Source organism: Neodiprion lecontei, chromosome 2 (genome assembly GCF_021901455.1).
Source record: "Neodiprion lecontei isolate iyNeoLeco1 chromosome 2, iyNeoLeco1.1, whole genome shotgun sequence".
In the NCBI taxonomy this organism is placed as follows: Eukaryota; Metazoa; Arthropoda; class Insecta; order Hymenoptera; family Diprionidae; genus Neodiprion; species Neodiprion lecontei.
Window position 1 is genome coordinate 21,170,740 of NC_060261.1, and position 60,948 is coordinate 21,231,687.

The 60,948-nt window shown below is 42.0% G+C and overlaps 7 protein-coding genes across 10 annotated transcripts; 5 read left to right on the top strand and 2 right to left on the bottom strand.

The window, feature by feature from the left end:
- The first annotated feature begins 6,720 nt into the window (after window positions 1–6,720).
- Window positions 6,721–7,803, top strand: LOC124292981. Its single transcript, XM_046731874.1, has 2 exons — window positions 6,721–7,378; window positions 7,433–7,803. The coding sequence occupies exons 1-2, from the start codon at window positions 6,721–6,723 to the stop codon at window positions 7,801–7,803; spliced, it is 1,029 nt and encodes a 342-aa protein (XP_046587830.1).
- A 411-nt stretch (window positions 7,804–8,214) lies between these two features.
- On the top strand, window positions 8,215–9,015 carry LOC124292982. The gene has a single exon (XM_046731875.1). It carries the CDS (start codon window positions 8,215–8,217, stop codon window positions 9,013–9,015), a length of 801 nt encoding a protein of 266 aa, XP_046587831.1.
- A 39,886-nt stretch (window positions 9,016–48,901) lies between these two features.
- Window positions 48,902–50,560, top strand: LOC124292983. Its single transcript, XM_046731876.1, has 3 exons — window positions 48,902–49,099; window positions 50,056–50,292; window positions 50,414–50,560. Exons 2-3 carry the CDS (start codon window positions 50,056–50,058, stop codon window positions 50,558–50,560), a joined length of 384 nt encoding a protein of 127 aa, XP_046587832.1. The 5' UTR covers window positions 48,902–49,099.
- A 6-nt stretch (window positions 50,561–50,566) lies between these two features.
- On the top strand, window positions 50,567–52,179 carry LOC124292984 (putative nuclease HARBI1; the record flags this gene model as incomplete). The annotated part of the gene is made up of 4 exons (XM_046731877.1): window positions 50,567–50,743; window positions 50,963–51,107; window positions 51,199–51,359; window positions 51,443–52,179. Coding segments are annotated over 4 exons (729 nt in total), but the record flags the coding sequence as incomplete, so codon positions are not given.
- Window positions 52,180–55,041: 2,862 nt separating this feature from the next.
- On the top strand, window positions 55,042–57,225 carry LOC124292985. Its single transcript, XM_046731878.1, has 6 exons — window positions 55,042–55,323; window positions 55,606–55,810; window positions 56,041–56,226; window positions 56,520–56,628; window positions 56,714–56,997; window positions 57,088–57,225. The coding sequence occupies exons 1-6, from the start codon at window positions 55,319–55,321 to the stop codon at window positions 57,223–57,225; spliced, it is 927 nt and encodes a 308-aa protein (XP_046587834.1). The 5' UTR covers window positions 55,042–55,318.
- Window positions 57,226–57,369: 144 nt separating this feature from the next.
- On the bottom strand, window positions 57,370–59,088 carry LOC124292862 (putative nuclease HARBI1). The gene is made up of 4 exons (XM_046731217.1): window positions 58,936–59,088; window positions 58,572–58,716; window positions 58,320–58,480; window positions 57,370–58,230 (listed from the first exon to the last, which is right to left on the bottom strand). Exons 1-4 carry the CDS (start codon window positions 58,948–58,950, stop codon window positions 57,985–57,987), a joined length of 567 nt encoding a protein of 188 aa, XP_046587173.1. The 5' UTR covers window positions 58,951–59,088; the 3' UTR covers window positions 57,370–57,984.
- Window positions 59,089–59,099: 11 nt separating this feature from the next.
- LOC124292863 lies at window positions 59,100–60,702 on the bottom strand. Of its 4 annotated transcripts, none has more exons than XM_046731218.1 (3): window positions 60,572–60,702; window positions 59,379–59,615; window positions 59,100–59,257 (listed from the first exon to the last, which is right to left on the bottom strand). In XM_046731218.1, the coding sequence occupies exons 2-3, from the start codon at window positions 59,613–59,615 to the stop codon at window positions 59,111–59,113; spliced, it is 384 nt and encodes a 127-aa protein (XP_046587174.1). In that variant the 5' UTR covers window positions 60,572–60,702; the 3' UTR covers window positions 59,100–59,110. The 4 variants fall into 4 exon arrangements, with proteins under 4 accessions (XP_046587174.1, XP_046587177.1, XP_046587176.1 ...); XM_046731221.1 differs by having other exon boundaries at window positions 60,567–60,702; XM_046731220.1 differs by lacking the exon at window positions 60,572–60,702 and adding an exon at window positions 60,426–60,560.
- Window positions 60,703–60,948: the final 246 nt, after the last annotated feature.

Consider the following 60,948-nt stretch of genomic DNA (forward strand, 5'->3'; position numbering starts at 1 on the left):
GGCTTCCGTCGGCTTGGTAACGTTTTCGATGCGCATTTGTCGTTGTTACAATTTTTATATAATTATTTTTATCCACATCATTTACAATCGATGCATCGGGTGATTTTTTGAACAGTAATTCGAGTTATCCAAGTGTTCTCTGATAACTTTTATCCCCCACATTGACCAGATTATCAGTGAAATTGATCGGTGTATCACCAATCATCTTACCGCTTGTCAACTTTCGAACACCGTATGTAGTATCCAAATCCCTCTTTTTACTTGAGCTGAACATTTTCAAATATTGTGCTGTGGAATCCGTTGTTTTCTTCACCGGTGTACTTGTAGTAGAAATTTCACCAAACTTCAGGGTTTTATCATTTGCATCCATAAAATTCCTTTCATCAATATCCTTATCCTCCTCATCATCATCATCATCATCCCCGGCACTCTCGTCATCTTTTTCTTCTTCTTTTTTCATTGTCACATCCGGTAGTTCCGTTCTAATTTCATGTTTAATATGCTGCTGTCTTGAGGTATCAACCAATTCTTGCAACGGTGTTACTAAAAGCTTGAATACCTGGCCCATAACCTGTTCGGTCGTGTCCTTGTCCAACTTGAGCATCTTATGCTTCCGCCGTATGACATCGAATGGTTTCGATATTTTACTCAATGTATCGCTATGCTCACGAATCTTCGCACTCTCCATGTTGCCGGCTCGATTGTTGCAACGAAACTGTGCAAGTTTATGTTGGTTGATGCTTATAAAGCAGTCAAACCGCTTCCTATATCTCCGCCCATTGATCTCGCTGTCCTTGTCAATTACGGTGAAACTGTAATTGTCATCATTCCGGCATGCCGAGCACAAGTCTTTAAATTGCTGATACGTCATGTCTGTGTTCACATGATCGTTGTAGATATGTTTCAGATTCATATCATCCTGCCGAAATAACACCAATAAATTTGCATTGTCACGCACTAGGTGTTTTGGGATGCGCGCATATGTTTGACTTAGATAAAAGCTATCGATATCGCGATGCCTGCCCATGCTGAAGTATGCTTTGATATCATCTTGCTTTTCACAGGCCAAATCGTCGAAAATCATGACAAAGTTGGGGCGAGCATCTTCCGGTTTTACAACCTCATCGTTCTCGCGAAACGGGAAATAACCCACTCCCTGCACGGGTTCGAGTAACCTTTGCAAAAATTGATACTTTGGCTGGATGAGAGATTTCGAATAGACGTACACATTTTCGTAGCGCAATCCATTGCCGTGGGTGATGAGTGAAAGAAGAGCGTTAGTTTTACCGCAATTGGATGGCCCGCAAAAAATTGCTTTTACGGTATTTGGCAGCAATTTTTCATGTCGTTATCCTATCCTCCTCTCACCACGTCAAACCATTTTATCGAAATTTGCAAAAGGTAGTTTATCGGGCTGATCTTGAAATCTCATGATGCTTCGTTAGCATTACAACGAGAACTGAGATGACGGTATATAAATTCCTCCTTTTATAAAAGTCACGTTAGTTGTTGCCCGACTATGAGGATGTGCACACGAAAGAAACGCGGTGGTGGTTTGTTAAATAGAATGATCAATCATCTCCTAGTTGAATTGCATGTGCCAGGGTATCAGTACTGCGGACCTGGAACGAAATTGGCCAAGAGGTTGGAGCGTGGAGAATTGGGGATCAATCCGCTGGATGCCGCGTGTAAAGACCACGACATTGCATACGCAAAGAATCGCGATATCACAGCAAGAAATCTTGCCGACAAAGCGCTCGCTGAGAAGGCGTGAAATCGCGTCTTGGCCGAGGACGCTAGTTTGGATGAAAAGGCTGTAGCCTGGGGAGTCACCAACACCGTGAAAGCTGAATCTAAACTCGGAACGGGTTTAGCTGCGAAGCAGTCGAAACTTGGAGTGGCTGCGAAGAAGAAATCTAGAACTGGCGCGAAGAGTAAACAGCGGAAGAGAACTGTGAATCTTGAATCCATCATCACAGCAGCAAAGGTCGCCATGCGACCGGGTTATAAAGCTGTCGAATCGGCGTTGGTGGGTGCTCGTGCGGCTGCGCGTGGGACTGGGAAGAATATTCGTATGCCTCGCGTTATACCTGTGCCTGATAAAATTGGCGGCATCCTGCCGTTTCTCATTCCGATTCTGGCCGGTCTGAGCGCTACTGGGGCTCTTGCGGATGGTGCTGCGGGTATAGCTAAAGCTGTCAACGAAGCTAGTGTCAACAAACATCGGTTGAACGAGGCCAAACGGCACAATACAACAATGGAGGCGATTGCTTTGGGCAAGGGATTATGTCTGCGACCCTACCGCAGCAGAACGGGCCTGTACTCACGTCCGGCAAAAAACTAGTAAAGCTACCACACCGAGCTCTCACCAACATTGATTTACGCAACTATGCTAAAAATATGAAAATTTCACATTTTTGTTGTGTTTTCATGCGGAATGATCTGCCGAAATCAGGACCAAAAATGCTGGAATGCGCGATTATTAATCTTGACGATAAAAACGGTTCAGGGACACACTCGGTTGCATACACGAAAAATGGTAACCATGTTGCGTATTTCGATAGTTTTGGTGATTTGAAACTGCCTAAGGAGCTGATGAGGTATCCTGGTGTTGGTAGCGTTGAATACAATCGTAAGAGGTATCAGAAATATGATACTGTAATTTGCGGGCACTTATGCCTCAAATTTTTTAGCAAACAGTTATAAAAAGCCAAGTGCCGCAGGAGCAAGCATCAGTCATGTCGGAATCGTTGACGTTAACACTGTCAGGCACATCCTCCGTGCTGGAGGCTCAATATTTCCCCCCAATCGAGTTATCACTGGAGAAAAACTATGTTCTCGGACTCGTCGAGTTCCTCACATTCAATTTCATACCCAATATTTATGAGACGTGTAATAAATTTTACCTGAAATGGGCGGACAACAGCAGAGAGAGCATTACAATACCCACGGAAAGCTATGAAATTGAGGATATTGAAAACTTTCTGCGTAAGGAGCTACCCTCTGACATCACCCTTAGTCTGAAAGCTGACAACAACGAGCTGAACAGTAAAGTCACGTGCAATCATGGGGTAGACTTTAAGCCCAAAGATTCCATCGGCCGATTATTGGGATTTAAGGCGTTTGAGCTATCACGAAACGTTACTCATCAATCTGAATTACCCGTAGCCATACTGAAGGTCAATACTTTACGCGTTGAGTGTAGCATAACCACAGGGGCGTACATAAACGAGCATCGAGCTCACACGATTCACGAATTTTTCCCAACCATGCCATCGGAATATAAGATTGTCGAAGTGCCTACCAGCGTCATTTACCTGCCAATCGCCGTACAGTCGATACATCATTCACAGCTGAGAATAGTCGATCAAAACGACGAGCTGATCAATTTTCGCGGCGAAACGATTACTGTACGTTTACACGTAAAATCACTCAAATAATGGGAATCGTGTTTGAGACGAGAAATTTGGGCAAAAGTTATAAAAGTCAAACGTCATGGTCAAAAATCATCAGTCGCCTGACACCTCTGACAACGTTTCACACCGCCTACGAAACTGACACCTCTGAACGTTCGGTTTCTCCAAAGCCTGGGTCTTTGATTACGTGGAAATTTTGGAAAATAAGAATCTGTGTTCGCTGCATCCTGTGTGTGTTACCATGAAAGAAATAATAAGAATACAGAAACCTGCGGTATTTGACGAATCGATTGCGCACTCTGAGATTCATGCTCATCAGTCGTTTGCAGCATCCACCTTCCAGAACAACGATGAAATCCATATTGTTGTTCAACATCAAGACTTGTGTCTGCTGCCCAGTGAAAGCTCTCTACACGTTTATGGAAAAATCACAAAGGATGATGGTGTGGCTGCGGTGACGGTTACGAAATTGATCAATATGGCCGTTTGTCATTTGTTTGAGGAAGTTCGCTATGAGTTGAACGGTGTAGAGATTGATCGGAATAAAAATGTTGGCATCACCAGCACTATGAAGGGTTACGTATCCTTGACGCCAGGCCAGCAATATAGTCTGGAGAATATCGGGTGGTTGAGTGGGGATAAGGAACTAACCGATGCCGCTGGAAATTTCGATCTTATTTTACCGTGAAATTATGTGCTAGGCTTCGCCGAAGATTATCTTCGAGACATCGTCAATGCTAAATATGAGTTAATTCTCACACGTTCCAACACTGATTTTAATGCCGTGATTCAGGCCTTGGCGACGGAAAACTTTGAAATCACCGTAAATGAAATCGAGTGGTTGTTGCCCTACATTAAACCGGCAGATAAACCGAAAATCCAGCTACTCAACTACATCGCCAAGGATCCGGCCATATCCATGAGTTTTCGTTCGTGGGTAACGTACGTATATCCGATGCTCCCATCAACAACGCGGCATATATGGTCAGTCAAGACATTGACGCAGCTTGAGAAGCCGAGATATGTCGTCCTAGGATTTCAAACTGCAAGGAGAAACGAGTCGCTGAGGAATGCCAGCGTATTCGATCATTGTCGGATCAGAGATGTCTCATCCTCAACTCACAGTGCTATCCTGACGGATATATGAATCTTGATATATACAGTTGTTTCGGCAAAGTATCGAATGGTTAAATGTGTGTCTCGCGACACTCTAAATCGTCCTCGCACAGGTACGCACACTCGCGTGCAATGTTTACTTGCCGTCTCTGCGTCAAATCTCGTCACTTGCCCATGTCACGACTCAAAACCTATCAGCTGTATCTCATGTATTGTCTACTGTCTCGACATCATGTATGTGTGTAAATCTATGTGTTCTCTCGCTCTGTAAAATCATCACTCTCTGTAACGTTCTCTTGCGATACTGTTTGTATCGCCTCATCGAAACCAATAAAAGTCTCGTTCATCGGTATTCATTATCTCTCTCCATCTCAACATCACTCTCGTTTCGTTCACACTCGTTCTCATCACTAATTCGCGGATCCCACGTCGATGATCCATATCTTTTTGCCTTCTTTCTAAACATTTTTTGGTCCTTCGAGTCGGATCAGTCGCGAATCGAATCGGATCATTCCCAAATCGAGTCAAATCTTTCGAATCGTTGCGACTTACGGGAAAACGAATTAGCTAGTGAGTGAAATGGAACTATCGCGTGCGCATCAAGTTGTGAAAGTTCACGTGATCAAAGTGAACAATCTCGTTATCGGTGCAAACCATCAACAAAAATCGGTCGCGTCTGTTAAATTCAAACGTGCGGTTTCCTCTGTAGTGACCGTGACTAAGATCTGAGCGTCAACAACACCGGTCTCTCAAAGTGTGAATCGCGTCGCGCTACTATCAGTGTGTTTATGTCTCGTTCGTTAAAACTCAGTTCGTCGCGTGAGTTTAAATCCTCTCATATATCAACATGTCGATCGAAGAACATATCGAACGTCAAAACGACCACATTTGGTGCATCTCTCGTGCCGTCGACAACCTGCGCAACCTCGGTGAGGCAAAAATCACTTACGGGCAGATAAAGTCGCGGCTTAATGCTTCAATTTCAAGTTGGAATAAGTTCCAAGATAATCACGAAAAGATCATCGAGATGAAGATCGCAGCAAAAGGTGATCAACTCGACGCGTTCAAAAAGCTTTCGTACTTCACGAAAGATCATTACGGACTGTGTGAATAGCACTTCTTGAGTGGCGAAGGAGCGATGCTTGATCTTCTCGAATCGCTAAAGCCTGCGCCTGCAGCAACCGCGCAAGCCGCTGCAGCTCCTCAAGACGCACCAGCAGGAGGATCATCAAAACGGTTACCGCGTATCGAACTGCCCACTTTCGCGGGCAGCTACTCAGAATGGAAGCCGTTCCACGACCTCTTCTCGTCAATGGTTCGCGAAAATTCGCAACTTTCGGAAGTGGAAAAGCTGCACTACCTCAAAACCAGTGTGACCGATGAACCGTTACAACTCATCAAAAACATCTCTCTCACCGCAGAAAACTTCCCTCAAGCTTGGGAAACCCTCGTCTCACGATACGAAAACAAGCGGCTTCTGACTGATTCTCATCTCGCGACACTTTTTGCGATTCCTTGTGTCACAAAAAAATCATCATCGGAACTAAAGAGCTTGCACAGCAACACTTGCGAAGCTCTTGGTGCGCTCGAACTTCTCGATAGTCCCGAGAAATTAGGGGATCACATCATCGTGCACATGACGATTCGCAAGCTCGACCCAGCATCTCTCGAAGAGTGGGAGAAAAGTGTTAGCGAGAAACTCGAGCCCCCCACGTTTGCGGAGCTCAAGGCGTTTCTCATCGGTCGCATCCACACCCTCGAAGCCGTAGAGCAAGCTCATGCTCATAATCAAATCGCGACGTCGAAACCGCACTCATCAAATCTTTAGACGACAAGGTCACATACAGCGCAATCAAAGGAACAGTCGTGTGCTTGTTGCAAAGGCAACCACTACATCGCGTTCTGTTCGACCTTTCGCGACAAATCTCTGGATCAAAGAAGGGAAGTGGTTTCTGCGAAAAAGCTTTGCTTCAATTGTCTCGATCCACATCAGCAGAAGGATTGTCGATCCAATAAAACGTGTCGCAGTCGACATCATTCCTTGCTGCATCGAAACTCTTCCTCAATCTCGACAGCTGCCAACAGCGGCGCATCTCAAGGACAGGCCGCAGTAGCGCAACCTGCAGTGCAGAACGCACCGATCTCGAACAGCAAGTGTCAGGTGAGCAACCACTCAGCTCAGCCTACCATGATCAAGCGCTCTCCAGTTCTTCTCGCCACAGTGCAATTGATCGCCTCGAATCCGGAGACTGGAGAAAGAATCATCGCTCGCGCTCTACTCGATCAAGGATCCGAAAGTTCATTCGTCACGGAGTCGCTAGCGCAACAATTGCGACTACGTTGGCATCAAGCAACGATACCGATCATTGGCGTCGGAGCTCATCAATCGGCAGTGACTCGCGGCATCGTGAAATTGCAACTCCAATCTCGTGCTCACACCTCGTTCTCGTGTCAGGTGGAGGCACTCGTGCTTCCACGACTCACATCGTATCTACCCTCATTTCGACTTCTCGTCGAAGACTGGCCTCATCTACGAGGACTCAACCTCGCGGATCCAAGCTTTGCACATCCCAGTCAAATCGACGTAATTCTCGGAGCTGACATCTACAGCAACATCATTGGTCAAGGAGTTCGAAGAGGAGCACCAGGAACACCAATCGCGCAAGAAACTCAGTTCGGTTGGGTCATCTCCGGCTGCGTTTCAGCGGAAGCAGCAAGCCCCTCGTATGGCGCAGTCCAAGACTTCCAATGCTCCCTCGATCACGAACTGCTCGATCTCGTGCAGAAGTTTTGGAAGCAGGAAGAAGTGTCGACACCTTTGGGGATAACTTCCGAAGAAGAGCGTTGTGAGCAACACTTTCGCTAAACGGTTTCTCGAACTGCGTCCGGTCGTTATGTAGTTCGGCTGCCGCTCAAGGACAATTCGGTAGAGCTCGGCAACTCGCGGAATCCCGCGCATCAAATGCTCCTTGGTTTGGAGAAACGGTTCGGTAGCGACGCGAAACTCAAGGAGGCTTACTCGAGCTTCCTCTGTGAATATCGTGAACTCGGGCACATGCGTCGCGCTATCAATGCACCTGAAGACAATTCCCGCGTGTTTTATCTTCCCCGTCACGGTGTAGTTCACGACAGCAGTTCGACAGCAAAGTTGCGTGTCGTGTTCAACGGGTCTCAAAGAACCAACCTCGGACTCTCTCTCAATGACAATCTTCTCGTCGGTCCAAAAATGCAAACCGACCTCGCGGACGTTCTCTTACGCTGGCGACAATAGCCAGTCGCGTTCTCATCAGACATCGTCAAGATGTACCGACAAATTTTGGTCCACAATGATGACCAAGATTTTCAGCAAATCCTCTGGAGGGAAGAACCAAAGCTACCGATTGAAGAATATCAACTGACTACGGTAACGTATGGTCTTGCAAGCGCTCCGTATCTCGCGATCCGTGTTCTTCATCAACTCGTTCAGGACGAAGGTAAGCAGTATCCCTTTGCGAGCCACGTCATTCTCGAGAACGCGTACGTCGACGACATCCTCTCAGGAGCAGAGGACGTTGATCAAGGTCGCGAGAAAATCAACGAACTCAATCAATTGCTCAAGGCGGGCGGCTTTGAACTTTAAAAGTGGACTTCAAGCCACCCAGAAACTCTCGTTGACATTTCTCGAAACCATCAAGAGATCGCGATGCATCTAAATCTCGATCAAAGTCCATTCTTTCGGGCTCTCGGTCTTGCGTGGAGACCAGACATCGACGCGTTCGCGTTCTCCCCGCAAATTCATCAAACTCAGGACAATTTCACGAAACGAAAAGTTCTCTCACAAGCCGCGCAGCTCTTTGATCCTCTCGGATGGCTCTCGCCGATCACGATCAGAGCCAAAATCTTTGTGCAGGAATTGTGGGCACTCGGTTTCGACTGGGACGAGCCGCTCTCAGGTTCATTGTCCTCGCGATGGATCGAGTTTCTACAAGATCTTCAAGGCATCTCAGCTATCACCATCCCACGATGGATCGGGTCAAGTTCAGCATCTCTCGGGATAGAGATCCACGGTTTCGCGGATGCCTCTCAAAGTGCATTAGGCGCAGTGATCTACGCGCGAACGTATATCAACACTCACGAAGTGCGCGTTTCGCTAGTGTGCGCGAAAACTAAAGTAGCGCCCCTAAAGAAGGTGACAATTCCTCGTCTCGAACTCTGTGCTGCGAATCTTCTCGTCCGGTTGATGCGTCATATGGAAAAGACTCCTGATTTTGAAAACACCCCGGTTTATCTGTGGACGGATTTCACAGTCGCGCTCGCGTGGATCAAAAGCCACCCATTGCGGTGTAAGGAATTCGTTCGTAATCGCGTAACGGAAATCCAAGAGTTCGCACGCGCTCGTTGGTATCACATTTCGGGTCCTGAAAACCCCGCTGATCTTGCGTCTTGTGGTGCATCTCCGGAGCAACTCCAAAAATCAGAACTTTGGACCTTCGGACCATCCTGACTCTCGAAGCCTTCTGTCAATTGGCCATCCGTATCTCCGCGACCTGAAGAAAACATTCATCTCGAGGAAAGAATAGGGCTGTCGACGCACATCGCAACAGCTAAGCTGCTACAAATCTGGGATCTTGTCGATCGCTACTCAAAACTATCGACTCTTATCAAAGTCACATCATTGTGTAAACGCGCAGCAAATCGGTTCCTGGCAAAGATGACATCGAATCACGTAAACACGTCTATCACTGTCGGACCGATCTCTACTCTCGAATTGAGCGACGCCCAACTGTTTTGGACCAAGGTGACCCAGCAGGCGTACTTCGCAGAAGAAATTCGCCAAATCGAGACAAGCTCAAGGCTCACTCGAAGTCATCCACTATCGCGACTCACGCCGTTCATCGATTCGAACGGATTCCTCAGAGTCGGCGGTCGACTGAATCACTCATTGCTTTCGTATGACGAAAAGCACCCGTTCATCTTGCCTCACGAATCATCGTTCTCCACATTGATCATCGATCATCATCATCGGTTGACGCTCCACGGAGGTCCGCAACTCACTCTCGCCACAATCCGACAGCGGTACTGGATCCTGGGAGGCAGAGTACCGATCCGCATGTTCATACATCGTTGCGTTCCTTGTGCGCGTCATCGCGCCACTCTCAGCAGCCAACAGATGGGCCAACTCCCTCAGTCTCGAGTCACGTAATCAAGGCCGTTTCTTCACTCTGGCGTTGACTATGCTGGTCCATTCTCGATTCGAGCCTCCCGCGGAAGAGGAGCGAAATCATGCAAGGGATATATCGTTATCTTCATCTGCTTCACGACCTCGGCTGTGCATCTCGAGCTAGTTTCGGACTACACGACGGAGGCATTCATCGCGGTGTACAAACGCTTCACATCTCGACGCGGAATTTGTGCCTCGATCGCAAGCGATTGTGGAACGAATCTCGTCGGCGCAAACTCAGAACTTCGCCGTCTTCTCGCTGCATCGTCAAAGGAGTTCTCAGAAATCGAAAACATCCTCGCATCACACGAAACCCAGTGGCGGTTCACTTCTCCCTCCGCGCCTCATTTCGGTGGAAAATGGGAAGCCGGAGTGAAATCGGTCAAATTTCACCTCAAACGAGTCATCGGAGAAGCTACTCAAACGTTCGGGCGATTCGCGACGTTCCTCACGCAAGTAGAAGCCACGCTTAATTCTCGACCTCTTTGCGCTATCTCGGACGATCCACGGGATCCATGTGCCTTGACTCCAGGACACTTTCTCGTCGGATCAGCATTAAACACAATTCCAGAGCCGTCACTCATCGAGGTGCCAGTTCAACGGCTATCGCATTGGCAACACTCGCGTCAAATGTTGGAGCATTTTTGGAAACGGTGGAGTACGGAGTATCTTCAGTCTTTCCAAAATCTCTCGAAATGGCAGACTCATCGCGGAAACATCAAAATCGGATCCATCGTTCACGTAAAAAACGAAAATCTACCTCCATCTGTGTGGCCCCTTGCGAAAGTGATCGAAGTGCATCCGGGAACCGACGGTCTCGTTCGCATTGTGACCGTTAAAACGAAATCCGCTGTGTTAAAACGTCCAATCGTAAAATTGTGTGTGCTTCCAGTGTCCTCTTAAGACAATTATTGACTCTAAGAATGAATAACGCACGGCGGGCGGCATAATCTAATTTCGCGATCGTTACCGATAGCGAAGCGGGCGGTATGTTTCGGCAAAGTATCGAATAGTTAAATGTGTGTCTCGCGACACTCAAAATTGTCCTCGCACAGGTACGCACACTCGCGTGCAATATTTACTTGCCATCTCTGCGTCAAATCTCGCCGCTTGCCCGTGTCGCGACTCAAAACCTATCAGCTGTATCTCATGTATTGTCTACTGTCTCGACATCATGTATGTGTGTAAATCTATGTGTTCTCTCGCTCTGTAAAATCATCACTCTCTGTAACGTTCTCTTGCGATACGGTTTGTATCGCCTCATCGAAACCAATAAAAGTCTCGTTTATCGGTATTTATTATCTCTCTCCATCTCAACATCACTCTCGTTTCATTCACACTCGTTCTCATCACTAATTCGCGGATCCCACGTCGATGATCCATATCTTTTTGCCTTCTCTCTAAACAACAATAATCAATACGCTAATCTCTGTGAAATGTATGTTCGGTTTCAAAAGACCTACTTCAACAAAGAAGCTGAGCCTTTGCTATCGAAGCGTGAATTTATAAACCAAGCTCCCCTTATCGTCATTGATTGCTCCAAGCAGAACGAAACATTGAAAACTGGACCTGTGGACATTTGATTGGAATTTGACTGTAGCATTACGTTCCCACCACGCACTTCTGCCTACTGCATGATCTTGCATGACCGCATTGTTGAATATAATCCGATTAGTGGTACTGTAAAAAAATTGGTATAAGTCAATTTTGGAATGATAATATGTTTAACTATTATGAATATTGTGAATAATATTGTTACAAAGGGTAAAATCACCCGTTTTGCCCGCTTTTCAATGATCTAGTAGTCATCATAGATAAAAGACGTTTATAAACCTCTTATGTCTTTCAAAAGAATAAGGTTGCTGCGTCAAACAACATTATTGTAAAAACAGTCTTGTTTCAGACTTAAAACGAGAAACACGTATCTTGCAATTAAAGCTTTTTCACGACATTTTATTTACGCCTTTGATTTTGGCTTGATAATCAAACTCACGGATCCATATTTATTTCTGTAACGTCTGAGAACGTTACAGTATGTATAATTTTACTAGTTAAAATTCAGAACTAGATAATTCAGAATAGAATAAGAAAACTAAATGTAATTGATGTTAAATAAAACAATTGTTTAAAGCATTCGAAACGCCATTTCGAACCTTCCTTCAGGGTCATCTCCTGGAATTTTTTCAATAGATCTAGCGGGATTTGGGCGGGGGGTCTGGGTGGGGGGGGGGGGGGGGGGGGGGGGGGCTAGGGGGGAGCGCGCCATTGTATGATCCAGAACTCTCATATATACACTACTGAAGAGATTGCTTGACATATCTAGTTCAAGAGGTCACTTGACCCTCGAACATCTGCAACTCTCCCAAGCTCTGAACTTTGATTATCCCCTTCCAACAGATATTCAAATGTATCTTCAAGAAATCGGAGATATCAGAGATGCATCTGGAAGAGAATTTCACCTGCACTTACAAGCCACTTTGACTGACCATAGGGTTAACGGAATGTCCGGAAGTTATGGCATCATTGATGCTAACACTCGTATTTCATATGAGACTATTCCCGCACCAATCATATCCGTACTCAAAATGTAGGCAGATCTAGCTCCTGCTGGCCCTATAGATTGGGACCTACCCGCTGAGGCCGCTCAACTACCCACCGAAAATCTATTAGGATGGCGTGAAACAGAGAGGTTGTCAGAAGATCAGCATACTACCCTTAAGGAGGGCGAGATATAGACGATGTATTTCCAAGAAAAATCGCTAACATACCCATTTTCCAAGATTCAATTAAATCTGTTGCTAATCGCATGGATAATTCTAAATGTAAAGCGATTGCAACATTCCCGACCTCGACAAATGGATCCCTCGCCCAGGTATTCTTTATTTCGCGCTCCCTAGATGACTTGCAACCTGAACCTCTCCGCAATATCGCAGCTAAGCTCAGTAGGACAAACAGCTATACTCAAGCTGTTTCAAGAATTGCATCCTCATCTGCTATCATGTGCTATTGAATACAGCGACGTACGAATCAAGAAATAGATTCTATTTGCTATCGATTTGCAGCACAAGCCATTCCACAATTGTGGTTAGCTAACGCGAATATGATCTTTGACCACGAAATAGGTAACCAATTATGGAACTATCTCCAATTCCGTGTATAAGAGCTCGACGGAAGAGCGAATTATGATTCATTCGCTAATAGAGTTCGAAGGAAGGTGACTCGGGACTGAGTCTCAATTCAAAGATCAATCCCCAAGATGTAAGTCGTATCACTATTTGAACCGCAATCTTATTATATTACACATGTTATATAGTTTCGTTACTAACATTTTATTCACTACATATTTATATAGTTCTGACGAGAGTGGACACTTGTGACAAGAGTGACGGGAGAGTGACGCTTCCATGGGGTTACGAGCCTGCACCTTAGCTTTGTAATTACCGTATCGTAATCTATGTAGGACTTAATTTATAACTGTACCATGATGTATAGAATATTATTATGTAGGATGGTGAATAAGAACGCTCCAAAATGTGAAAAATTGTACAACAATGCATGTGTCTGTCGATTGTCTAAAAAATGAAGACGCATACTTGTTATGTGTCGGGTATAAGATGAAGAGAGAAATACGTTTTTTACGAAAAAATTCATTTATTCAAATGTTATATGTCTGATTCGTTTATCCAACTGTCGTGTGTATTGTCAAAACCTAACTATTTAACATATATTCTTCTTCCACGTTTCTTGAGCACGTCCTCTACCAGATAGATATCCAGATGTTTAACCTTGAGGAGCTCTTGTTCATAGAAACTACCAGCGATGGGTTGATCTCGGTAGTCTTTGAGCTTGTACGTCACAGGATGAGTATTTTCCACTCGGCTTATCGTGAATATTTTAGTCGTCCAATTGGGAGTGTAACCTTTCTCGAAAACATTTTTGAATTTGCTGACATCTGACGGTCTCATTCTTATGGTTCGGTGTTTGGCGTTGTTGTAAGCCGAAACCAAATCAGATAAGATGTCGAGCCACTTGTAGCTTCCTTCTATGCCGAACCGTGTCCACATTTTACATTTCAGCGTCCGATTGAAACTTTCACAGATCGAAGCCTTTGAATTACTGTACGTGGAGTAAGGTTCGATTCCGTAGCGTGTCATAAGCGATTCAAATTTCGAGTTGTAAAATTCCGTTCCTCTGTCGACGTGTAAATTTTTCAGTACCCGTCCTTGCACAAGCACAGATTCCATTGCCTTCGTAACATCATCTCCAGACTTGCTCTTCATCGGTATAGCCTGCGCATACTTTGGAAAGATATCAATGATTGTGAGCTTGTACTTGAAGCCTTTGTTTTGTCCAGCGTACGACGTCATGGTAACAAGATTCACCTGCCAGGTCTCGTCGATGCCGCGCACGTCTACACGTCGACGCGGGTAATTCCGGCGTGCAGGCTTATGCAGTTCCGTCAGTAGTGCTTGCTTTTTCTTGTTCATATTCCAACGCTCTTAGTCTGGTGTCCAATTTGGAAATGATTTCTGCGTTTTGAATCGACAAGTCTCTGCCTGTTTCAAAGTCTGTGTAGAAGGTATCCAAGGCTTTCTCCGGAGTGATCTCCAAAGCTTTGATCATTCGATCAAGGTTGTCGATTTGTTCTTGCAGCACGTTGAATTTTCGTCTTAAGGTTTTTAAAGTTACAGCATTGTTCAGCTGTGCGGGATCTGCGATATTGCACAGTCTCTTGTTCCGTATATCGTCATGCCCATCCGCTGTTATTTCAAACCCGACACCCGAAGGACCTCGAGTGCTCGCAGCTGTGTTTTTATCCAGCTGACGTCCAAACACGTCGACGCTCATCTCGTAAATGATTGCAGAGTCGACGAGAATTGGCTAATAAATGATTCCGGCTTCCCGTAATTCTTCCAGAATCGACATAATTTCATTGTTGTGACTTGTATTCCCAGCCGCTTGGAATACCATAAGCAAACAAAGACGTTCCATCAGCTCGTTAGCGTCGTCCCAGAAAATATAATCTGTTCTAACACCTTGTCGAGTAACCCAAGCCTGAGGTAGCAGAACACCTTTGCCCGTACGCTTCGACATCTGTGACGATGGTGATACGCCTTTGCCTGACGTAGAAATATTAAGCAGCTCAGCAATTAAATGCTTGAATTTGGCGCTCTGAGCGTTTCGGATAGGCTCGGTGGCGCTATAGTACTGTCTGTGAGCATTTGTTGCCAGAAGGATATTTCTGTAATTCTCCTTGTCGTTGCAGATAACGTGAGCGCTGTTGGGCATCTTTTTGAACAGCAGCTCCAGCAGTCCCTGAGTTTTCGGATAGAGCGTACCGCCTACGCGATCGGAATCGAGCTCGAAGCTTATCGGTGAGTCACAAACCATCAGCCCGGCATGGCAGTAGAATGTCTCCGTGACCCGTACACGGTATCCAACTCTTGCTGTCTTTGTTTATCGTTGAGCATGTCAAGATATTCATTTTCTGATCTCACCGACGATTCCGTGACTGTTTGATCCTCTTTCTCTGCGATTGCAAAAGAATCTTCTGCTTATTCCATTTTGTTCTTCGGCTCATCCTTCGTTTCAGTTTTGAGTTCTTCCTTCACATCTTCCTTGACAAGTTTCATGCCTCGCGAAACATGGACTGATTCCTGCAGCGGGGTTACCACAGGTTTGAACACATCCTTCATCGTTTCCTGCAGCGAGTCTTTTCCCGTCTTGAGTATTCTGTGCTTACGACGAATCGCATTACTCGCTTGTTTCGTGGGGCGCGTCCTCTTTGATAAAAACGAGGCCGTGTATTTTTTAATTTGGTCATGACTTCTAACTCTAGAAAACAAGGATCTAGGGGATAGGAATTAATGAAATAAACACACATTTTGAGCCATCAGTTCTATGTTTTATTATGGCTCAGAGAGGAAAATCCTTAAGGTATGAACCTCAGAGAAGAAATCCCCCGCAAATGTTGAATTTACAATGTATATAGGATATTTATCATATCAATTATATTTCGCACGATGAATTATTTCGGCGGTGAAATCTAAGATTACAAGACATTTTATGTATGTGGTTGTATTGATTGTTGGTTTCGTTTGAAACATCCGAATTGAATCTATATTTATATAGTTGCGCTGGGCGTCTTGACTGTTTCGTGCAGTGTAATCGTGGTAAATAGAGTCGCTGGCGACTTCGTATAAGCATTGCGCTTGTGGTCAGGTATCACCGCTTGATTCGGTGTACCTGAAGGATTACCTAGTGTGAATCCAAGTATATACAAGCAATCGGTACATTACTTGCATCAAGCATTGCGCTTGCTCATTGGTACAACCGGGCTGCGCCGGTGTGCTTGGCAAAACGTACCACGCTTGTGTTAGTGTACTTACGAAGTTATTCCGGCTCCCCTGCATGCAACAATCAGGAAGGATTTGAAGATACAAGACACCATGAAATCCAAGTCTCAATCGAATTGCAGCCAAACCCTTTAGATTTATCCATCTCTCCGGAAACGCACACAGAACAGAAAGGGGCAAAAGGAATGAACGACTAACCCCGAGTCGCTCGAGTACTTGACTGACGCGGCCCTGGCCCGCGCCATCTCCTCCACCTTCATGCTCGTCTAAATAAAACACATGCAAAGACAAAACAGAGAGAGTCGGCCGCGTGACGCATGTGTTCGTATACACGCGAGAGCGACCGTTCGTGCCTGGACACTTCTGACTATTTGTTCGACCGAACATCGCTTGAGCGATACGATGCAAGACTTCTTTTTCCTTACGAATTTCCTGCATGTTGACACAACTAGTTCTGGAAAGCTACTGTTTCATCGCCTTCGAAGATCGTGTATGTTATTCTTTTGTCATGTTTATAAAATTGTTAAATCCTCTTCTATACCGACCATTACCGAGCTCTATATCCTTGTCGATCACCACGAACCCAAATTTGTCACCGTTCCAGCATGCTGCACACAAGTCTTTGAACTCTATGGCTCAGATTTATCTCGTCTTGTATAAATAAGACCAGCAAGTTAGTGTTGTCGCGCACAAGATGCTTAGGGATTCGAGCGTACGTCTGACAAAGATAGGAAGAGTCTACATCGTGATGTCTACCCATACAAAAGTACGCGCGTATGTATCCTGCTTCTCGCACGCTGCGTCATCGAATATCATAATCAAGTTAGGTTGCGTCTCGTTCGACGCAATGACGTGCTTATGCTCTTTAAAGGGGTAATACTAAACACCGTCGACATTTTCGAGCACTTGACTCAGAAACTTGTGTTTCGGTTGATTGAGAGATTTTGAGTAAACGTACAGGTTTTCAAACCTCAAACCGTTCGGATGCGTTATAAGCGCAAATAATGCGTTGGTTTTGCCACAGTTAGATGGTCCGCAGAATACCGCACGTACACTACTCGGCAACAATTCGCCACGACGTTCTTTCCGTTTTGTACTCTGCCGCGTGAATTTGTCACAATTCATCACGGGTAGCTCTGTGGATTGTGTCTCGAACCTCATCTCGAACGTAATTGGCTCGATCTTCTATAAATGCATCGTTTATAACAACTTCCTCTCAGTCACAGAGCGGACATGATTGTGCACACACGTGACAGTAAGCGATCCTCAAAAAAGCGATCAAGTGGGAAAGGTTTGGTGAATAGCATCATCAACAAACTTCCGATCGAGTTGCATGTTCCCGGTTACCAGTACTACGGTTCTGGTACGAAGTTGGCGAAAAGATTCGCGAGAGGCGATTCCGGTATCAATCCTCTCGATGCAGCGTGTAAGGAACACGATATAGCGTATTCGAAAAATCGTGAGACCTTGAAGCTAGAAGCGTTGCGGATGAAATATTAGTCGAAAAAACCTGGAAACGGGTTCTCGCGAAGGACGCAAATTGCGGCTAGAAGGCAGCCGCTTGGGCTGTAGCTAACACGATGAAGGTGAAAACAAAGTTAGGCATGGGTTGTCGAAAACCAAAGAACGTCTCCTTGAACAAAATCATACGAGCGGCAAAACAGTCTATGATTCGGAGCTACGATACGAAAACGAGCATCAAGTCTGCACTCAAAGGTGCTCGAGAAGCTGTGCAAAGAAGATGGTAAACATAATGTGCGATCACCGAGCATTCTACCGGGACCCTCAAAGGTTGGCGGATTTCTATCATTTCTCATACCTATTTTTGCCGGTCAGCGCTACAAGTGCGTTAGCGGGAGGTGCTGCGGGTGAAGCAAAGGCTGTGAACGATGCGAGTGCGGCTAAACAAGAATTGGAGGAAAGCAAACGGCATAACAAAACGTTGGAAGCGATCGCCTCAGGTAAAGGTCTCCATCTCAAACCTTATAAAAAGGGTTTCGGTCTTCATCTTTCAAAAAACTAAATGTGAAGCTACCACGCCGAGCGTTGACCAACTAGAATTTGCTGAAGTATGCAAAAATCATGAAAATTCCATACTTCCGAGGTGTCTTCATGCGTAACGAAATGCCCAAAACCGGACCGCGTAATATATAATAATAAGAACGAGACAGCTGTAGTCAATCTCGACGATAAAGATAGCCCTGGGACACACTGGGTTGCACATAAGAAACGCGGCAGCGATGTAGTTTACTTCGACAGTTTCGGTCATCTTCAACCTCCGTTAGACCTCGTGAAATATCTCGGTGTTGGTAGCGTTGAGTACAACGACGAAAGGTATCAGGATAACGGTACATTCCATTGCGGGCACTTGTGTCTGAAATTTCTAAGCGATAAGCTATGTAAACATGACACGTCATTTAATAACGTCAGTCGAGCACTTGCAGTCATGGATGATTCGTTTACATGAACGATATCGGGAACGTCTTCGATTCTCAAAGCGCAATATATTCCTCCGATCGAACTTGCTCTGAACAAAAATTATGTTCTCGGTCTCGTTGAACTGTTAACCTTCAATTCCATTTCCAACGTTGATGTCGGCCACAATAAAATATACGTAGCCCATAAGGTGGTCACTATATCCAATGGCAGCTACGAAATTGAGGATATTGAAAAGTATGTTCAAGACGCGTTAAGAAAATACCAACATTGAAATCAGCATAAAGCCTCACAATAATACGTTATGCAGCGGCATCAAATGTAACCATATCGTAAAGTTAGAACCTGACGATTCTATTGGTCAGCTTCTCGGATTTACACCGCGCGTATTGGCAGCTAACCAAACTCAGCATTCGGATATGCCTGTAACTATTCTCAAGGTCAACGCGTTGCGAGTCGAATGCAAATTACAACGGGTGCCTACGTCAATGGACATAAAGTGCATACTATTCACGAATTTTTCCCTATTGTTTCACCGGGATATAAGATTGTGGAAGTGCCGTCGCATGTCATTTACCTTCCGATCACCGTCAAGACCATAAATCACGTACAGCTTTGGTTAGTCGATCAAGATGGAGATGTGGTTAATTTTCGTGGAGAAGTTATAACTGTGAGACCGCACATCAAATCGCAATAAAAGATGGGTATTGTATATAACAGATTGTCCAAAAAGAGTTATATTAGTCAGTCAGCATGTCCCGATCAAGTCAGTCATCGATCGATTCGCGAACCGCTAACACGTCGAAACGTGGAGTTCCTGATAGCCTTGGGTCTAAAGCTGACACCTTTTGGAAAAGGAATTTCCGACGAATAAAACTGCGATTCTGCCGTTTCGTTGTATGCTACGTGTCATGTGGAAGGAAATCTCGAGCATTCAAACACCTGTCGTCTTTGACGAATCAATGGCCCACCAAGAAATACACGCACACAAACCGTACGCATCGTCAACTTTCAACAACAGCGATGAGATTCGAATCACCGTTCAGCATCAGGATTTATGCATATTACCGAGCAAGAGTTCACTGCAAATCTCTCGAAAATTGCTGAAATCGGACGGCACTGTAGCAGCGATCACAACTTTGGTCAATAACGCCATCTCTCATTTGTTCGCAGATGTACGGTACGAACTAAACGCTGTAGAGATTGATAAACGTAAAAACGTTGGTCTGACCAGGCTGCTGGAAGGTTTCGCTTCGCTCAACCCTGGTCAAAGTTGGCTAATGTGAAATGCTGGATGGCTCAATGTTCAGGAAACGAAAAAATTAACTGATGCCGATGGCAACTTTGACGTAGTTATTCCCCTGAGCATGATATTGGGCTTCGCTGAAGACTATCGCAAGATCATCGTTAACGCGAAACACGAGCTGATACTTACAAGATCAAAAAGTGATCCAAATGCCATTGTTCAAAATCAAGACGAAGACTTTAGAATCGTGATCGATCAGGTGAAATGGTTAGTACCCTATGCGAAGCTCTCGGATCAACGAAAAATTGCACTGTTGAATTTCATTGAAAAAGATACACCAGTCTCCGAGAGCTTCCGCAGTTGGGAGTTGTACGAATATCCTTCGCTACCGGCAACCACGAAACACGTTTGGACTGTGAAAACGTCCACCCATTCGGAAAAACCGCGATTTGTCATCCTCGGTTTTCATACGAATCAAAAAACAAAGCCGGCAACAATGCCAGTCATCTTGATCACTGTAACATTACTGACGTCAAGCTCTTCTTGAATTCCGAGTATCATCCGTACGGTAACCTGAACTTGGACATGAGTCACAATCGCTTTGCATTACTGTACGAGATGTACGCAAACTTTCAAGTCACCTATTACGGCAAAGAACCTGAGCCTCTGTTGACGAAGAGCGAATTTCTATAGTACGAACCTGTAGGGCTTGACGCCCTACCAGCCTTGCAGGCTCACATTGACGCCAATACCGCCCGCATCCAAGAACTCGAGCCCCAAAATCGCACGCTGCAAGAGGCAGTTGAGGACTCGCGTAAGCAGCGCGATACTGATTGCACTGAGCGCCTTCGTGCTTCGGCTCGTCTGTGCGAAGAGGAGGTCATAATTTCTGGCCTTCCCTGTTCCTCAGTTGATCGCATTCGTCCTGCCGTCACCTTACTGGCTGCCGCGCTCGACGTCACCATTGCCAGAGCGGACATCTTGGCCTGTCGCTTTCTGATCCCTCCTCCAAAGGCTCGGAAGGACACTCCGTTGCCACTCCTTGTGAGGCTATCGTCAAGAGATCTGACCCTTCGCTCATTGGCCGCCAAGAAGAACAAAAGGATTATACGAACAACGGACCTACCCGTGGTTGAGCCGGGACGAGTTTTCTGTGTGAATGTTAATCAAGCTCTTTCCTCCGAAGTTCGTAAATGACTTCTCTTTATCGAAGCCATTGCGAAGTCTCGTGGCTTCAAGTATGTTTGGCACCGTGAGGGCTTCATTCTCCTCCGAAAATCTGACGGTTCTCTTATTCACCGCATTTCATCGGCTGCCGCTCTGGCTGCTTTTGGGGCTCGCTTCCCCGTAGCTTTCTCCACTGCCTCTCTCGCCTTTCCGGCCGCTGCTAGCTGCTAGCTGTGACTGAAACCTGGCTCCATTCATAGATCTCGGACTCCGTTGTCTTGCTACCAGGCTACCTTACCAACCGAACTCTGTCTTCAACGTGCACTCTATCAGAATCTTTGCCGGACAGAAGAGACTCACTCTGGATAGTGATTCTTCATCGAGATTTCTCTACTTCCTGCTTCTCATGTTTCTATGCTTCAACCTTATTCTATTTTTTATTTTTTTTTTTTTCTAACATTGTCTTTGCCGTCTTTCACTCTTCCAATTTTTGTATCCTTCTATCTCTATATTTCTACTCCTGTCTATGTCGTAGTTCTCTGTCTTTATTCTGTGCTTCTCTTTACACTAGATATCAAACTAGGCTAAGTTTATGGATTTGAGACTCTGAATATAGCTGAACTTTGTATACTTTTCTTGTTATTTCCCAACATGGCTATGGAAAAGATCTCAATAAAAACCATCAAACCATCAAACCTTTGATTTTCATCGTCTGTTCAAAACAAAACGAGGCTCTGAAATCAGGACCGGTCGATATTCGTATCGCATTTCAGGCTAAAAATAACTTTCCTACTGGTACATCTGCCTACTGCTTGATTTTACATGATCGTATAATTGAATATAACCCGCTGAGTGGTCGGGTGAGGAAATTTGTATAAAAACCTAGAATGTTGTGACAATCGATTTAGAATTTTTCACAATGGAGTTCATAGTCGACGTACAAGGATTCAGAAGACCGGGTCGCGGTTTTACACCAAAAGAGTTGGCAGTTGTGTCACTCGACGAAGATATAAACCCGTCAATTTTTCTCTTTGAACCTCCGTACGATTGGAATTATTCACTCGCTCCATTCAAAAGCGAAAATTTGTGGCTGTCACGGAATTATCATGGACGATCCTGGAAAGGTGATGATTTACCTTTCGAGAAGCTCGACTTCACCATCGAATGTATGTCGCTGCGTAATGCTTCAACAGTTTACGTGAAAGGTTTGGAGAAGAAAAGTTGGCTGCAGAAAATTCTGGGTGAAAAAGTTGAAGTCGTGGATTTGATGGATTTGGGTTGTCCGCCGTTGCAAAAATTGAATAAAATGTCAGACACGAATTCGAACTGTACGCATCATGCTATATTGCGTCCAAACTGTGCAGCTCAAAACGTATTGTTACTACGAAATTTTTCACTCAAACACAAAAGACAATCGGTATCTACTCGAACAGTGATTCATTCTCATTACGTGAAGCATGGGTACGATACCGTTGAGTAAGAACGCTCATATATCAGCATTATGAATTTCATGTGAAACTGTAATCTTGAGTAGTTTTTTTCAATAAAATATTTTGCATCGTCAATATCAACCGTTAATTCAGAAACTCTGTCCTGCTTGTTGGGAGTTTACTTCAGAACCTTCCGGAATTCAACGTCGCACCGCAATCCGTTGTCCGCAGGCCGCTCACCGTCAAGTCAAAACTCGTTGGACGATTCCGAGTATTGTTTTCGTCGGACGATTCTGAGAATTGTTTGTCTCAAATTCGTTCGAAGCCAGAGCGGGTCTTTCAGAATTCAACGAAGTACCGAAATCCTTTGACCGCATGCCGCTCACGGTCGAGTCGAAACAAGTCAGACGAATTGTTTGTCAGTCTAGATTTGTTCAAGGCCGTGATAATCTTCTCGAACCTTCTGGAAGCTCTCAAAACCTGACACATGCCAGGATTCTCGGTCGAACGTTCGAGGATCCACGGGGTCCGCTCCAACGTCTGAGGATTCACGGAGTGCGCTCGGTAATGCAGTTATCGATCCCGCTCGATGAGCATGATTTTCTTTACCGACAAAGAGCACAATTTATCCCACAAGGGGTAACATTGCGGCAATTTCAGGCATTTTTCCTGACGATCATGGTCATTTGGAGGATTTTTTACCGACAATCTTGGTCATTTGGAGGATTTTTCACCGACGATCATGGTCATTTGGGAGACTTTCTTACCGACGAGCGGTCGGCAGAGCACATTTCATCTTACGAGAGTGGGGGTTACCCTCAAGGGCTGGCGTCTGGGATGCACGTATAGACGAATTGGTCGGCTTGGTCGGTGAAGAAGGTATTCCTACGCAGAACCGGCCTTGTTATACTCGTTAAGCACTTTTTGTAAATCGTCCAACGTTTCCGTTTCTTCAACGTCCACGTTTTACTGGTCTTTTAGTTTTTGGATCACTTGAACTTAATTTAACTTGTAGATCCACGATACTTTCTTATTTTCACTATGTGCGTCATTTTCCGCCATTCGGTCCTTTTTTTTTGTTTCACTTTTATCCTCGTCGCCACTGTAAGGTTTAGGAAGTGAGAAATCACAAGACCAGGTATCGAGTATAACGGTGTTTATTATTACGTCTCGATATGGTAACTGGCTCGCTCTCAAAGCTAATGCCACGCTCTCTCCATGTCTCCCACTCCTGGAGATCACATACAAATATTACAGTTTCTTTCCGACTCTTGTACATAATCTCTGTGACGGCGGCCATTTGCACATTGTCAAACCACACGTCGTACCCTATGCTTAACCGTACTCGATGACAATTTAAAAATGATAATTACCTCATCAAAATTAGTGACAATTTAGTGTGAAAGTATTACTAACAGATCGTTTTCCGCTACTCAGTGCTGTTACTTTCAGAACAATTTGAAAAGTGTTGCATGAACTCGTTTCATTAACGGATTTATTCGTTTCTTTGTTTTAATTGCGACTGTAGTCGCAGTTTCATAATGTAGCTACACAAAATTTTGTTGAAGACTTTGAATTGATGCATTATTTACTGAAAATTCAATGCATTATAAAACGGACGCAGCATTATTGTGATTGGTGTATTTTTTCAGAGATCACGAGTGCACCAACTCGACATACAAGTTTGAATTTCTGAATCGACGTAATCTGAGATACTGTATTCGTGCGTGTATACATAATTATTTTTAATTATCCAATTTACTCATTTATTCATTTATTCATTCATTGATTCATTCATTGATTCATTCATTTATTTCCTAATTTATTTATTCATTTGTTTATTTATTTATTTATCTATTTATTTTTTTTGCGTATAGCCAAATCGGTGGGGAAATCCTTTATGGACCATCCTGGGTAGGGTACCGTTACTCCCAGAAGTGTGAGACTCACCTTACGGAATACCCACTAAAACCACCTCCAAAAACCGTTCCTTGCTGTCGTCCACACCCGGAACGGAACTGTCGTCGTACCTGTTTTTGAGAGTTAAGTATCACGATTAGAACAATACGAGGCACATATTTTGATAAAATTAAATCTAACAAACGGATGTGAACCAGACTTTTCACCATTTTTGTGACATCATTCTCGCATTACAGAAACGCTGAAACTCAGGATTATTTGCAATAAGATTCATTAGAGTTTAGTAGTATTCGATACGAGCCTTTAGTAAAAAGAAACTGATCTTGCGTTTCATTTCTGGTCTCGTTCTGTGTTATCGTCCGCGAAAAGCCATTCCTTGCTGTCGTCCACACCATACGGAACTGTTGTCGTATCTGTTTTTGAGAATCAAATATGAGGATTAGAAAAATACGAGGCACATGTTTTAATAAAATTAGATTGAACATTTTTGAAACTACAGATGCAGTTTGACGTGCATTAAATCAAACGAATGTGCACTCGACTTTTCACGATTTTCGTGACACCATTCTCGCATTACAGAAACGCTGAAGCTCAAATTTATTCGCAATAAGAATCAATCGTTAGAGTTTTGTAGTGTTTAATATGAGAGTTTAATAAAACGAAACTTATCTTGCCTTTCACGTCTGATTTTGCCAGCTCTTCGTATCCGCCGATAGCCATACCTTGCTTATCCTCGAGACCCCACGGGACTATCGTCTTACCTATTTTCAACATTAAACAGCACAATAAGAAAAATACGAGGTGCCTTTTTGATGATAACGATTCCTATGTTATTCAAACATCAGATACAATTTTGTGTGCGGTAGCAAACAAAAAGAGTTTTGACGTCCCACCACTTCTGTTATATTATTTTCACGCATCTAAGGCTTTTTTTTTAACCCTCTGAATAACAATAATAATAATTCATGACAGTTTCGCCTTGTCAATCATTGAAGATTTGTAAAAAGAATCATATCTCACATTTCATTCCTGGTTCCGTTGCCTGAGGAGATGCTCGATGTGCCCTCCGTTCTGCTGAACAGTGAGTGCGAGCCGTTTCCGGATCGACCCTCGCACCCGTTGCATCTCCCTAACAGGATTAGCGGCACACGCTTCGGCGATGCGGTGGCGCATGTCGTGTTTCGTAGACGATTTCCTTGATTCTGCTCCAGAACCAGAAATCACACACGGTAAGATGTGGTGAGCGCGCTGGCCACCTAACCGCATCTCTCGTACCGATCCATCGCTCCGGGAACATGGTGTCTAGGATTGCCTTGTTCGCGTTACTGTTGTGGGCAGGGGCCCCGTTCTGCTGCCACCTAATCTGGTCCATACGGATGAGTTTTCCGTCCATCAGGCGGGTTAGTTCCTCGGTGAGTACGGCCCTGTACTTGGCAGACGTCAGATTTCCGTCGAGGAAAATGCGCCCGAGGATCCTGTCCTGTAGTACTCCAACCCAGACGTGGAGCTTCCAACAGTGCTGGTTGTCCTGTTCGACGATCCAGTGTGGGTTTTCCGGAGCCCACCAACGACAGTTCTGCTTGTTGACGAGCTCGAGGTTCGTGAACAGCGCTTCGTCCGTGAAGCACACGTTCCTGAAGAAATCGGGATCCTCCTGCAGACGCTCCAGTCCCCAGCGAGAGTACGTCAGTCTTCGTTCGGCATCACCTGTGCACAGCTTTTGCACCGGCTGGTACTTGAACGGACGGTTCAGCTCATATGCGATTTTTCTCACAGATTCTCGTGGAACCTCTGTAAGGAATTAATTACTTCTTTTAGAAGGTACGAAGAGACAATTATCGCATTAACCCCTAAATATAAGTTGAATTTGTGTCCAGAAGTCTCGTGTAATTGTCTCATCTCTAATAAATCTCACCCAATAGAACGAGGTATGACTTGGTAATAAAATTTCGCATCAAACCGACGGGGAAATATCTCGCTGAACTGACGAGTCAATGGATTTTCGGCTTAATTACAATTCACCTGAATCAATGTAAAATAACTTAATTAATGAGAATTAACTGAATTATTAAATTTAACTGAAATATTGAGAATTAACTGAGACACAACTGGATTATGGAAAATCAATCAAGTATATTCGAATTACTTTGGGTTCATGCCAGAATTATGTGTTAACAGAGAGTAAAAATTAAATAAAAATGTGAAATAAAGTAGAATTAAGAAAAATAATTTGAATTAATTGGAAATACGAAAGAATGATTTCAAAACTTTCCAACCTCACTTGAATTAGCGTGAATTATCAAGAATTGAAATTTATGAATTGAAACGAATCAAGTTGAATTAAATGAATCTACCTCACTCAAGAGAATTGATTTCAAATAAGAAAATTGAGTTAACTGCATTAATTTATTCAGATTAATTCAACTCAAACGATTACCGTGTCACTCAAATCTCGAATTATTTCCCCATCGCATGAAACGAACAGTTCAGGTTGCCCGCGCACCATTTATTTTAATGTGAATAACTAAAATACGGTTCATTCTGGTCAGTTGGAAATTTCTGGAGACGCCGGAAGCAATATTTAAAAAATCATCTAATCACGGGCTCAGTCCGAAATTGATGAAAACACGAAATTGAATTTTTTAGTGTTCTCACAGATCCTTGAAAAGGTTTGGATATTCTTCACCCCGAAGCGGATACACGGAAAAATGTTGCACAGCAATTGGTAATTTTATAGATACTATCGTGTTAACAAAATTCATGAAAACTAATAATAGAGAGTGTTGAAATTAGCGAATTTGGCACGGAATTCCCCATACGTACATCTCAGAATAAATCAAATTGAGAAAAAATATAGCAAAGAAAGAAGAAACATACGCAGTGTCCTCGTGAGGCATCTGAGACTCTGTCTTCCGTTTTCCTGGACGGCGTGTTCCACCGTTGCTCGAACAGGGCCATCCCGCACCGGCTTGATGCGCTGCTCTCGTCCCCGCTTCTGTACGCGATGCTCCTGCTCCGTTGCCGCCAGCCTAGAGATGAAGTTTCGCATACGCGAATCATACATTGTTTCTCATTTTCATAAGCATCGGTTTCTTACAGGAAAAAAATTGACGTAGCTGACAGTTATGTCGCATGAATGTTTAAAATATATTATTCAGGGCAATGCGCGCAAGCTGCATAGAGTTCTAATGCAAATTAAAACGATTATGCAATTCTGAAAATTATTTCATTGCGAACATCGTAGCTTCGAAAGGACTGCCTCGACGGTGGCTGCCCGTCCTCCGGGAATCGCTCTCGGTACATCCTCGCCGATCCTGTAAAGTTGTTCCCGGTCTCCGCTAGTATCCGTTGCATCCTGGTCGTCCGCACGTCCCTGTCCATCTTAATCTCTAATTTTCTAGCAACAGCTATTCTAACAATACAGCTACAGTAACTCAACGTTGGTAAAATTACTGGTAAAATAAAAATATTCTTCAACAGCTAACAACGCTACAGTTGAACGTGTAAAATTAACAACTCTCACAACACTTCACGGTAACTTAACGATCATAAACGTAATGCGAATATTTGAATGATTGGTTATTTCACAAACTGTCGGACAGCAGCGTGTAATAACAAATGAATACATTCGGGATCGTACGATATCCTAATAGTTCTAACCAACGGACGCAGCTCGGCGCGTCAGGCGTATTAAACAACAATCGAAGGTCTAGCATTGTATCGCGCTAATCTCAGCAAAGAGACGCTAAGATTCGCTCGAAGCATCACCAACCAAAATCAGAGTTTCAACCAAAACTTCGCCAAAATCCATGTTATTGCCACGTTTATTCGTAGCATTACCCGTATTTTTAATCATTCAAATATTCGCATTACGTTTATGATCGTTAAGTTACCGTGAAGTGTTGTGAGAGTTGTTAATTTTACACGTTCAACTGTAGCGTTGTTAGCTGTTGAAGAATATTTTTATTTTACCAGTAATTTTACCAACGTTGAGTTACTGTAGCTGTATTGTTAGAATAGCTGTTGCTAGAAAATTAGAGATTAAGATGGACAGGGACGTGCGGACGACCAGGATGCAACGGATACTAGCGGAGACCGGGAACAACTTTACAGGATCGGCGAGGATGTACCGAGAGCGATTCCCGGAGGACGGGCAGCCACCGTCGAGGCAGTCCTTTCGAAGCTACGATGTTCGCAATGAAATAATTTTCAGAATTGCATAATCGTTTTAATTTGCATTAGAACTCTATGCAGCTTGCGCGCATTGCCCTGAATAATATATTTTAAACATTCATGCGACATAACTGTCAGCTACGTCAATTTTTTTCCTGTAAGAAACCGATGCTTATGAAAATGAGAAACAATGTATGATTCGCGTATGCGAAACTTCATCTCTAGGCTGGCGGCAACGGAGCAGGAGCATCGCGTACAGAAGCGGGGACGAGAGCAGCGCATCAAGCCGGTGCGGGATGGCCCTGTTCGAGCAACGGTGGAACACGCCGTCCAGGAAAACGGAAGACAGAGTCTCAGATGCCTCACGAGGACACTGCGTATGTTTCTTCTTTCTTTGCTATATTTTTTCTCAATTTGATTTATTCTGAGATGTACGTATGGGGAATTCCGTGCCAAATTCGCTAATTTCAACACTCTCTATTATTAGTTTTCATGAATTTTGTTAACACGATAGTATCTATAAAATTACCAATTGCTGTGCAACATTTTTCCGTGTATCCGCTTCGGGGTGAAGAATATCCAAACCTTTTCAAGGATCTGTGAGAACACTAAAAAATTCAATTTCGTGTTTTCATCAATTTCGGACTGAGCCCGTGATTAGATGATTTTTTAAATATTGCTTCCGGCGTCTCCAGAAATTTCCAACTGACCAGAATGAACCGTATTTTAGTTATTCACATTAAAATAAATGGTGCGCGGGCAACCTGAACTGTTCGTTTCATGCGATGGGGAAATAATTCGAGATTTGAGTGACACGGTAATCGTTTGAGTTGAATTAATCTGAATAAATTAATGCAGTTAACTCAATTTTCTTATTTGAAATCAATTCTCTTGAGTGAGGTAGATTCATTTAATTCAACTTGATTCGTTTCAATTCATAAATTTCAATTCTTGATAATTCACGCTAATTCAAGTGAGGTTGGAAAGTTTTGAAATCATTCTTTCGTATTTCCAATTAATTCAAATTATTTTTCTTAATTCTACTTTATTTCACATTTTTATTTAATTTTTACTCTCTGTTAACACATAATTCTGGCATGAACCCAAAGTAATTCGAATATACTTGATTGATTTTCCATAATCCAGTTGTGTCTCAGTTAATTCTCAATATTTCAGTTAAATTTAATAATTCAGTTAATTCTCATTAATTAAGTTATTTTACATTGATTCAGGTGAATTGTAATTAAGCCGAAAATCCATTGACTCGTCAGTTCAGCGAGATATTTCCCCGTCGGTTTGATGCGAAATTTTATTACCAAGTCATACCTCGTTCTATTGGGTGAGATTTATTAGAGATGAGACAATTACACGAGACTTCTGGACACAAATTCAACTTATATTTAGGGGTTAATGCGATAATTGTCTCTTCGTACCTTCTAAAAGAAGTAATTAATTCCTTACAGAGGTTCCACGAGAATCTGTGAGAAAAATCGCATATGAGCTGAACCGTCCGTTCAAGTACCAGCCGGTGCAAAAGCTGTGCACAGGTGATGCCGAACGAAGACTGACGTACTCTCGCTGGGGACTGGAGCGTCTGCAGGAGGATCCCGATTTCTTCAGGAACGTGTGCTTCACGGACGAAGCGCTGTTCACGAACCTCGAGCTCGTCAACAAGCAGAACTGTCGTTGGTGGGCTCCGGAAAACCCACACTGGATCGTCGAACAGGACAACCAGCACTGTTGGAAGCTCCACGTCTGGGTTGGAGTACTACAGGACAGGATCCTCGGGCGCATTTTCCTCGACGGAAATCTGACGTCTGCCAAGTACAGGGCCGTACTCACCGAGGAACTAACCCGCCTGATGGACGGAAAACTCATCCGTATGGACCAGATTAGGTGGCAGCAGAACGGGGCCCCTGCCCACAACAGTAACGCGAACAAGGCAATCCTAGACACCATGTTCCCGGAGCGATGGATCGGTACGAGAGATGCGGTTAGGTGGCCAGCGCGCTCACCACATCTTACCGTGTGTGATTTCTGGTTCTGGAGCAGAATCAAGGAAATCGTCTACGAAACACGACATGCGCCACCGCATCGCCGAAGCGTGTGCCGCTAATCCTGTTAGGGAGATGCAACGGGTGCGAGGGTCGATCCGGAAACGGCTCGCACTCACTGTTCAGCAGAACGGAGGGCACATCGAGCATCTCCTCAGGCAACGGAACCAGGAATGAAATGTGAGATATGATTCTTTTTACAAATCTTCAATGATTGACAAGGCGAAACTGTCATGAATTATTATTATTGTTATTCAGAGGGTTAAAAAAAAAGCCTTAGATGCGTGAAAATAATATAACAGAAGTGGTGGGACGTCAAAACTCTTTTTGTTTGCTACCGCACACAAAATTGTATCTGATGTTTGAATAACATAGGAATCGTTATCATCAAAAAGGCACCTCGTATTTTTCTTATTGTGCTGTTTAATGTTGAAAATAGGTAAGACGATAGTCCCGTGGGGTCTCGAGGATAAGCAAGGTATGGCTATCGGCGGATACGAAGAGCTGGCAAAATCAGACGTGAAAGGCAAGATAAGTTTCGTTTTATTAAACTCTCATATTAAACACTACAAAACTCTAACGATTGATTCTTATTGCGAATAAATTTGAGCTTCAGCGTTTCTGTAATGCGAGAATGGTGTCACGAAAATCGTGAAAAGTCGAGTGCACATTCGTTTGATTTAATGCACGTCAAACTGCATCTGTAGTTTCAAAAATGTTCAATCTAATTTTATTAAAACATGTGCCTCGTATTTTTCTAATCCTCATATTTGATTCTCAAAAACAGATACGACAACAGTTCCGTATGGTGTGGACGACAGCAAGGAATGGCTTTTCGCGGACGATAACACAGAACGAGACCAGAAATGAAACGCAAGATCAGTTTCTTTTTACTAAAGGCTCGTATCGAATACTACTAAACTCTAATGAATCTTATTGCAAATAATCCTGAGTTTCAGCGTTTCTGTAATGCGAGAATGATGTCACAAAAATGGTGAAAAGTCTGGTTCACATCCGTTTGTTAGATTTAATTTTATCAAAATATGTGCCTCGTATTGTTCTAATCGTGATACTTAACTCTCAAAAACAGGTACGACGACAGTTCCGTTCCGGGTGTGGACGACAGCAAGGAACGGTTTTTGGAGGTGGTTTTAGTGGGTATTCCGTAAGGTGAGTCTCACACTTCTGGGAGTAACGGTACCCTACCCAGGATGGTCCATAAAGGATTTCCCCACCGATTTGGCCATACGCAAAAAAAATAAATAGATAAATAAATAAATAAACAAATGAATAAATAAATTAGGAAATAAATGAATGAATCAATGAATGAATCAATGAATGAATAAATGAATAAATGAGTAAATTGGATAATTAAAAATAATTATGTATACACGCACGAATACAGTATCTCAGATTACGTCGATTCAGAAATTCAAACTTGTATGTCGAGTTGGTGCACTCGTGATCTCTGAAAAAATACACCAATCACAATAATGCTGCGTCCGTTTTATAATGCATTGAATTTACATTGAGTAATGCGTAATTACTTTTTACTACGTAACAAATATTCTCCGGCATTGCTTCGTGTTTGCATTTCCCGGTTGGACTCATCTCTGTCAAACTATCGTTGTCTTAGATAATTTTGTAGAGTGCTCGGCTCGTTTCTGTATGGTTTGGGAGGTGAGAAATCACAAGACCAGGTATCGAGTATAACGGTGTTTATTATTACGTCTCGATATGGTAACTGGCTCGCTCTCAAAGCTGATGCCACGCTCTCTCCATGTCTCCCACTCCTGGAGATCACATACAAATATTACAGTAGTGGTATAGCTATGAGAGTTCTGAGTACAAACACCTTCTTTACCGACCGAGCCGCTCCGCGCAGCCCACCGAGGCGCTCCGCGCAGCCCAGACTCAAACCCTTTTCCGCTCCGCGTAGCCCAGACTCAAAGCCATTTTCGCGATGACGTCACAGTCTGGCGTACCGGCTTGAGGTCAAAACCGTGCAACCTTACCGACAGTTGTATCGGTCGAAGGTCAAAATCCCGCGATGACGTCACAGTCTGCCGTATCGGAGGTCTGTAGTGCTCGCCTGCCAACGGTAGAGGTCGCAGCGGGGGGCGAGAACTTTTTTACCGTCCCGCATTCTTTTCCCACGATATGACTGCTGATGTGTAACATTAACCACTCCGAATTCCTTTCCCAATATCACTGATGTGTAACATCAACCACCCCCACATTCCTTTCCCTCCTTATCAACCACGTGACGTTCCAAGATTAATAGTTCGAAGAATTGTTTTTTATTCACTCGGATGTCGGTTTGATATTCAAGGTCGACCGATAGCCGCAGTACATTCAAAGCCATGGATCTGCGGTGTTGTGTTACCATCGCTGTTGGAATGCTAAAAGGTGCGCGCGCATACACAAACATACGTATTTGATATCAGCCACGTGACATTCCTTACCCTCCACCAAATTTCAAATTATGTGGTGGGGGAATGTTATATAAGGGAAAAGTGAAAACTTCATCGCCAGTGTGAAGCTGTTCTTCTTGCAAATGAGAAGTGCTCTGGAACAACAACGTGAATTGAAGAAACGACTAGAACTGCTCCTCAAGAATATTGGAGAAGTAAAACATCTGCTGAAAATCAGATCTGACCTCAATCAACTCACAGGAGATTTCGAGCACATACAACTCGACCGTAACGATCACGGACTTTTCAAAATTGAACGAAGTCGCTCGCCTGGAGACATTTCTGCCCTTGAAAAAGCTTTCGGACCTCGAAGTATACTTCGAATACCGGGTCAGTGGCGTTCGTCGGGTTAAAACGAAATTTGGTGACAAAATCGTTCTGGACTTGGATGAATCTTTCACGATTTTTCTGCCCAACCGACTGACCAAGGCCCTCCAAAAAAATGAAGATTTGTCCCAGAAGGTGACGACAGCCAGTAAGGAGATACGGTTGCATCTACGCTATCTTGGCGGACCGTACGGTCAACTTGAATTCGTATACGTATAATCCGAGTATCGCATTCGAATATCCAATGTTCTGTGTAAGTCTTACGTTCAATAAACAAAAAAAAGATTGAAATTATGAATATTTTTTCATTTATCCATCTTGTATACCTTTAATCCTACGTACGTTTTGTACCTTGTAATTGTATCTCGAATTAAGTCTCAAAATCTAAGAAAATGCTACTCCGAACACCACTAAGCAATGATGGAGGGTTTCGAGCTGCGTCATGTAATGTGAACTCTGCGATGAGTATTTGGACGGGTTCAGACAAGACCAGAGTGCAAGGTCGGCCGATAGCTGCGGTACATTCAGAGCCAAGGATCTGCGGTGTTGGGTTACTATCGCTCTAGGAATGCAGAACATAACTCGGTTTGAGTACAGCTCGGTCAAGGATGGAGAGCAAGGTCGAATCTTACATAAGCTTCGTATTGAAAAAAATTCTCCCTTAAGAGCTAAGGTGAAGGTGTAAAATTATTTCATGAACATTCTTTAAAAAACAGTTTTATTGAGTACAATTTTTAGAGTACGGTTGACAATTACTTCACAAAAATAGTACAATAATTCTATTTAACAGCATTATAACCAGGGTGATATATTCGCCAGGAATGCGGGACCGTTCTTGTAGACACTTCTGCGCAGTAACACAAATCGTACACCCTCGCCATCCGAACAGTACGATGATTTTGTAGCCAATTTTGAAGTATGCAAACCTTTTGTGCTGCACAGATTGCGTTGGGTATTGTATGAACGTCGCATCTTAGAGACGCACCTGAAGTTTTTTGCAAGGTTTGAAGCGACGGGCAGTCAAAGTCCAGCATATCGATGATTTGAACTTTCGGAACGATTTTGAGCAACCAATCTCGTTTTTCTTCTCCTTTTACGTACACGGTTTCAGCTTTGCACAGCCTGTCTTCAATGGTCCACTCAACTTCCTCAAAAGGTATGGTTCCACAGCTCCAAGGTAAGCCGTGAAAATCGCGTTCTAACCAAGAATTTTGGCTTTTGTATTTGACGTCCAGTAAATTCCATTTGTAAGGTGGCTTGAAGGAAAACACTGATGGAGATGCTTCCGAGTAGATTGAAATTATAGCCAATTCTTTTAATGTGAAGGTATTGTTGAAAGGTCTACGAAAGCCTTGTATGTCAACGATAAGCTCCATCTTTGAACTGTGCGAGATGGTGGGAACGGGTCAGCTTTTATACCAACTTTTTCACCCCACCACTGAGCGGGTTGTATTCGACAATACGATCGTGAACGATCAAGCAGTACGCCGATGTTTCAGCGGGAAAGTTGGCTTTAGCTTCAAATTCAAGACGGATGTCGACAGGTCCGTACTTCAAAGATTCGTTTTGTTTTGAACAGTCGATAACGAATAAGGGGACGTCTCGAAGGAATTCACTCTTTGTCAGCAACGGCTCGGGGTTCTTGTCGTAGTAGAGAGCTTGGAAGTTTGCGTACATCTCGTACAGGAGCGCGTACAGATTACGACTCATGTTGAGGTTCAGGTTACCGTACGGATAAGATTGAGAGTTTAAAAATAGCTTGACGTCCGTGATATTGCAATGATCGAAATGACTTGCGTTCTTGCCGGTCTCGTTCTTTCTACTTGTTTGGAAACTCAAAATGACGTATCGAGGTTTTTCAAGCTGAGTGGAGGTTTTCACAGTCCGAACGTGTTTCGATGTTGTGGGAAGTAAGGGATATTCGTACAATTCCCAACTGCGGAAGCTCATCAAAATAGGCGGATCTCTCTGAATGAAATTTAGTAGGTCAACTTTTTTCTGATCCGCGAGTTTCAAATACGGTATTAGCCATTCCACTGCATTGATCGTGATTTTGAATTCCTCCTCTTGAGTCTGCATGATTGCGTTGACGTCAGTTTTTGATCTCGTCAAAATTAACTTATGTTTAGCGTTGACAACGATCTTGCGGTAGTCTTCAGCGAAACCCAATATCATGCTGAGCGGTAACAGTAGGTCAAAGTTATCATCGGCATCGGTTAATTTTTTCTTCTCTTCCACATCGAGCCATCCAGCGTTCTCCATCAGCCAAGTCTGACCAGGGTGCAGGGAAGCGTAACCCTTCATGAGACTTATCAAGCCAACGTTCTTGCTTCTATCAATCTCAACTGCGTTAATTTCGTAACGAATTTCTTCAAACAGATGACAGATCGCGTTGTTCACGAGCTGTGTTCACAGTAGCTGTACCATCAGGTTTTAGGAGTCGTCCGTGGATATGTACCGAACTTTTACTGGGTAATATGCATAAATCCTGATGCTGAACGGTGATTCGAATTTCATCGCTGTTGTTGAAAGTTGACGAGGCGTAAGGTTTGTGAGCGTGAATCTCGTAATGCGTAACGGATTCGTCAAAGACGACTGGTGTTTGAATGCTCAAGATTTCCTCCTCCATGGTACGTAGCAGATGATAAAAAAGCAAAATCGGATTTTTATTTGTCGGAAATTCCTCTTCCAAAAGGTGTCAGTTTCAGACCCAGAGCTATCAGGAACTCCACGTTTCGAGGTGTTAGCGGTTCGGGAATCGATCGACGACTGACTTGATCGGGGCATGTCGACTTACTGATATACCTACTCTTTGACAGTCTGTTATATACAATTCCCATCGTTTATTGCGATTTGATGTGTAGTCTCACAGTAATAACTTCTCCACGAGAATTGACCAGGTCTCCGTCTTGATCCACTAACCGGAGCTGAACGTGATCTATGGTCTTGACGGTGATCGGAAGGTAAATGACGTGCGAAGGTACTTCCACGATCTTATATCCTGGTGGGACGGTCGGGAAAAACTCGTGAATAGTGTGTACTTTGTGTCCATTGACGTAGGCGACCGTTGTAATGCTACACTCGACTCGCAACGCGTTGACCTTGAGTATAGTTACAGGCACGTCTGATTCGTGAGTTTTATCAACCTCCAATACACGTGGTGTGAATCCCAAAAGTTGAGCAATGGAATCATTCGGCTCAAAGTTAATCGTGTGGTTGCATGTGATTTCGCTGCGTAATGTATTATGGTTGGGTTTGATGGCGAGCCTGATATCAGTATTTCTTAGCACGTTTTGAAGATACTTTTCTATGTCCTCGATCTCGTAGCTGCCGGTAGGTATGGTGATCACTTTGTCATCTACGTGAATTTTATTGTGACCGATATCAACGTTGGGAATCAAATTAAAGGTTAACAATTCTACCAAGCCAAGAGCATAACTTTTATCACGAGCAAGTTCGATCAGTGGGAAATATTGTGCCTCGAGTATCGAAGAGGTTCCCGAAATCGTTAACGTTAACGAATCATCCATGACTGCCAGTGGTAGACTGACTTTGACGAATCACGCACCATGTTTATACAGCTCACCACTTAGAAATTTCAGACACAAGTGTCCGCATTCAAATGTATCATAATCCTGGTACCTTTCATGATTGTATTTGACGCTACCAACGCCGAGGTATTTTATGAGGTCTGAGGGTGGTTGAAGGTTGCCGAAACTGTCAAAGTAATCGATATTATTGTCGCGTTTCTTGTATGCAACCCAGTGTGTTCCCGGACCGTCTTTGTCGTCTAGGTTGATTATAGCTGACTCGTCTTTTCGTGGGCCGTTTCCGGGCATTTCCTTTCGCATGAAAACACCGCGGAAATGCGGAACCTTAAAGATTTTTGCACATTTCAACAAGTCCCAATCAGTCAACGCTCGACGTGGTAGCATCGCATCTAGTTTTATGAAAGATGGAGACCAAGACCTGTTTTGTACGGTTTCATATGAAGCCCTTTGCCCAACGCGATAGCTTCCATAGTTTTGTTGTGTCGTTTGCTTTCCTCCAATTCTCGTTTAGCCGCGCTCACATCGTTCACAGCTTTTGCTGTACCTGCCGCACCACCGGCTAACGCACCCGTAGCGCTGAGACCGCCAAAAATAGGAATCAGAAACGGTAGAAAACCACCGACTTTTGAAGGTACCGGTAAGACGCGAGGTGTTTGCACTTTACATTTACCACCCGCTTTTTTAACGGCGTTCTCAGCTCCCTTCAGCGCAGATTCGATAGCTACTTTTGCATCGTTGCTTGGAACCATAGAACGTTTTTCAGCATTTACAATTTTTCCCAAGGTCACATTTTTTTACTCTCGAATTCCCATTCCGAGTTTTGATTTTACTTTCATTGTATTAGCTATTGCCCAAGCGGCTGCCTTCTCACCCAAATTTGCGTCCTTTGCGAGAACCCGTTTCCAAGCTTTCTCAGCCTACACCCTATCAGCCCCGTTTCTAACCTCAAGGTTCTCACGATTTTTCGAATACGCTATATCGTATTCCTTACACGCTGCATCGAGAGGATTGATACCGGAATCGCCTCTCGCGAGTCTTTTCGTCAACTTCGTACTAGGACCGCAGTACTGGTAACCGGGAACATGCAACTTGATCGGAAGATTGTTGATGATTTTATTCACAAGACCCTTGCCACGATGTTGCCGCCTGCTGCTGCTTGTTTTACCTCTGTACGCGATTATGTTCGTGCGTTGACTGAAGAAAAGTGCTTCAAAACGGGGTATTTACAGCAAATCCGATCAGTCATGTCCGAGATGCGGTTCGAGAAACAACCTACCAAGTTTCCCGTGATGAATTTTGACAAACTTTCGGAGCAAAATGTCAAAAGGCACAAACGGCACGGTGAATTACTCCCGAATAGTGTACGTGCAATATTCTGTGGACCGTCGAATTGTGGTAAAACTAATGCGTTGCTCACACTTATAACCCATCCCGACGGACTCAGATTTGAAAATATCTACATCTACTCGAAATCTCTCAACCAACCTAAATACCAATTGTTGAAGCAATTGCTGGACCATGTTGAGAATACGGAGTATTTTGCGTTTACCGAGCGTGAGCAAGTGATTCCACCGGAAGAAGCACGGCCCAACTCAATAATCATATTTGACGATGTAGCGTGCGAGAAGCAGGACAATATTAGAGCCTACTTTTGCATGGGTAGACATCACGACGTTGACTGTTTCTATCTCTGTCAGACGTACGCGCGTATTCCCAAACATCTCGTGCGCGACAACATAAACTTACTCGTGTTATTCAAACAAGACGATATGAACCTGAGACACGTATACAACGAACATGTAAACACCGATATGTCTTACACAGAGTTTAAAGACTTGTGTGCGGCATGCTGGAACAGTGACAAATATGGGTTTCTGGTGATCGACAGAGACAGTGAGCTCAACGAAGGACGATACAGGAGGAGATTCGATTCTTTTGTTAGCCTGGAAAAGGAATAAAATCTAGCGTTTTCGAGCGAGAGACGCAGTAGCGTTGCAGACTCAGTTGCGTCAACATGCGGAGCTCTGAAATTTCCAAGCAAAAAGATGTCCTACATCAGATCGCTCAAGCAAGTGCTGCGATCCGTCGAAAACACAGATTGCTCAAGTCGGGCAGGGAATCTACGACTCAGAAATTGAGTGACGTTTTCAAACCAGTAGTGAGTCCGTCGCAAGAACTGGTAAATGTTACAAAAGATACCAAACCTGTCAAACAAGAGGTGGAAGAAATTAAAGAAGAAATAAAGCAGATGAAAAATGAAACGAAAAATGAAACTGTCTCGGAAATGGACGATTCCTTTGCTTCGGCGGGGGATGAAACAATCATAGAAACACCGGTCGAGAAAGACGAGGACGAGTATTTTGCACTGATGAGAGATGCGAAGACAAAAGGCGAATTGGCCAACGTGTACGGTGTACGCAACCTCTCAAACGGACTAATGATTGGTGATTCGTTGATATCTTTTGAGAGTGACCACGTTCGTATAGGCGACACGCGTTACCCGAAATCGAAGGGTTTGCTGGAACTTTTGTTCAAAAAAAAGCCTGACGGTTCTTCTGTGAGCGCCGGAGATCGGGAAAATTTTAAAAACATAATCCTCGCAACGAACGCGCATAAGAAGTATTACTCATCCGATGGGGCTGTTCGGAACGATAACGGTTACAAATTTGAAAATGTCATTGCCGAATTATTGGATTATTCCCCATCACCTCGCCGAAAGGGTAAAGGTCTACTTCCGCAAGCTATGATCACTTGACAAGGTGTTGAAGCGGAATACGTCTTCTGGGATGATCCAAACGAGTTAGTGGAGCGTCTTCGTTCACTCCTGGCATCTCAGGCAGCGGGAAATCCGAGTCACAATAACGAAACAATCTCCATTATCGAAGAGCTGCGCGAAGCAGGAATCATTTATTAAGCAGCTCCCGTCATTTTTGCATTCATTACCGAGATGAGCGTCGACGTGTTTGGACGTCAGCTGAATAAAAACACGACCGCGAGCACTCGCGGTCCTACGGGTATCGAGTTTTAAATAACAGCGGACGGGCATTACGATATACGGAACAAGAGACTGTGCAACGTCGCAGATCCCGCAGAGCCGAACAATGCCGTAACTTTAAAAACCTTGAGACGAAAATTCAACGTGCTGCAAAAACAAATCGACAACCCCGATGAAATGATCAAAGCTTTGGAGATCACCACGAAGAAAGCCTTGGATACCTTCTACACAGACTTTAAAACAGACAGAGACTTGTCGATTCGAAACGCGGAAATCATTTCCAAATTGGACACCAGACCAATAGCGTTGGAATATGAACGAGAGAAAGCAACAACTGGTGACGGAACTGCATAAGCCTGCACGCCGGAATTACCCGCGTCGACGTGTAGACGTGCGCGGCATCGACGAGACCTGGCAGGCGGATCTTGTTGATATGACGTCGTACGCTGGACAGAACAAAGGCTACAAGTACATGCTCACAGTCATTGATATCTTTTCAAAGTATGCGTGGGCTATACCGATAGAGAGCAAGTCTGGAGATGATGTTACGAAGGCAATGGAATCTGTGCTTGTCCAAGGACGGGTACCGAAAAATTTACACGTCGACAGAGGAACGGAATTTTACAACGCGAAATTCGAATCGCTTATGACACGCTACGGAATCAAACTTTACTCCACGTACAGTAATTTGAAGGCTTCGATCTGTGAACGTTTCAATCGCACGCTGAAAGGTAAAATGTGGACACGGTTCAGCATGCAAGAAAGCTACAAGTGACTCGATATCTTATCCGATTTGGTTTCGGCTTACAACAACGTCAAACACCGAACCATAAGAATGAAACCGTCGGATGTCACCGTTGCAAACGAGAGGCTGTTATTACGTCAGGCGTACGGAGGGCTTCGAGCGATACCTACCGTATCGGCAAAGTTCAAATCCGGCGACAAAATTCGAATCAGGAAATTCAAAAATGTCTTCGAGAAAGGTTACACTCCCAATTGAGCGACTGAAATATTCACGATATGTCGAGTGGAAAATACTCATCCTGTGACGTACATGCTCAAAGACTACCGAGATCAACCCATCGCTGGTGGTTTCTACGAACAAGAGCTCCTCAAGGTTGAGCATCCGGATATCTATCTGGTGGAGAAGGTGCTCAAGAAGCGCGGAAGAAAAATATACGTTAAATGGTTAGGTTTTGACAATACACACAACAGTTGGATAAACGAATCGGACATGTAACTTTTGAATAAATGAATTCTTTGTAAAAACGTACGTCCCTCTTTATTTTATATCCGACACACAACAAGTATGCATCTTTATTTTTTAGACAATCGACAGACATGGTACAGTTATAAATTACAAAGCTAAGGTGTAGGCTTGTAGCCCTACGGAAGCGTGTCGGTTGTATTCTGAAACACGATCCGCTTGTCGTCATTCCAGCTCAGTGCTACTTTCTGCTGTTCTACGGTGTATACCTCGTGCTTTCGACTCAATATCAAATGCTGATTTGAGGATAGATTTTCACGGTTCAAAACACATTCCAAATAATCGTTGAAAGTTATTTTTCTCAACGCTGATCCTTTGACACCTTTGGCACGTTTATTGTCTTTCTCATCTCCCAAGACTCGGAATGCGTACAGTTTAGCTCTTAATCCTACAAATTCCAGCATTATTTTTCCATTATTCTCATCTTCCATCAAGCCGAGAACTTTTTTGTTTGCTCGAGGTATTCCGTAAACGTTGTCAAGCGGATAATCAGACGTATCGAATTTGTGCAAGTCCTCCTTCATGTGTTCGTATATGTCGTGGACGGTAAAATTGTAAATCAAACTGTCGGTATCCGTGTACATTAATCTTGCTCGGTTGCCGAATTTCTGCTTAATGTAATTGTAATGAAAATCGTAGATATATGTTTTAGCCAGATCCATGATGGAGAAACCTGCATACAATGGTTTATTCAACTTGACTTTCGTCTCACTCATTTCAACGATAATTATATCTTTGTCGAAAACGGTGCAGCTGTGAAAATTGGGTTTGGCTATGGTAGCTCCAGCACCGTACTTCCATCCCATTTCGTGATCAGTCTGACATCTCTATACTTCCTAACATTTTCCATTGTTTTGCCAAAAACTGCGTTGTTCATCAGTTTGTAAAAATTTTTCTCGAATTCGTTGTGAGATTGTTTGCGCAAATCGGTATTCAAATCTGTATATTTTTTGAGCCACGGGGTTTGTCTGAATTTGAGAACTCTGTGTATTTTGAGTAATTTTAAGCCTAATTGTAAGCATTGTTCCAAAACGCTATAGTGAACAACGTAGTTTTTCTTGGAAAATAGCGTGGGCGTCAATTTCGGTTGCTTACTATTCGAGATCGGAGGTATGTAGTGCTCCGGACACAGTGGTAAATCCTTATGAATTTCATGCAGTTCCTCAGGATATTCCAAATCCACCTTCCGTATGTAACCAAACTCCGCATCGTCCAAGATGGTAAGAACGTCGCATTGTCCGAAGTCTGATAACCATTCGAAGGAACTGTATGGCAGAGCAAAGCTCATAGCAGCACCGTACAAATTATTAACGTCAAAGTACATGAGATAAGATTCTTCGACCTCAGGATCGAATTCCTCTCCCATACATCTATTGTTGGCCTTTGCGTATCTGTTCGAACACTGTGACACACCACCTCGAATACCCTTTTCGATAAACATAACCATGTCTATGTCGGTGGGAAGCTCGAGTTTGATGCCTGTACATTTTAACATTGCATCAAACGACAGACCGGGCGCTGTGTAGTCATGTAACGGGTCCAGTTTGTACGTCGTCCAACAGCTCTGTCGAAAGTTTTGAAAAACGTCGGCCAGTAAAAACACGTCCGTCTGTAAATACAAGTCCGAATATTCTCCCAAAGTTTGAACGTTAAAATTTTGCCAAACTTTACATGCATGTGCATAGTCGTCGTCTGATATATCCCGATCATTTAATTTCGAGTAAAATTGTTGTTTGGATGGTAGCCGTGTGTCCTCGAGCTTCTCCCAACTGTCTATGTATTCGTACGGGAACACTCCTTTTCTGGTCAATAACTGAAATTTATCTGAGCTACGATAAAATTTTCGTGTGATTGATTTCTGATCATCACCGAGATACGTTGCTAATTTCTTAAGACTACTGGGCATGAAGCGGTACGAATCCACGAATCTAAACTTTATATCTGTCCCCTCGACATATTTTGTCAAAGAAATGTACTTTTCTTTGTTCACGGGTAGAAGCTCAATTCTGCCCTCGAACGATGTAGCCAGTGCTTTGATCAGAAAATGTGAATCGTAACCCGACAGATTGTGGAATATCACTGGGATAATGTGCGAATTTTGGTAATTTAGATTGCAACCTCGGTGAGCAGCACCACGGTACTTTCCCGTAAAATGGCAGTGATCACGATGTTTCACGTCTGTGAGTGTAAACGGTTTTTCACAAATGTGATACACTGTTGTTCAGTGAAATTCGTTGATTTGATTGAAATTGAGCGGTTCCATCGGTACAACAGTCTTGTAGTATCTCTCTCACGAATGTGCCAATTCCGCTAACTCGTTCACAAACCATTGAACGCAAGTCTCTCCGCGATTAATTTTGAATTTTGAAAGCGAATCGTCAAACGCGCAATGCAGATAGTAAGCTATACTATACGGGAGATGCTTCTGATAAATTGTTCTATTTTCCCCAAAACTTTCATGTGTGGGTTGCAGTAAACATTCGAGATCCGCGTAAATGCAGAATGGAACGGTTTCTTTGTGCTTGAAATTTTTGAATTTTAGAATTTTTTCCTCATCTGTAGGTAGAATAACTTTGGTTTTGTTTAAATTCATGCAATTTATATCGAGCTTTGTTAAACACTCTCCAGAATAAAAGTAAGTCAAACATCTATCGCACAACCAAGTACGACCATTACGTTTAGAAATTTGAGAACTTGTTAATCGAGACAGATTTCGAATCCATGCAAAATGATGTGTTACATTCTTTTCAATATTTTCCATACTATCATCGTCATCGTCAGTGATTTCAGTTTCTATCACCAAAAGATGAATCACCGGTTTGTCAGACTTGTTTCGACTCAAATAAATGGGTACGATTTCACTGCGCTTTTCCGCACTATCTATACCATAAACGTTGATTGAAAGTTTATTAAGTTTCTCAAATTTTGGAATCTGGTCTAAAGACATTGGAAAATGCAAACCGTCGTATTGTAGCACTGAGCTGAAATGTGGACACGAAGTAATTTTACTGGGATTGTTGTTGTCGGTTGGGAACAGAGCTGCGGTGACCGACCAGAGGAAGCAATACGAGTCGCTGTTACGGATGTTGACGACAGCCTTCTTATCTTGAATATCTTTGGGTAGTGGTGTGTATGTGAAGACACCGCCTCGTAGTGGCACGTACTTGTTGATATTCACAGTCAAATTGATTATTTCAGTCAGCGACCAGCCTGAATCCTTTTCCTGGAAATCTTCCACCTTTTTCAACAAACGCTTCGTCGCGTTTTCGATGAACCATTCGTTGATATACGTTGTCTGGAGGATGATTTCATTTCTCGTATTAAAAAATTTGATCTCTTCCACCGTGCGATCATCTTTTCTAACTTTAAATTTACAAGCCAGGATAACGTTGGCATCCAAGCTCCTGTCTTTCTTCAGAGCGTTTTTTAGTCTCGTCACAGCTAGTACCTTTGCGTCTTCTAGAAATCTCTCCACATCTTTATGCTTTAAATTGGCGATGGATCCAGTTCGAATTCTCTCCTCGGAAGCTGATTCCAAATCTTCCCAGTGAACTCGATCGCTTCTTCTTACTTTCCGCGTACCTCCACCCGTTTTCTGAAGACGTTTGAATTTTTCCGTGAGCGCTTTCATGAGTCCGATCGTTGTGATAATTCTCATCTTTTCTCCAATCGATGAAGCCTTTCGCAAAATTTTGTTCAGAAACCGAATATTTTGACTTCCAAATTTTAACCATTTCCGAATCTCTGCTGTTGATGACGATTTCTCCAAAATCTTGAACGCCGATTCCATAATATCGATCAATCTCAAACACTTCGCAGATTCCATCTTGAGCTTTTTCCTCACGTATACTTGACAAGTTGTGACGTAATGATCGTTTGCAGTGATGAGCGTCCTTTTTATAGGGCAGCTGTACGGATGCGCGCGCACCTTTTAGCATTCCCTGAGCGATAGTAACCCAACACCGCAGATCCTTGGCTCTGAATGTACCGCGGCTATCGGCCGACCTTGCACTCCGGTCTTGTCTGAACCCGTTCAAAATTCATCGTTGAGTTCACACGGCAGTTACAAGCCAAAAAATGTCACGTGGTTGATATCAAACCGACATCCGAATAAGTGAAAGACGATTCTCGGAACCATTAATTTTGGAATGTCACGTGGTTGATAACGTGGAAAAGGAATGTGGGGGTGGTTGATGTTACACATCAGTGATTTCTGGAAAGGAATTCGGAGTGGTTAATGTTACACATCAGCAGTCATATCGTGGGAAAAGAATGCGGGACGGTCAAAAAGTTCTCGCCCCCCGAGGAGAGTGGGGTAACCTTCAAGGGTTTGCGTCTGAGCTGCGCGGAGCGGCTCGGTGGGCTGCGCGGAGCGGCTCGGTCGGTAAAGAAGGTGTTTGTACTCAGAACTCTCATAGCCATACTACTTGGCAGTACTAGTTCAATTTATCTTGTTTGACAATGTCATTGATTAATTGTTCATTTTCCAACGTCGCTTCTTCGCACTCAATGTAAAGAATTTTAACAAATTTCTTATGAGCTTTAGGAGCTTGAACTTTAAACTCTTCTCCGATTTTTTCTTCAAAATCCTTTTGTAACTGTTCTTTGTCATTAACATTTTTAAATGTGACAACAACCGTTCCTTTCTTTTTCACTTTAATATTTTTGACTCCGACTCCAAGATCTTTAACATTAATATTACCTTTCACGTTGTTCAAATTCTCTTTTTTCTTGACACCGTCTTGGGCGGCAGTGTCGACCTTTACAGGCTTTACAACAATCACTACGTCTTTCCGTTTATTTTGAACGACATCAGCATACGACGCAACACCATTACTATTAGCTTGAACGTTATCAGTATTTTGCAATTTTACATTTTCATTTGTTAATTTATTTACAGTTTGTTTCAAGCTAACAATTTCGCTTTGCAGCTCGTCAATTTTATCCGATAGTGGACGTACCTCGGCCCCAATTGCGTTTAGAATTAGACGCCTTAGTACTTCCTCGTCACCGGCGTCGGTGCTGTCTATCCATGAGTCTTCAAGCCCCACCTCTCGTCTCGTTCTCTTGTTTCGGTTGCCGTCTTGTTTCGTTAGCTCGGTCTGCCCGCATGTGCCATCATCGCTGTTTGACCCCGCATGAGTCCCGTCGCATTCCATTGGAGTTGTTGTCTCTTTTTTTTCTGTTTTAGTTGGATGGTCACAAAGTTGATTTCGCAATCCACCATTTCACCCTTTTCGTTCTTTGCTTTATGATATTTGACACAGGCTAGGTGATATGCCTTGTCACACTTTTCACACACACATGCAATTATTTTCAACTGCTGCTTGTCTTTTGCACAAATGTATTCTACTTTCTTCTTATCATTCATTTTACATCAGCGGTTCGACAACTCAGTATCATGAAGTGACCGAAGTTCCCTAACGCCCCGTGTTGATTGCCACTATCAGATACCCATAGCCCCGAAATGATTGTCACTGTTTGCATGTAATACGGCTGCCAGTTGATAAAACTTCATCGGGATATGGCGAAAGAGTCAACACTCAATCCGCCCTCATTATGCAAGCTGTATTTATGCAAAATATCCCAAAATGTTCACAGTACGAAAGTGCACAGACTGGTCCTGCGTCCACTATAATGCTTTACTTTAATTTCACAAACAATACGATTGAATATGGAGCGTTCTGACACACGTCATTGTGACGAGAGAGAATGAATGAACGAATGAATATGTTTTATTATGCCCTGGAGAAAAACTCCGTGGGCAATGCGTACATGAAAATAGAGTAAATATAATGTAATAAAACTTAACCTAAGAGCTTAAAACTAAGAAAACTTAGAAAACCAAGAAAAAGCGTACAGAATCAAGATGCGGAGAAACCGCGAGCACAAAAGTGTAAATAAAACATAAAAATAGTGTAAAGAAAAAGAAAAAGAATAAAAGAAAAAAAAAAATGGGTGCGTGTACTTATGTACGCGCGTGAGAAGTTATACTTCTTTGGCATCATTAAAAAATACACAACATGTCAAAATCTTCTGTCACACAATGATAAAGAAAAGAAGTATGTAATAAAAAACAATAAAACAAATAACGGATGTCTTACATTATATTTAAATAATCTATTAAATTTTTGTCACGAACTTTTTATTAAATGTTCTATTAAATTTATTTCTTCATTTTGTAAATATTAAAAAACCAATAATAAATACTCAACATTGATAATTTAATAATATTTAGTATTAATTACATTTAATAATGATATTTTAATTTATATCAATAAATAATACATACGGATAACTAACCTCAATTATATTGGAGCACTTGAAAAAGTATTTTAGCACAATTTTTTCACTAATATTCACAAATAGTAAATAATATTAATCCAAATATTCAATTTGAATCACTACTGAATATATTTTATTGCCACATATATAATTCGCGCTTGTATGAAAATAAAACACGTGTTGTGACTGTAAAAACTAAAACCATGTGGATAAATATTTAGCTTTTTTTCGAGACTTAATGAATTCGGTTGAGTGGGCAACTTCATCCTGTTAATTTTGTGTTACAATTTTGTGTTACAGTGATGCGCGCGCATCCTGAAATTTCACTCTCATCAGTTTTTCATAACGCGCCTAAAGAAGTATAACTTCAAAAAAGAAAAGAAAAAGAAAAGAAAAGGAGAGTGGCCAGCAAGCCGATTAACCGCACGCAGTGAGTGCAACCGAATATATTAAAGTTGCGAAGCCAACAAATGCGTCCGCAGATCTCTCTTGAAGGTGGAGAGACACTGCAGAGTTGTGATGCTAGGAGGAAGGGAATGCCAGAAATAAGATGCAGAGAGAACGAAGGAATTACGTAATGTGGAGGTACGATGCAAGGGGATGGAAAATGTTAGTGTGGAGTGGAGACGAGTTGGACGAGCTGATGTAGGAGCAAAAGAGAGGAGGTCGTAGATGTAGGAAGAGAAATCTAATTTGAGAAGCTTGAAAATAAGGATGCCCATGAAGTACTTTCTGCGATTAACAACCGTAATCCAAGATAAGCTATTGCGAAATGGGGAGATATGGATGTCACGACGTACGTTGAAAATGAAGCGAATACAGTTATTGATTAATCGTTCCAATATCAGGTTCTGTTCACCGGTTAAATTGATATAGGCGAGGCAACAATAATCAATAAGAGGAAAAACAAGTGCAGTTATAAGCATGATGCGCAATTTTTTCAAAAGAAGATTCTTATTATATTTTAGGCGAAAGAGAGTGAAGTTCACCTTGGACGAAATGTGCAAAATGTGCTTGTGCCACGAGAGGTTGGATTGCATAATGATGCCCAGGTTGCGTGCATGCGAGGCATTGGGAAGCTCATTCCCCCGACTCGAATGCGAGGGAGAGTCGTAAAATCAATTTGATTGATGTAAGCACCACTACCCAAAATCATAACCTTTCACTTCGCAAGATTCAACCTGAGTCCATTCACCACAGCATAATCGAAGATATAATTCACGTCGAGAGTCAGATCGGATAGAGCACGAGCCAGATCACTGGGGTAGCAGGTAAGATAAATCTCTGTATCATCCGCATAAGTGAGGTATTGGGTATAGTTCAAACCAATTCAATATCACGGATGAAGATTGAAAAAAGAAGAGGACCAAGAACCGATCCCTGTGGAACACCCATATTGGTAGAGCACCAGGAGGAAACAGTTCCCCTGTCATCAACAACTGCCTGCGATCGCTTCGATAAATATGAGAAGAACCAGCAGGAGGTCGATTCTGTACTAGGCGCAATCGAATAGCGTCCGACGCAAAGTCGACATAGCGTCGGAAGCGTTATATATTGCGTACGACGCGATTCTGTACCATCTCAAATTGGTACAGTAACTGCGTCAGTGACGATATTTAGCGTCAGAATATTGTGCAGGCTGTCGATCCCGTGCAATCGGGATTGCGTCTTTCATTGCGTTGTAAGGTGAGGTAAAATGTAACATGTGACGTATCTTATTATTGAATTACTTGTGGAAAGTGTGTTATAGTGAGGTTAGAGTCCCGTACTTTCGTGTTTCGCGCTACATTATCTTTTGTATTGTTGAATACTTGTGAACGGAGGGTTAAAATGTAAGTACACTGCACATACGATTTACGCCATATACTTTAAGAACTGAGCAAACCAAAAATTTTATTAAATAAAAGATGCGCATCATATACATATATGTGTGTAAATTATACAACAAGGACGATGCGAAAAGAAATTACGATACACTTGTAAATGAGTAATTAGCTCAAGAACACAGGGGGAAACGATTACAGCGAGGCGTCAGTACGACATAACCTCAAATTAATACTAACACATTTTTCTGAAAGACCGTTTGATGGATTGGAAACTAAAATTGTTGGGCTGTTTGTCTAATTGCTAGATGCAGAAGCCTTCACTATTTTAAATGTTTCTAGTCATTCATTTGAGGGAAAAATATGTTATGAATTTTTTGCTCCATTTCCCTCGCGCTAATCGCTGCGAAAAGGCAGAGGAGGGACTTCATTGGGCCTCTTCTTGAAAGTATGTGAAACACCGACAGCCGATATCAAAATATACTTAAAAATTTTTTTATGGGTGCTTTAATATTTTGGAAGAAAGCAAAATGTTACGGACTACGTTTATAAATTTTACGTAAGCCAATATTTTTCTTATTCCCAAAAACTCATCACTCTTTTGAAAAAATCTGCATCTAAGATTTGAGGAGGGGATAGGGTTTCACATTCCCTTAAAGTGTCTGGCTTTAGTACACATATAATATTTGAATGATGTCGAGTGTACGGCAATTAATATAAGGTGCTGTGAATTCTGCATTAATAGCGGTATGCTTAACAGCAGTGAAGTGCTGTTTCTATTTCTTTCCATAGCTCACGTATCAAATATTGAATTTTTAGATGGCTATGGTAATGTTACTCGTCGATATAGCAGACTTTGAAGAAGAGGACGAAGAAATATTACAGTTACGAATCACCCACAAGAGGTTGCGCGATGAGCTGAATTTATTCAATTTACCAGATATTCAGTTCAAAAATTTGTTCAGAGTTTCAAAAGATTTAGTGAGGGACCTCGTGACAGAACTGAGACCACATCTGCAACGTGAACGCCCAAATGGTCTTTCAGTGGAAACTCAAGTAAGTGTATAATCTGAAAGTATGTCGATTGAGTTACAAGCAAATGTTATCATACGCGCATTCTGTGCGCTTATCACAAAAGAATTTCACAATTAATGATCCTTTCTTTATCTTCCTACAGGTTCTTTGCGCCATTTGGTTTTATGCAGTTGGTTCTTATCAAAGAGCAATAGGACAGGAATTTGCATTGGCTTTGAGTCAGACTGCAGTCAGCCGGTGTATCAGATCAGTGTCCGTTGCTATCAACGACTATATGCTTCGCCGATGAATTAAATTCCCTGCCGCTCTGGAGCAAAGAGAGGCAGCTGAAATAAAATTTGCTAATGCTCCACAACCATTTTCTGGAGCAATTGGCGCAATAGACTGCACTCATGTCGGAATCGTTGCTCCTAAAGAGAATGAGGAAGCTTTTGTGAATCACCATGGTTATCATTCTATGAATGTTCAAATGGTTAGCTGAAATTGAAGTACAAGTGTAATGCATGATAGAATTAATGTAGGTATATTATCATACATAACGCATGAGTTCACCACCAGGTAATCACTCGAATATGTAAATAAATGGGTGCTTTTGATTATCATTATTTTCTTGATACTATCCATAAGCAATAATGCAAAATACATTTCACTGTCGATAATGAATCCATTGAAATGAAAATGCTGTTTTTAGATTTATGATCCAGAACTCCGTATTTTAAATGTGAGCGCCAAATTCCCAGGATCTCGTCATGATGCTGCAATTTGGATGCAGTCACCTGTGCGCAATCTCATGGAGCTGTGTCACAGGCAAGGCGAGAGGCAAACATGGTTGTTGGGTTAGTAATTCCGGAATCGGAATGTCAATTTTATTCTTTCCTTCTCACTAGTTATATATTCCCAATTTCATCTACCTATCTTACCACTTAGGTGATTCAGGCTATCTTTTGGAACCATGGCTCTTGACACCAATACTGAATGCTCCAAATGGATCACCTGAGTATATATATACCGCTGCACATTGTAGTGCCCGTTCAGTTATAGAGCGATGTTTTGGTGCACTCAAATCGGTATGGAGATGCTTGTCACATGTGAGTTTGTGGTCAGAATAGTCAACAGTTATGAACTCAATTTAGAGCGAATTATTCTCATTGTCATTTTATATTTTTTTCTGCAACGTTTATTAATGTACGAGCCTGATATGGCGGGAAGTATAATCAATGCTTGTGCCATGTTGCATAATATGCGTTTGCATTATCGAATACCATTTGAAGAGATCGCCGAGGAAGATGTCGCACAGGCTAATGCTATGCCAGCACCCGGACCTTATATTGCTGAACCTCTTGAAGGAAGAGCACGCCTTGCTGAGGGACGCCGTGTACAACAGCAACTTATCCGAGACAACTTTGTGCACTTGTAGTTGGCGGTGTATATGTGACTTCGTGAAAAATCCGGAAAATCATATGAAATACAGTAGCGCCCAAAAGTATTTTGACAAACATAGTAATTGAGTTAATCACATGCAAGAATAAACTACAAAAATCAATAATATTATTTGTTGAAACAAATTTGATGTTCTATATAGTTGTTAAAAATGATCTCTCGATTACTCGAAAATAAAGTTGAAATAAAGAAAAGTAAGAGAAACGATTGATCAAAGTGATAACAAATTTTATATTATCAAAATACTTTTGAGCATTACTGTATGTTTGTGGTGAGACTTGATAGATATATTCTTATACCATATCTCTAGCGTTGAGATGTTCTGTACATGACGAAAATTGTATATAATTTGAATTTTTTTGAATGAGAAAGAGCGTGTGAGTTTAAATTTGTATTGCTTCCTTAAAGTCTACTGTCTTTCATCGATTTTTCGCTATGAAAAGTAACTTTTGGTTACTCTGGTGCTGACTATGTTTTAAGGTTTCCATGTCAATCCTACGGAATTTAAGAAAAAACGAACAAAAAAATGTGCATAACCTGCCAAAAAAGATGGGTGTTCAAAAAAATTGAAAACTTTATTTAACCTGAACTCATTCGGCGTTTTTATTTTCCATCTCAATTTCTGAGCATGTCACTGGCACAAAATTCTTAAAAACAAAACCACGTCCGTGTGTAAGAAAAGAAATCATACATAAAGTTTCATATTATAAAAAAAAAAATTTCAATACGAATATGATGGAGATTAATGGAATCCTGTCATCGCTACCGCTATTGAGTTTAGAGCCTGGCATATCTGCCTCTTCACTTCTAATTTATCTTTCTCCAGCTCCAGTCGTTTGGCTTCGTTGTTTGCAGACATTAGCATCGCCTGTGACATTCTCTAAAACATGTAAGTACAAATATTTGCACAATTCCACTGGCATAATAATTTGCAGATCGATTTATTCATATACAGTCTAAACAGAAATACCTCAAGTATTTCGTTCTGCTTTTCTTGCATTTCAACAACTGTCTTAAAGACATCATCTCTTCTTTTGTTTTTTTTCTTGCGCAAGGCTCTGACAGGGTGTGTGGCTGTTTTTATGTTTGGAGTTGTCTGCTGCAATGATGGGTGTGACAGTGTGTGCGATGATGATGCTAGGCCTATGCCATCATCACTGCAGACAACTTCTACAAATGTTTTGGGTTCTGAAAGGTGCTTTAATTCATCAGGTTCTTGTATGGTGTGTTCCTCCTCTTGTCCTATTGCCGTGTCTGATTCTACGAATAAAACACGTTGCCACAACATCATATCATACATCATTATTGTTAGTAATACACGTGGCTGCTCGGGACATACGCTTACCAATTGTGGTGTTTGTCGAAAATATTTTGTACTCTTCGAATACTGATATATGAGTAGGTATCTCATTTAACACCGACTCGTCTGCTTCCCGCAGTTGTGTAATTGCAGACTGAAATATGTACATGAATAAACATGTTTGGCTTTTCAATCATTTAAATGGAAGGGATTAATTTGTATACCATTTATGGGGGCTGAGCTAGAGCAGTTGATACGATATGAATGAGTTCCTTTGTTCAGCGTTAAATTTAATTTACTTTAATACTATCAGTTATTATCGTTCATTCACGCATATTTTTCAAATTATTTGCCACAATTTTGATCTCGTCTTGTACTCGGTATATAATCTATCTAAAAGAATATCTTCTGTAAGCAGTTTTTGTATTTAATGTTCTCATTACATACCATCTCTTCAGGCATCGAATCAGGGACCCTGCACCCTTCTGTTACAGCAGGTCCTATCAATCCGAGGATCATTAAATCTTCTTCCGATAGCGTATTATTATCCATAGGAAAATTGCCAGTTTTAATGCGGGCATTTTTAAGACTTACAGCTTTGGCTCTGACTCGAGTTTTTATATCCTTCCAAACTTAAAAAATGCCATAAGAACTGTTTTTCAAAAACAGAGTTTCCACCGTCACAAAACTTTCAGTCTCGTTTTAAAACTTTTATTTCAGTTCTGGTAGAAACTTGGTGAATGAGAATAAAAAAGTTTACCTATTATGGTTTCATCTATAAGTAAATTACACTAACTGCAAATAAACAGTGTTAAAAAAATCAACGTTCTTATAAGGAATAAAGGTTTTTGAAGTTTACTCACTTTCTGCCACTGAATTTGTGTTTTCTCAAACCCTAATGATAAAGCCATATTTGTCGGGCTATAGAGAGTAAAAGGGGGTAGAGGGAACGTCTAGTCACGTGACTGGCTCGAGACGCCAGAGCATTAGGCAAAGTAGCGAGAGAAAACGGCAGTTGATAACGAGAGAGAGAAGTGATCGGTCGGCCGAGCGAGCGAGACTGTGGAAGTAAAATATTTGTAAGAGTAAAGTAACGCGAGAATTTATATTACGTCGTATTGTGAAATTATAAGTCAATACTTTGTAGGTCTGTAATAATAAGCCTCCCTCAATTTAAATAAATAAAGATTGAAATATTATTTTGTTTAAAACTAAGGAGTTCAATTCCCTTGTCAGTGCCTTCCACAATTCGTCTCCTTTTTCTTTTCCTCGAGCACCTATAAGCCGTCCTGTTGCAAACTCTCTATGGTTATACATATATTCAATCAAATATTTCCTTTGCTTACTGTTGTGCTTGTGGGAACGTTTTGCTGCTTCAGTAGGACTGTAACTAATCCATGTTCATATTAATGTGACATCATAAAACCTGCCATTATCATCTTATAAATATGCCTAGTCTTATAACGTCTTATAACAGATTTTTTAAATAGCAATTTTGTGAATAAATGTAGCTAACAGAAGTAACACACAGAACAATGAAACAAAACTTTTCTAGAGATCATAATTAAGGTTATGATCTCTTATATATTAATATAAATGTATTATTTCATTACTTATGTATTAATTTCAAATAAATATTAATCTCATATATTATTTCCTTACTTACTTCATTTTGTACGTTGATTCTTCACAAATTTTGAAATCACAAAAATTTTGATGGTTTATTTATTATTACTGCAAATACAATGTAACATGAAAAAACTGTTATATCGCCGCCTGACAAGTCTAGGCTCACGGCTTCTTTTAGAACGGGAAGTTCAAACCACGGTTTGAACGCAACCATTGCGCCGGCGAAACCGCTTGCTTGTAACACCTGACGCAAAATAGCACCCGGTACAGAATCGCTTTTTATAATAGCGTCGCTTTCGCAAGCGACCTTTCGTGTTGCGTCGCTTCATAGCGACCCTTCATTGCGTCTAGTACAGAATCGACATCCAGGAGGTCGCTATGAAGCGACGCAACACGAAAGGTCGCTTGCGAAAGCGACGCTATTATAAAAAGCGATTCTGTACCGGGTGCTATTTTGCGTCAGGCGTTACAAGCAAGCGGTTTCGCCGGCGCAATGGTTGCGTTCAAACCGTGGTTTGAACCTAACGTTCTAAAGGAAGCCGTGAGCCTAGACTTGTCAGGCGGCGACATAACAGTTTTTACATGTTACATTGTATTTGCAGTTTTGTTACATTGTATTGCATAAATAAACCATAAAATTTTTGTGATTTCGAAATTTGTGAAGAATCAACGTACAAAATGAAGTAAGTAAGGAAATAATATATGAGATTAATATTTATATGAAATTAATACATAAGTAATGAAATAATACATTTATATTAATATATAAGAGATCATAACCTTAATTATGATCTCTAGAAAACTTTTGTTTCATTGTTCTGTGTGTTACTTCTGTTAGCTACATTTATTCACAAAATTGCTATTTAAAAAATCTGTTATAAGACGTTATAAGATTAGGCATATTTATAAGATGATAATGGCAGGTTTTATGATGTCACATTAATATGAACGTGGATTTGTTACAGTCCTACTGAAGCAGCAAAACGTTCCCACAAACACAACACTAAGCAAAGGAAATATTTGATTGAATACATGTACAACCACAGAGAATTTGCAGCAAGACGCCTTATAGGTGCTCAAGGAAAAGCAAAAGGAGACGAATTGTGGAAGGCATTGGCAAGGGAATTGAACTCCTTAGGGTTTGAGAAAACCCAAATTCAGTGGCAGAAAGTGAGTAAACTTCGAAAACCTTTATTCCTTATAAAAACGTTGATTTTTTTAACACTGTTTATTTGCAGTTAGTGTAATATACTTATAGATGAAACCATAATAGGTAAACTTTTTTATTCTCATTCACCAAGTTTCTACCAGAACTGAAATAAAAGTTTTAAAACGAGACTGAAAATTTTGTGACGGTGGAAACTCTGTTTTTGAAGAACAGTTCTTATGGCATTTTTTAGGTTTGGAAGGATATAAAAAGTCGCGTCAGAGCCAAAGCTGTCAGCCTCAAAAATGCCCGCACTAAAACTGGCAATTTTCCTGTGAATAGCAATACGCTATCCGAGGAAGATTTAATGATCCTCGGATTAATAGGACCTGCTGTAACAGAAGGGTGCAGGGTCCCTGATTCGATGCCTGAAGAGATGGTATGTAATGAGAACATGAAATACAAAAACTGCTTACAGAAGATATTCTTTTAGATAGATTATATACCGAGTACAAGATGAAATCAAAATTGTGGCAAATAATTTGAAAAATATGCGTGAATGAACGATAATAACTGATAGTATTAAAGTAAGTTAAATTTAACGCTGAACAAAGGAACTCATTTATGTCGGATCAACTGCTCTAGCTCAGCCCCCATAAATGGTATACAAATTAATCCCTTCCATTTAAATGATTGAAAAGCCAAACATGTTTATTCATGTACATATTTCAGTCTGCAATTACACAACTGCGGGAAGCAGACGAGTCGGTTTTAACCGAGATACCGACTCATATATCAGTATTTGAAGAATACAATATAGTTTCGGCAAACACCACAATTGGTAAGCGTATGTCCCGAGCAGCCACGTTTATTACTAACAATAATGATGTATGATATGATGTTGTGGCAACGTGTTTTATTCGTAGAATCAGACACGGCAATAGGACAGGAGGAAGAAAACACCATCCAAGAAGCTGATGAATTGAAGCACCTTGCAGAAGCTGAAACATTGGTAGAAGTTGTCTGCAGTGATGATGGCATAGCATCATCATCGCACACACTGTCACGCCCATCATTACAGCAGACAACCCCAAAGATAAAAACAGCCACACACCCTGTCAGAGCCGTACGCAGGAAGAAAAACAAAAAAAGAGATGATGTCTTTAAGACGGTTGTAGAAATGCAACAAAAGCAGAACGAAATACTTGAGGTATTTCTGTTTAAACTGTATATGAATAAATCGATCTGCAAATTATTATGCCAGTGGAATTGTGCAAATATTTGTACTTATATGTTTTAGAGAATGTCACAGGCGATGGTAATGTCTGCAAATAACGAAGCCAAACGACTGGAGCTGGAGAAAGAGAAATTAGAAGTAAAGAGGCAGATGTGCCAGGCCCTAAATTCAATAGCGGTAGCGATGACAGGGTTCCATTAATCTCTATCATATTCTTATTAAAATTTTTTTTTTTGTGTAAAACTTTATGTATGATTTCTTACACACGGACGTGGTTTTGTTTTTAAGAATTTTTTCTTGTGACATGCTCAGAAATTGAGATGTAAAATAAAAACGCCGAATGAGTTCAGGTTAAATAAAGTTTTTAATTTTTATGAACGCCCATCTTTTTTGGCAGGTTATGCACATTTTTTTGTTCGTTTTTTCTTAAATTCCGTAGGATTCCCATGGAAACCTTAAAACATAGTCAGCAGCAGAGTAAATCACAAAAGTTACTTTTCATAGCGAAAAATCGATGAAAGACGGTAGACTTTAAGGAAGTAATACAAATTTAAACTCACACGCTCTTTCTCATTCAAAAAAATTCAAATTATATACAATTTTCGTCACGTACAGGACATCTCAACGCTAGAGATATGGTATAAGAATATATCTATCAAGTCTCACCACAAACATACAGTAATGCTCAAAAGTATTTTGATAATATAAAATTTGTTATCACTTTGATCAATCGTTTCTTTTACTTTTCTTTATTTCAACTTTATTTTCGAGTAATCGAGAGATCATTTTTAACAACTATATAGAACATCGAATTTGTTTCAACAAATAATATTATTGATTTTTGTAGTTTATTCTTGCATGTGATTAACTCAATTACTATGTTTGTCAAAATACTTTTGGGCGCTACTGTATTTCATATGATTTTCCGGATTTTTCACGAAGTCACATATACACCGCTAACTACAAGTGCACAAAGTTGTCTCGGATAAGTTGCTGTTGTACACGGCGTCCCTCAGCAAGGCGTGCTCTTCCTTCAAGAGGTTCAGCAATATAAGGTCCGGGTGCTGGCATAGCATTAGCCTGTGCGACATCTTCCTCGGCGATCTCTTCAAATGGTATTCGATAATGCAAACGCATATTATGCAACATGGCACAAGCATTGATTATTCTTCCCGCCATATCAGGCTCGTACATTAATAAACGTTGCTGAAGTAGAAAAAAATATAAAATGACAATGAGAATAATTCGCTCTAAATTGAGTTTATAACTGTTGACTATTCTGACCACAAACTCACATGTGACAAGCATCTCCATACCGATTTGAGTGCACCAAAACATCGCTCTATAACTGAGCGGGCACTACAATGTGCAGCGGTATAAACATACTCAGGTGATCCATTTGGAGCATTCGGTATTGGTGTCAAGAGCCATGGTTCCAAAGGATAGCCTGAATCACCTAAGTAGTAAGATAGGTCGATGAAATTGGGAATATATCACTAGGGAGAAGGAAAGAATAAAATTGACATTCCGATTCCGGAATTACTAACCCAACAACCATGTTTGCCTCTCGCCTTGCCTGTGACACAGCTCCATAAGATTGCGCACAGGTGACTGCATCCAAATTGCAGCATCATGACGAGATCCTGGGAATCTAGCGCTCACATTTAAAATACGGAGTTCTGGATCACAAATCTAAAAACAGCATTTTCATTTCAATGGATTCATTATCGACAGTGAAATGTATTTTGCATTATTGTTTATGGATAGTATCAAGAAAATAATGATAATCAAAAGCACCCATTTATTTACATATTCGAGTGATTACCTGATGGTGAACTCATGCGTTATGTATGATAATATACCTACATTAATTCTATCATGCATTACACTTGTACTTCAATTTCAGCTAACCATTTGAACATTCATAGAATGATAACCATGGTGATTCACAAAAGCTTCCTCATTCTCTTTAGGAGCAACGATTCCGACATGAGTGCAGTCTATTGCGCCAATTGCTCCAGGAAATGGTTGTGGAGCATTAGCAAATTTTATTTTAGCTGCCTCTTTTTGTGGCAGGAAATTTAATTCATCGGCGAAGCATATGGTCATTGATAGCAACGGACACTGATCTGATACACCGGCTGACTGCAGTCTGACTCAAAGCCAATGCAAAATCCTGTCCTATTGCTCTTTGATAAGAACCAACTGCATAAAACCGAATGGCGCAAAGAACCTGTAGGAAGATGAAGAAAGGATCATTAATTGTGAAATTCTTTTGTGATAAGCGCACAGAATGCGCGTATGATAACATTTGCTTGTAACTCAATCGACATACTTTCAGATTATATACTTACTTGAGTTTCCACTGAAAGACCATTTGGGCGTTCACGTTGCAGATGTGGTCTCAGTTCTGTCACGAGGTCCCTCACTAAATCTTTTGAAACTCTGAACAAATTTTTGAACTGAATATCTGGTAAATTGAATACATTCAGCTCATCGCGCAACCTCTTGCGGGTGATTCGTAACTGTAATATTTCTTCGTCCTCTTCTTCAAAATCTGCTATATCGACGAGTAACATTACCATAGCCATCTAAAAATTCAATATTTGATACGTGAGCTATGGAAAGAAATAGAAACAGCACTTCACTGCTGTTAAGCATACCGCTATTAATGCAGAATTTGCAGCACCTTATATTAATTGCCGTACACTCGACATCATTCAAATATTATATGTGTACTAAAGCCAGACACTTTAAGGGAATGTGAAACCCTATTCCCTCCTCAAATCTTAGATGCAGATTTTTTCAAAAGAGTGATGAGTTTTTGGGAATAAGAAAAATATTGGCTTACGTAAAATTTATAAACGTAGTCCGTAACATTTTGCTTTTTTCCAAAATATTAGAGCACCCATAAAAAAATTTTTAAATATTTTTTGATATCGGCCGTCGGTGTTTCACATACTCTCAAGAAGAGGTCCAATTAAGTCCCTCCTCTGCCTTTTCGCAGCGATTAGCGCGAGGGAAATGGAGCGAAAAATTCATAACATATTTTTCCCTTAAATGAATGACTAGAAGCATTTAAAATAGTGAAGGCTTCTGCATCTAGCAATTAGACAAACAGCCCAACGATTTTAGTTTCCAATCCGTCAAACGATCTTTCAGAAAAATCTGTTAGTATTAGTTTGAGGTTATGTCGTACTGACGCCTCGCTGTAATCGTTTCCCCCTGTGTTCTTGAGCTAATTACTCATTTACAAGTGTATCGTAATTTCTTTTTACATCGTCCTTGTTGTATAATTTACACACATATATGTATATGATGCGCATCTTTTATTTAATAAAATTTTTGGTTTGCTTAGTTCTTAAAGTATATGGCGTAAATCGTATGTGCAGTGTATTTACATTTTAACACTCCGTTCACAAATATTCAACAATACAAAAGATAATGGAGCGCGAAACACGAAAGTACGGGACTCTAACCTCACTATAACACACTTTCCACAAGTAATTCAATAATAAGATACGTCACATGTTACATTTTACCTCACCTTACAACGCAATGAAAGACGCAATCCCGACTGCACGGGATCGACAGCCTGCACAATATTCTGACGCTAAATATCGTCACTGACGCAGTTACTGCGCCAATTTGAGATGGTACAGAATCGCGTCGTACGCAATATATGACGCTTCCAACGCTATGTCGACTTTGCGTCGGACGCTATTCGATTGCACCTAGTACAGAATCGACCCCCAGGCAAGCACTCCATCCGAGCAACCCAAGAGACGAAGTTTACGTAGAAGTAGGTGATGTGGAACCATATCAAACGCCTTGCTAAAATTAAAGAGAACACCGATAGTTTTCTGTCATCAACTGCCTGTCTGATATCTTGGTTAAGCTTAAGCAGAGTAGTCAACGTGCTGT

Bases quoted from the DNA above. Each gene is read 5' to 3' on its own strand.
- LOC124292981 (XM_046731874.1), top strand. From the start codon at position 6,721: ATGATCAAGCGCTCTCCAGTTCTTCTCGCCACAGTGCAATTGATCGCC. The intron at 7,379-7,432 runs GTGAGCAACACT...GTCGTTATGTAG, and splicing joins AACTTCCGAAGAAGAGCGTT to TTCGGCTGCCGCTCAAGGAC.
- LOC124292982 (XM_046731875.1), top strand. From the start codon at position 8,215: ATGCATCTAAATCTCGATCAAAGTCCATTCTTTCGGGCTCTCGGTCTT.
- LOC124292983 (XM_046731876.1), top strand. From the start codon at position 50,056: ATGGCTATGGTAATGTTACTCGTCGATATAGCAGACTTTGAAGAAGAG. The intron at 50,293-50,413 runs GTAAGTGTATAA...ATCTTCCTACAG, and splicing joins GTCTTTCAGTGGAAACTCAA to GTTCTTTGCGCCATTTGGTT.
- LOC124292985 (XM_046731878.1), top strand. The intron at 56,227-56,519 runs GTATGTAATGAG...TACATATTTCAG, and splicing joins ATTCGATGCCTGAAGAGATG to TCTGCAATTACACAACTGCG. The intron at 56,629-56,713 runs GTAAGCGTATGT...TTTTATTCGTAG, and splicing joins TTCGGCAAACACCACAATTG to AATCAGACACGGCAATAGGA.
- LOC124292862 (XM_046731217.1), bottom strand. The intron at 58,481-58,571 runs GTTAGTAATTCC...CTTACTACTTAG, and splicing joins GAGGCAAACATGGTTGTTGG to GTGATTCAGGCTATCCTTTG. The intron at 58,231-58,319 runs GTGAGTTTGTGG...TTTCTACTTCAG, and splicing joins TATGGAGATGCTTGTCACAT to CAACGTTTATTAATGTACGA.
- LOC124292863 (XM_046731218.1), bottom strand. From the start codon at position 59,615: ATGGCTATGGTAATGTTACTCGTCGATATAGCAGATTTTGAAGAAGAG. The intron at 59,258-59,378 runs GTAAGTATATAA...ATCTTCCTACAG, and splicing joins GTCTTTCAGTGGAAACTCAA to GTTCTTTGCGCCATTCGGTT.